Consider the following 72,089-nt stretch of genomic DNA (forward strand, 5'->3'; position numbering starts at 1 on the left):
CTTATCCACTTTGTAAACAGCAAGTAATCAGAGGAGCTGGATTATATGAAGAAGATGGTGGCATCTGGATTGGCAGAAGGTTTATTGACAACCCGAGCTATGCAGATGACACAACCTTGCTTGCTGAAAGTGAGGAGGACTTGAAGCACTTGTTGATAAAGATTAAGGAGGACAGCCTTCAGTATGGATTACAACTCAGTGTAAAGAAAAGAAAAAGTCTCTCAACTGGGCCAATAGGTAACGTCATAATAAATGGAGAAAAGATTGAACTTTTCCAGGATTTTGTCCCACTTGGATACACAATCAATGCTCATAGAAGCAGTATCAAGAGATCAAAAGACTCCTTTCATTGGGTGCAACTGCTGCCCAAGAACTCTCTAGAGTTTTGAAAAGTAAGGATGCTAGTTTGAAGACTAAAATGTACCTGACACAGACCATGGTAAATTCAAATGCAGCTGAAACTTAGACACTGAATAAAGAAGATTGAAGAAGAAGTCATACATTTGCAGTGCAGTCCTGGAGAATAATATTGAAAATACGATGGACTACTGAAAAAGACCAACCAATCTGTCTTAGAAGAAGTATAGCCGAAATGCTCCTTAGAAACAAAGGTGGTGAAACTTCATTTTACATGATTTGTACATGTTGTCAGGAGAAGCAAGTCTCTGGAAAACACATCATGCTCAGTAATGCAGAGGGGCAGTGAAAAAGATGAAAAATCTTCACAAGATAAACACAGTGATTGCAACCAGGAGCTCAAACATAAGAAAAATTCTGAGGATGGGGCAGGACCAGATGGTGTCTTCTTCTATTGCACATAGCATTGTTATGAATCAGAGCCAACTTGATGGCACATAACAAATCTATCCATCTATCCATCCATCCATCTATCCATCCATCTATCCATCCATCTATCATGTCTCTCTATCTATCATGTCTATCTATCTATCTATCTATCTATCATCTATCTATCTATCTATCTATCTATCTATCTATCTATCTATCATCTCTTTCTATCTATCATCTCTATCTCTCTATCTCTATCTATCTAGTTATCTAGCTATAAAATTCTGGTAGCAATGTTTGGCATGAGTTGGACTGTTAACCAGTTTAGCAGTTCAAATTCACTAACCTCTCCGTGGGTTAAAATGAGACTGTCTGCTCCTGGACTGATGTAAAATCTCAGAAACTCTTTGTAGGATCACTATTATTTGAATTTAACTTGAGGGTAGTAGATTTAGTTTGGGGTTTACAAATACACAAACATAGGCTTCAATGATTTTGCTTCTCCAGAGAATAAAGAACAGTGACTATGATCCTATTACCAACCGTTAGGTTAGAAGTTGAGCGTAAGTAGCTTATGCCACCCAGAAAGACTTATTATGCCACCTATAAGACTTATTCAGATAAGATGATAAAATATTTAAGTAAGAAGTAGTGTTTGCCTGGATTGACTAGAGAAACAAATCCAGAGACACTCAAATGTGTGTAAGAGAGAACTTTATATCAAAGAGAAAACATATTGAGAAAACATTCCAGCCCAGTCCAAATCTAGTCCATAAGTCCAATACTACTCCATAAATCCTATACTAGACCATAAATCCCTCTTCAGACCTACACAGTCACATGCAATGATGCAGAATGCAGAAAGATCACATGCTGGTGTGTGCAAAGTCATATAGATCCAAAGGCAGAGGACACATTTCCAGGGCTCTTGCTGCCATCAGTGTGGCTTGAAGTGACTCACAAACAGGAAGGTGAGGCAGAGAGAGAGTGTGGCCCTCCTCCAGAGAGAAAGAGAGGAAGTTCCCAGAATCCTCATGAGAAGGCCACACCCACAAGGCATCATCACCAGGCTGTGACCTGATTGACAGGCTAGACTCCACCCCTACATTCTATTGATCAAGTTCACATGAACAAATAAGCTTACTTTTATTTATTTTTTATTAATGGCTATTTATGCTACTCGAGTTCTTGTTGCTATAAATAGACTTTCCGAGAAATGCTTATATATAACCTACGAAGCTGTGGGAGTATATTCTGAGGAGTTCAATTGTTACCTTAAAAGACACTTACACTTAGTTTTGTGTGAATATTGTCTCCAAAGTGTTTGCACCAATTTTCTCATAAACATCTCACAAAAACCTACCCTGCGAGTGGCACTAAAAATAGGCACAACCACTGTGGGAAGCATATGGTGTTACCACAAACAACTGGGAAGAGATATTCCATCCAACCTAGCAATTCCTGGGTATATATTCTAAAGAAGCAAGAATCCTAACATAGGCATACCCATGTTCATTGCAGCACTGTTCGCAACAGCAAGATGAGGGACACACCCTAAACAACCTAACCCCCCACAAGGAAAAGAATGGATAAAGACACTCTAATACATACACACAAAGAAAGACTACTCATGCTCAAACACATTGATGAAGCCACTAAGCCTCTCATGATATGGATGGACCTGGAGAATATTATACTGAGTTAAATTAGCCAATCACAAAATGGCAATTATTATATAAGACCATTGTTAAAAGTGGGACGGGGGTGCAAAATCCCAAGATAAAGACTTTCATTCCAAAGGAAATACATGTTGGAGATTGTCAGTGGGGCCAGGGAAGGGAAGGAAGAAAAAGCAAGGTGGGTATTAACTTAGGGAAGGTAGTCATCGGCAAGAGGGAGCAGAGAAATCAAGTAGCAGGTGAAGGGTAAACTACTGGGGATTTCAATGATATTTGAATTGGGGAATTCAATGATATTTTTTTCTTTTAATCTTTTTTATTGGGGGCTCGTACAGCTCTTATCACAATCCGTACATCCATCTATTGTGTCAAGCACATTTGTGCATTTGTTGCCATCATCATTCTCAAAACATTTTCTTTCTACTTGAGCCCTTGCTATCAGCTTCTCATTTTTCCCCTCCCACTCTCACCCTCCCTCCCTCACGAACCCTTGATAATTTATAATTTTTTTTTCCATGTCTTACACTGTCTGATGTCTCCCTTCACCCATTTTTCAGTTGTCTGTCCCCCAGGAAGGGGATTATATGTAGATCATTGTGTTATGTTCTCCCTTTCTTCCCCACCTTCCTTTTCCCCTCCTGTTTACTCTCATTATTGGTTCTGAGGGGTTTATCTGTCCTGATTTCCTGTGTTTCCAGTTCTGATCTGTATCAGTGTATATCCTCTGGTATAGCCAGATTTGTCAGGTAGAACTGGGGTCATGAGAGTGAGGGGGGTAAAGCATTAATGAACTAGAGGAAAGTTGTACGTTTCATCCATTCATCCATCAGTACTATTCCGCACCCTGACTGGCTCATGTCCTCCCTTCAAACTTTCTATAAGGGAGTGTTCAGTTCCCTACAGTTGAGCTTTACGTGTCCACTCTGAACTCCCCCTCATTCACAATGATATGATTTTTTTGTTCCTGATACCTGATCTCATCAACACCTTACGATCGCACAGGCTGGTGTGCTTCTTCCATATAGGCTTTGTTGCTTCTCAGTGTGTTTATCTTCAGGCCTTTAAGACCTCAGGCGCTATATCTTTTGATAGCTGGGCACCATCATTTGCTTATGCTTTCTCCACCACATTTGCTTATGCACCCACTTTGTCTTCAGCAATCATGTCAGGAAGGTGAGCAGCATGGAATGCCGGTTTAATAGAACAAAATGTTCTTGCATTGAGGGAGGCCCAATGTCCATCTGCTACCTTAATAAAAAACCTATAAATATATGCACATAGATCTATTTCCCCATCATCATATATAAACGTATTTACCTATGTACATGCCTGTATTTAGGCCTCTATGTAAATAAAAGCAATCCCGGTCCATTGCCTGTATTTAAACCTCTATAAATGCCCTTTGCCTCCTACTTTCTTCCTCTATTTCCTTTGATTTTCCTCTTGTCCCACTCTCATGTTCAGTCTTCATTTGGGTTTCATGTAACAGAGAAATTACTGAAACCCAAATGAAGGCTGAATATGTCATATAATTCTATAGTTCAATCATGTCAAACATAATTGTACAATTTCTTCCATGATTAGTCTTAAGACATACTTTTTCTTCCTGGACTTCTTGATGTCTTCCCTCTTAACTCCCCCACCCCTCCATGACACTGATTGATATTCAACTTCATGAATGATCACTGAAGATAAGGGTGCTCCAGCAAAGTGTGGTGAAGAAAGCAGATGGTGCCTGGCAATCAATCAAAATAGGGACTGTGGGGATTGGGAGGGGGGGCGTGCGTTAAAGGCATGTATTCAAACAAGCAACCAGCTAAGTGGGGAGACAACTAAGTCCACAAAGAATTATATCAGCGTGCATGATTCAAAGATGACAATTACAAAATTCTAATAAGGCGAAGAGAAAAGTATCAGAGCTAAAATTATGGAAAAAACTATGGAGGGCACTGGGAGCCCAAAACCCATCTGCAGAGTATCTAGCCAGACCAAGCTGCTGGCAGATCTGCTCTAGCCAAAGCCAGAGTCCGCAACAGCCTTACTATCAGGGAGAGACTATTGTAATTCTGATTATTAAAGATAGACCATACCAGGTCTAGACACGACCGAAATAGTACTGGGTGCAATTATCTCTTAAATGTCCCATGACAGAAATTGCTTTCTTAATGGTGATGGGGGTCTTCTCCCTCTTAAGCATCATTTGTGGTGTAGCCTTTATACTAATATTATCTTATCCTTACTACCTTAGAGCGATTTGTCTTACAGTGTTTTCTGTTAGCTTTCCCAGATGTAAATCACAGGAGGAATGGATGCATGATGATAATAACTGTTACAAGATGTTGTAGGGAATGCAGGGGTGGGGTGGGCCATGAGGAGGGAAGGGGATATTTCAGGAGTGAACAGTGAGGGCAGGAGGGGGTGGAAGCACTAGAACTGATTGTGCAGCTCAGTTTGAAGGTGATGTGGCCATGGTGGGGGGGGTGTAAGTGGAGGGGGGGGGGAGGCTCTAAGATAGATGTGGTGGCAATTCAGAACCATCCCATCATATCACAGCAGGGAGTGTGTGAATGTGTGTGTGTAAAACTTGTATTGGCCTCTGAATTTTATATTAATATGCGAAGTATCTAAAATAGCCAAAATATACCATGAAGAAAAATAAATCTAGGGTTATTATGATACCAAATATCAAACTGCAAAGATTAAGACAGTCTACATTATGGTAAGGATAATCAAAGGGACCAGTGAAACACAATAGAGAGTCTAGAAATAGACCTGCACATTTACAGACCCCTCATTTTAAACAAAATAGCAACTTCAATTGAGTGGGGCAAGGGGTGGGGGTGGGATGTATGATTTAAAATGAATAAAAGGTATGAAGCCTATTGGCTGCTCATAGATGGAAAACACAAAACAAAACCCTTGAACTGTGCTTTGTGGATTGAATCGTGTCCTCTGCAAATGTATTATTATAAATATAAGCCCTGTACCTGTGAACATGACCCTGTTGGAAATAGGGCTTTTCTTTTGTTATCTGTTAAATTAAACAAGGTGCTACTGTGCTGGGAGCGGGGGGGTGGTTCTAATCCTGATACTTCTGAGTGGTGTTTTATAAGATGGGACAATGGACATAAAAACAGAGTCATACAGAGGAGAAAGACAGACACCATGGGATAGTAGAGGGATATGTTTAAAGATGTAAGCAGCAAAAGTACACCAAGGATTTTCCATAGCCACAAAAAAGCAAGAGGGAAGCATACAAGAGTTTCTCTTTCAAAGACCCCAGAAGGAATTGACATGGCTGAGATCGTGATTTGTACTTTCAGCCTTGAGAACTGTGAGAAAATAAACTTCAGTTCTGCAAACCACCCTCTTTGTGGTATTTTGCTATGACATCCCCAAAATTAAGACATCTAGTTTTCAGGACGTAATCATACAAGATTGATCATAGATCTAAGAGTGAAAGAGGAAACAATGAAACTTCTAGAGTAGTACATCATATAATGCCTTTATTAGCTTGAGTAAACTCTCTGAAATATGGCTTTGCATCTCTCAAAGAAGATTAAATTGGACTCCACTAAAATAAAGAACCTCTGTTCTTCCAAGGACATTATTAAAGTAAACCGCAAGGTAACATATTTGCAAAACATATACCCACCTAAGAACTCATATCCGTAGTGTGTAAAAAACTATAAATCAATAAGAAAATGAAAATATAATTAAAAATTGGGCAAAAAGACTTGACGAGGAACCTCAGAAAAGGAGACGTTTAAGTAATCAATAAGCATATGAAAATGTGCTTAAAACCAGCCCTCAGATGAAAACTGTAGCCACAGTCAATAAATCAGAACAGTTAACATTATACATGGGTAGTACCATGTACTGGTAGAAATGTGAAACAGCCAATGCAGTTGATCTGAAAAGTGTGTGTTAGCTTTAAAACAAAAATATCCCAAAGTTTTCTTAAAGCCAAGCAATAGTTTGATTTGGGTAGTGAAGCATGCCTTTTTTTTCTTAATTATTTTATTGGGGGCTCTTACAGTTTTTATCACAATCCTTGACATATTTGTACATATGTTGCCATCATCATTTTCAAAACATTTTCTATCGACTTGAGCCTTTGGTATCAGCTCATGTTTCCCCTCCCCCAACCTCACTACCTCATGAACCCTTGATAATTTATATATATTTTTTCATGTCTTCCACTGACCACTGTCTCCTTTCATCCACTTTTCTGTTGTCCATCTCCTGGGGAGGGGTTATATGTAGATCATTGTGATTGGTTCCCCCTTTCTCCCCACACCTTCCCCTTCCACTTCTGGTATCTCTACTCTCACTATTGGTCCTGAGAGGTTTATCTGTCCTGGATTCCCTGTGTTGTGAGCTGTTATCTGTACCAGTGTACATGCTCTGGTCTATCTGGATTTGTAAGGTAGAACAGGGATCATCATAGTGGGGGACAGGAAGCATTAAAGAACTAGAGGAAAATTGGATGGTTCATCGGTGCTATACTGTACCCTGACTGGATCATCTCTTCCTTGTGACCCTTCTGTAAGGGGATGTCCAATTGTCTACAGATGGCCTTTGGGTCTCTAATCCATGCTCCCCCTCATTCACATTGATATGATCTTTTGTTCTGAGTCTTTGATGCCTGATACCTGAACCCATTGATACCTCGTGATCACACAGGCAGGTGTTCTTCTTACATGTGGGCTTTGTTGCTTCTCAGCTACATGGACACTTGTTTATCTTCTAGCCTTAAGACCCCAGGCACTATATCTTTTGATAGCCAGGCACCATCAGCTTTTCTCAGCACATTTGCTTATGCACTTGCTTTATCTTTAGTGATCGTGTTGGGAAGGTGCACATCATGGAATGCTAGTTTAATAGAACAAAGTGTTCTTGCATTGAGGAAGTACTTGAAAAGAGGCCCAATGTCTGCCTGCTAATTTGATACTTTACATATAAATGTAAGTACATAGATCTATTTCCCTATCTTTATATATAAATATATTTACATATGTACATGCCTATATTTAGACCTCTATAAATGTCCTTGGTCTCCTGGTTCTTTCCTCTATTTCCTAGTACTATCCTCTAGTCCCATTATCATGCTCAGCTTTCATTTGGGTTTCAGTAATTCCTCTCGGATACAATGCCCTTGATCAAGCCCAACCAGGCATCCTATAACCTCCACACCATCGATTTTAGATCACTTGTTGTTCCCTTGTCCTCAGGTTTGTTGACAAACCCAATAGTGCCTTTTTAAAAACAGTTTGATTAACATATAATTCACATATCATATAATTCAATAGTTCAATCATAACCCACCCAAGGGGGGGGGTTGTTTATTATCTCCACAGGTAAAGAAGGACCAGACTTCAATCTGGTGCTCCAAGATGTGAGTGCAATATACCAGCATGAAGCACGGAACCAGTAGAGAGGTCTGAGGGGCCAGCCCCAGTCCGTCCCTCCCATCAGAAATATTTACTTCAGAGAACAGCACTGAAGCTACAGCTCAAAGAAAGGGACTTGTCTGATCAGAGCACGTATGAGCAAATGAAGGGGGAGGAAGAGAGAGTGGAGCACATCCTGGCCCACCAAGCCTTAAGGACAATATCCCTTATCAAAGCAGCCAATGCACAGAGAAGACCATCTGGCTGGCCCCCACAATGAGACATGACATCCCTCACTGACCCATAACCCTACAGCGGACAACACTGGAGACAGAGTGCAGGAATTGTGCCCGATCTGACACAATCACACCAAGGCAGAACACTAAGGGCGTGCAACAGAACAGCAAGGGGAGCAGAGCCAGAAAGTCCCCAAGGAATACCAAAAATATAGACTTTGGGGTCAGGGCGTGGCACCCCATCAGACTCAACTGGAAAACACTCCTAAAGGTCAACAAACAAACCTTGAACTATTTATAGGCTTTTCTTTTTTTGTGCCATTGTTTTTGTTTTCTTGTCTTTTGTTGCTTTGTTTTGCTGTCTTGTTTGTATTTTGTCAATATTATTATCTCTGCATTTCTATCTAGATAAGATAGGTGGGATAAACAATCTGGAGGAGAAAGCACTAGGACCAACTGTCAGGGGAAGCCAGCCCCTAACACATCATTATGGGTCCGGTAGGTGCAATTGTACAGCGATAATAAGTAAAGATCATAGTAAAGTTATAGAGAGCATGAGAGATAGAAGTGAAGTATTTAAATAAATGGGAGTCAGACACAATTCATGGTAGCATGCACACCTCAGCCTCACTCGATGCTCCACGTGGAGGGAGAGAGAGAGAGAGAGAGAGTTTAATGGTAGCCCCCAGCCCCTTATATGTTCTGGGGACATGCAAGCCCCCTAATTACAAGTAAAGACATACATCACTGGAAGGGGCTGTCCTATAGGTAATACAGTAATGAGAGAGGGGTGGTCTAGGGACATACATGTAATAGGAAGGGAAGGGATTGGGGTTATACATGTGACAAGATGGGCCAATCCTAGGTTTAGGATGGCAGCTTAACTTTGATCTATTCCCTAGATCTCCATAGGAACCATTATCAGTAGGGTGTAAACCCCACCTACTGGAACCAAATAGATGTCTGCAGGTATCCATTGTCTTTAACAGCAGGGAGTGGGGCCTGCTGCAGTCTGGCAGCTTGGAGGATGGCTATGAGTGGCTGACCTCCCCCCACAACCAAATGTTCTAAGAGAACATGGGAGAGGGGGACGCAGGGAAAAGGAAGTGGGTGTTAACAAACCCAGGGACAAGGGAACAACAAGTGATCCAAAATTGGTAGTGAGGGAGATGCAGGTGGCTTGACAGGGCTTGATCAAGGGTAATGTAACCAAGAGGAATTACTAAAACCCAAATGAAGGCTAAGCATGATAGTGGAACAAGGGGAAAGTAAAAGGAAATAGAGGAAAGAACTAGGAGGCAAAGGACATTTACAGAGGTCTAAATAAAGGCATGTACTAATGCAAATATATTTATATATGGGGAAATAGATCTATGTGCATATATTTATAGATTTAGTATTAAGGTAGCAGATGGACATTGGGCCTCCATTCAAGTACTCCCTCAATGCAAGAACACTTTGTTCTATTAAACTAGCATTCCATGATGTGCACCTTCCCAACACGATCACTAAAGATAAAGCAAGTGCATAAGCAAATGTGCTGAGAAAAGCTGATGGTGCCTGGCTATCAAAAGATATAGTGCCTGGGGTCTTAAGGCTAGAAGATAAGCAAGTGTCCATGTAGCTGAGAAACAAGAAAGCCCACATGGAAAAAGCACACCAGCCTGTGTGATCAAGAGGTCCTGATGAGATCAGGTATCAGGCATCAAAGACCCAGAACCAAAACTCATATCATTGCGAATGAGGGGGAGTCAGTAGTGGAGACTCAAAGCCTATCTGTAAGCAACTGGACATTCCTCTAGCTCTTTAATGCTTCCTCTCCCCCAACTATCATGATCCCAATTCTACCTTAAAAATATGGCTAAACCAGAGAATGTACAGTTGTACAGATAGGAACTGGAAATACAGGGAATCCAGGACAGATAATCACTTCAGGACCAGTGGCGAGAGTGGCGATACCGGGAGGGTGGAAGGAAGGTGGGATAGAAAGGGGGAACCGATCACAAGGATCTACATACAATCCCCTCCCTGAGCGACTGACAACAGGAAAGTGGGAGAAGGAAGACTTCAGACAGTTTAAGACATGACAAAATAATAATAATTTATTAATAATCGAGGGTACATAAGGGAGGGGGCCAGGGAGGGGGGGGGAATGATGAGCTGATACCAAGGGCTCAAGTAGAAAGAAAATGTTTTGAGAATGATGATGGCAACATATGTACAATTGTGCTTGACACAAAGTATGTGTGTTTGGATTGTGACAAGAGTTGTATGAGCCCCAATAAAATGATTTTTTTTAAAAAAAGAAAGGGAAAGATCCTAGCTTCTTAACTTTTAGAATGTATGTAAAAGTCCATGCTATAAAACTAAGACAATGCATTCAGCTTTAAAAAATAAAGTAAAACTCTTATACATAAAAAAGAGTTGTACAGTTGTCACCATAATTCAGTTTTAGAACATTTTCTTCTTGCTTATACTCATTGTTATTAGCTCCCCATTTACTCCCAACTTTCCCTTACCATACCTGCAAGAAACTCTAATCTGGTGCTTGTCTCTATAGATTTACATATCCCGCAGTTTATATATAAACACAAAAACCTACCTTAACACATATCAAACAATACCAAACTAAAACAGATAAAAATCTCAATTGAAAATAAAGCAGATAATATGTTAAAAACTAGAACAAATTAAAAAGGGCCAAAGGGGAATCAAAGGATAAGATGCCAAATTTTACTCTGACTGCGTCTGCAATAATCTGCTTTCCAATGCTCTCTGCATGATAGCAAGGGTGTTCCCAACCCTGATCTATAGTCACAGGGGCTTAATTCACATATATTTCCCCTTCACCTTTATTTAATGGAAATAACTTTAAAATATGTCAAAGGGGAGATCAAATGATACTACATTTTAAGGTAATTATATCTGCCATAATCAACTTTACAATGCTCTGATACAATGCTCTTAATTATGTTCAGAGGGAATTCACCGGAGTGAATGTGTGGATCCTGCAAAAAGATTGTGGGTTTCCACTGTCATCCATAGCCTTCTGAAACCCAGGTGTTCACAATGTCAGCTCTGATACCATTTCCTTCTTCAGATTTGGACATTATTATTTCTAACCCTCAGATCACATAGGCTAGTGTGCTTTTTCCATGTGAACTTAGTTGACAGTTGATGCCTCATTTAGGTGGCTGCTTGTTTGAAGGCAAGCCTTTAAGATTCTGGATGCTAGTCTTTGTGATAGCCAGGTGCCATCTAGTTTCTTCAAAACACCTTCCTATAGCACCGATATTTTCAATGATCTCTTCCTGAGGGCAAGCATAAAGCAGGGCCATGTTAAAAGAGGTGAGTGTTCTTAGACTGGGGCTAGAATTACCTGCAAGCCCAAAGTTCAGTCATTTACCTGTGGTTCTAGATGACTCTGGCTCACTTGAGAGACATCAGTATCATTTTATGTTACAAAATATCAATCCTCTCCCCGTGGCATAAGTTTACTCTATTCATAGTGTCATTAATTTAGCCAATGGTATAAACCTTAAAATACTGTTGTGAAAATAAAATTGCACAAGTACAGATCGACCTCAGAATGCAATATAGGAATTGTTGACTTTTGCTTGGACACTTTTACACAAGCAATGGGGTTTGGTGATATGAAAACACTTTCCCAAACAGTCATTCACAAAGAGATAACCATACCTCCCAGAAGAATACATGTCATAAGAAATCGAGAAAGGCATTAAAATAGCAATATATGGCAGTCCTGGTGACCATACATTGGGCACCTGCCAGGCAAGAGATCAGAATCAAAGGCCAATGACGGCCAGTCAGCTGTGTCTTTTTACACTGGGGAGTGTCAACTGTACGTCCAAGGGCTACACGTGAGTTTGAAATAGAGCCGAATTCACTTAGTGAGATTTCCATGGTGAGTCCTTCTATGGAGGATGTGTGCCTCCAAAAAACAGAGTCTAAGTCCCAGGAGTCTGTAGCAAAGAAGGGCTGGATAGAAACTAGGTCAAAAGTGTCCAATCTGAAACTAGGTCAAAAGTATCCAATCTGAAATCTATCTACATGAGAACAAACTGGTAATAGCAACTTGAAAGATTAGATAGAAAGTTTCAAGGGCAGTGGATTTATGTTAATGAAGAAAAACAACTCAGAAAAGGAGGGAATGATTGATTGTATAATTTGAAGAATGCAATCAATGTCATTGAACCATATCTCTAGAAATTGTTGAACTGGTGTCTATCTATTTTATATGTTTTCAGCAAAAGCAACAAAAGTAAAATTTTTGAAAGGAAATTGTATATAGTAAAGCTATTACATGTGTGCCCCATGACCCAGCTACTCCATTCTTGTACCCAAGTGAAATAAATGTTTATATTATGACTATTTTATTTATAATAGTTCCAAACTGTGAATAATCAAAATGTCCATTAGCAGCTAGATTGATATATGAATTATTGTACATTCTTACAATTGATTATAATGGAAAAAGAACAGAGCCCTGCCACATGCAAAATCATGGCTGAATCTCCCAGAGAAAATGTTCTATGAGAATAGCCAGATACAAAGGAATGCATATTTTTTACTTATGTTTATTTGAAGCTCAGAAATAAACAAATAAATAAACAAAAAGCAGGAACAATTATGTGGCAACAGAGGTCAGAATATGAACTTTGAGGGTGGAATATTGGCTGGGAGGGGACACAAAAGAAACCGCTGAGATGCTGGAAACAATCTATGCCTCTGGTGAAAGTTTGTCCTATGGGCATGTGGTAGTTACACAATTTCATGTCATCTTGATAAAAGAATGAAGGGGTGGAGTCTAGCCTGTCAGTCAGGTCACAGTCTGATGACCTCTCCTTGTGGGCGTGCCCTTCTCATCAGGATTCTGGGAATTTCCTGTCTCTTGATTCTGCCATCAGAGGAGGTGGGCCATTTTCTCTCTCTCTCTTTCACTTTACTGTTGAAGAACCACGTGGAGTCATGCTGATGGCTGCCAGAACCCTGTTGATGCATCAACCGCCATTGGATCTATAGGGCTTTCCGCCCACTGGCCTGTGACCTTTTGGTTTCATTGCTTGTGCTGCGTAAGTCAAAGAGGAATTTATGCACTAGTATATATGGGCTAATGTAGGCCTTATTATGGACTTGCTCTGGACTGGGCTGGAATGTTTTCTCAATGTACAATTGCTCTCTTACACACATTGACATAGGAGTGTCAATGAATTTGTGTGCTAGTCAACCTGGTCTAACACAGGGCATTAACTCCCTACACCTCTGGTTTGTGTTATCTGGCGCATCAAGACTGTCTTTGACAAAGCTGGATCATAGGTTCTGTGGTGCTGCCTCCGAATCAAAGCCACTTTGGAGTCCATCCCTTCAAGATAGAGATTTGGAACCAATGACCATGGATTTCCCTCGATAGTCATCTCAGTGGAGACCATACTAAATTAGACCACACTAAAACTTTCATATTGGGGAAAACTGAGACAAGTGAATGGTTTTAGGAGATGAGACAACTGCAGCAGCAGGCAGGACTTTCTGCTGAGAAACTAAGCCCAGGCCCACTCAGCAGGAAGGTCACAGGATTCTGAGAAGAGATGCAAGCTGGTCCATCCATCACACCAAGTCAGCTTGTCATCAGCAATTGATGGAGCCACAGACCAATGGGGGCAGGAGGAATAAAGGTTCAGATCTGTCAGACATAAGCAAATAGAATACCTAAACAGACAGCCATACAGGTGACACCAAATGCTGAGTAAAATGAGGGGGGGGGTAAATTGAGAACAGGGAAGGAAAGAGACACCTATGCTAGCCTTCAACCAGCGTAGCAGTGGCCACTGAAATTTGCTTCAGTAGCTCTCGTCTTAATTATTTTCTGAGAATGAAATTGACGATCACTTCAGTGGAGGGTTCATGACCGATTGGACTTGCACCTTCACTCAGAGTGTAAAATGAGTCAATTTTCTGTCACAGACACACCCAGATGTGAACCCCACATCATAATGTGAAGCTGGATGTGGTAAAGGATGACAAGACCGCGTCTCATCTGCTTTGGACATGTTGGCAGGACTTATCAGTCCCTGGAGAAAGACATCATGCTTGGTGAAGTGGAGAGGCAGCGAAAAAGAGGAAGGGCCCAGATGAGTTGAGTGGCTGCAACAATGGGCTTACCATCAGAGCAATTGTAAGGATGACACAGGACCAGGTCGTGTTACGTTCTGTTACACATAGGATCACTGAGTCAGAACTCACTCGGAGGCACCTACCAGCAATATGATAAATGACATAAGAGGAGCTGAGCAGCTTACAAAGTCAGCTGCGTGGGATCCAGCTTCTTGAACTTCCCCAGAATTTATTGGTTTTATTTGTTTCCTGCTCTCTGCCTCTGCCTCTAAAACTGTGCTGCTAGTGGGTTGATTTCACTCACAGCCACCCTGCAGGCTAGCGTACAGCTACCCCAGGGGGTTTCCACGGCTATCATCATTACGGAAGTGGACTGCGCATCTTCCTTGGCATGGCTAGTGGATTCCAGCAAGCTCGCACTTAACAACCAAGGGCTTGATCACTGTGTCACCAGGGCCCCTTTGCTCAACCTCAGTGTCTACCATGCATTGCAAGTCCACAAACTTTTGCTGCCTGAGGCCAATTAAGTACACTCAGAATCCCTGGTATTTCCCACACCAAAGGGATCAGATAGTGCTTTCCAAGGTGCTCCAGAAGGGAACACATCCAAGACCAGAGTTGATCCAGAAAAAAACAAACCCATTGCCTTTTACTCAATTCCAACAAAATAGGACAGAGTAGAATTGCCCTACAGGGATTCCAATGATATAAGTTTTTACAGAAATGGACTGGCACATCTTTCTCCCACAGAGTAATGGTTGGTTTCGGTCAGTAGCTGAGCACTTGAATCACTGCTCCACCAGGACTCTAGGAATTGATTGATGGTGGGGAAACAAGGGATGAGAAGAAGCCAAACACTCTCCCATCTTATTTCTGATTAACTCTTCTAAACTACACTTTCTTTGTCCATTGTCCCAAGAGACCCCCTTGCATGGCAAGGCAGGCACATCTTCAGGGTGAGCTGCTGGCTATCTATGGGGAGTGGCAGTGGACAGCATAGTAATGCTTTGTCTTTCTTCCTCCTGTTGTGTTTTCCCATTTTTCCCATTCCTTCCTTTTCATTGCTGTCAGATGATTAAACCCCAAAATAAATTGCTAGCACATAAATTTGCCGTTGCTGATGTTGTTGGTAAGCGGCGCTGGTTGGCTCTAGTTCATAGTAACACGTATACCAGAACAAAACATTGGGCAGTCCTGCACTCTCTCCCCAACTGTTGCTATGGAGGAGCCCCATGTAGCAACCGCAGTGTCAGTTCTTGTCAGGGGACAGGGGGCGCCCTCCTCCTTGTTAACAATCCTCTCCTTTAGCAGGTGTAATACCGCTCCCAGTGACTGAGCCTTCTGGATGCCGGGTCAAAAGCAAGTCAGATGCAACCTCATCACCTTCACTTCTGAGGAATGTCTGGCTGTCTTTCTGTGAAGGTTGCTTTGCTCATTCTTCTGAGAGTCCTCTGCTTCCACAACACCATTCTTCAGTTTTCCGCTTTCATTGCCCAGTTCTTACATGCATATTATGGGATTTAAACTCCCATGACTTGGGCCAGGCACACCTTAACCATCAACATAACATCTCTGCCTTTTAAGATTTTTAAAAGCTCATTTGCGACAGATCTCTGCAAAGCAATATGTCGTTTGATTGCTTACTTGCTACTTCCGTAGATGTTGATTATTAATCCAGGGAGAATAAAATTATTGACAACTTAAATTTCATGATGTTGCTATGAGCCTAAATATGAGAATTTCTATTTAATTCACACACAGGTATAAACCATAAAGAAGACTATAGTTTTTGGCCTTGCCTTAGACACTGATTTTTTTTAAGAAAGTCAGGGAAAGACATGACCTATTCATATATCATTCAAAACTTGAAATTATAAAGATCTTCAAAAATGTTGTATTATATGTATACTAAATGCATACATACTTATATATATAAAACCATATTTGGAGTTATGTGGAAAGCCACTTTATTAGTGCCCATTTATACTCTATTTTCAATAGTTTAAAATAATATTATTCATAAGTGCCGATTTAATTTTTAAGACTCAATGTTAAAGAAAATGGACAGACAAAATAAAATTTATGTTTGCGTATGAAAACAAAATGAAGTGATGGAATGAAAATGTATCGAGTAATCTGAAGCCAAGAATGTGGTGGGTGAATTTGAGTATTTATGAAGCTGCACAAACTAGAGAGCTCACAGCTCCAATTCATACAATGAGTAACATTTAGTGTTTGAAAGATAATTTAATGATACCAATTTGATTTTACTAACTGGTAAGAATCATAGAATAGAGGAATCCAAAATCTGCATATGAAAATTGAGAGAGTTTGCTTTGGAGAATGAGATATACATTTTATCTTCTCTGTCCATGGTAGAATAGTCATAATATCTACATTGCTTGCCAATGTTTTTGTTATAACTGAATCCTCAAAGGGCAATGCCACAAGGTGGTGGGATTTATGTCAAAGTTAGAAAGAGATGAAAGTCAAGATCACCCTGAGGGGATAACTGGACACGTGGGTTACCTTAAATGAGTGCTTATTGTGGGGAGGGGGGAAACAGTCCTCCACTGGGCAGGCAGTTGTTGGGGGATGAGGTTGGGTGGGCCAATGCCCACGGTTAGGCAAACATTTGTAAGAAGTAAACAATTCTTTCAATAATCAAGCTGCTTATCAACGGTGTGCCTTTCAGAAGAACTGGGTGTAGACTTCTCCACCCTCATTCCCAACATCTGGCATAGCTAAAGGTGAGACCAATGCTTTACAAAAATTGTAAAGTACACAGAGTTTGAGTCTAAGTTAATGTTCCTTATACTGAAGGAAAATGCCACAGGGAAACAAATTTGGGCCATGGGGTTAAAGTCCCTTGATAAGCCAAAGCTGATAACTCTGATAATTGATAAAAAGTACCTTTATGTTCATATGTATATATATATATATATATACATGGAGCTAAAGAAGGACACCTCCAAGACCAACATTTTCCAAGAGAGAACTCAAAGGGAGATGTGCAGCAATGGGATCGCTTAAGACGTCTCTCTTCATCTTGGCCCTTGATCTTCTAGTAGGGGTCCTGAGCAACTCCCTAATTCAGCTGAATAATAATGGCTATGAGGGAATTGTCATTGCCATTGACCCCAATGTGCCAGAAGATGAAACCCTCATTCAACAAATAAAGGTAAGTTAACCAGGCATCACCTTGTGACAGAGACAGCATGCGTCGTTATGAGCTGCCCACCATGCAGTTAGCAGATCAAAGCCTAACTCCCAGTGAAGCCAGGGTCCCTCTGGTGTTTGTTGCCTAAGGGTTATTTCATTGACAATTACTTTGTCCTGCACTAGGGCAGAGCTCTCTACGGTGTGCAATTATTTGTGAGATTCACAGATGGTGATTCCTGAGTCTGATTTTACAATTGGCACATCCTTGGTAGGATCCTCCCTTTATTCTTCTATTTGAAGACCCCTCTCTGTGACCCTAATATAGGATCCCCAACATGCAAAGTTCTGAGTTACCTACTCAGGAATCTCTGCCCTGAATTACCCTCCAGACAGGGAGCCCCCTCCCAGCTCTCGAGCAGCAGCATCACACTTGCTCCTGCTTCCATGGGAACAAGGAAGCTTGGGAAGAACATGCTTCCTGTCCTAGCAGAGATGCTTAACCGTTATAAATGGGAGATGATTAGAGAGGCTATTATCTATAAATATGAGATGATTAGAGAGCTTACTGTCAAGGACAGAGTATTCGTGAACAGATCTTTCAACAAACAGCAAAAACATAAGCGAGAAATACTTTACAAAAAGACCGCCCTGAAATCTGGTTGTCACATATCTGGGACCACGGTTGTGCCATGTCGATGAAAGGAAACCCAGAGCAGTACCTTCCTCGTAGGATTCTGTGAAGGTTCAATATTCAAAGCAAGAGCATGGAGGAGACTGGGGGAAGGGGAGGGAAAGCTCTGTGTACAGGTCTTCTAGAAGTCTAAAATTCTCTCAAATTAAAAACAAATGGAACTGTGGCTTGTTTCTGAGCAATGTTCCTGAGTGTAAGTCTAGACACGTGTAGGCCCCTCGCTGCTTTAAACAGGGTAAATGAAGAACGGCCGGTTTGGAGACAGAGCCACCATGAGGCAGTTTGGGAAGGGATAATTGAAAAGAAAGATGGGGGGCTAAGGGGGTTAGCTGTTAATCCAAACACAGATTGTCAGAGAGAGTTGTCGTTGCTTGAAGGGAAATCTGATCCATCTCTCAATAATCAGACACTTTGGGTGGATTGTTATCGTCTCCGCCTTTTGGAAAGAGCATCATCAGAAATGACACAATCCCTTAGAGAAAAGACAGGAAGAAGGGAATAAAGACGCGATTCCTGTATTGCTGTCCTGGGCTCCCAAGGCAATGGGGTTCCGGAACTGGCGGGCGGAGCTCACTGATGCTTGCTTCTGAGGATAATGTTGATGTGAACGTATTCCTAGGACTCTTTAGAGGTTTCCAATACATTAACCTCATTATTTTCCAGGTTTTCCTTATGAGAAATGTATTTATCGCCACAATTATTAAATTGGCTTTCAGGTATGAGTCATAAAGGAGTTGGATGTGAGATAAATGGGTTTCTCCCATTCCCCTGTCTTTAATTTGATACTTGAAGTTTAGGGGCAATCACATGTTCAGAGTCCCTGGATGAGTGATGGAGAAACAGTGCGTTCCTTCCCATTTGATCTTCCAAATTTGCACAACTGAAGGACCTTGACATGTTTCCTAGCCACCCTTCAACCATATTCAACAACCTTCTTTTTGTGGATGAGGTAGTTGTCATGTGTCCTTGTAAGGACAGAAGATTCTTAAATCTGCTCTCAAAATAGTCCCAAACATTCCCACCCAGAGGTACTCCCAAAGCAAGCCTGGGAAGCCCTTTCTAGGGTTGCTATGAGTCCGGATGGACTCAATTACAGAGGGGACATGCTAACATGCTGTGAGTCAGGACAAGAGGGCAACTAACAAGAACAACATATGCTCAATGGATGGCGAAAATGGTTAGGTGGGACTAACTGAAAGGTGGCCAGTTCAAGTCTACCTCTCAAACTCATTGCCATTGAGTCTATGCCAATAGCGACCCTATAGGACAGGGTAGAAGTGCCCCCTGTGAGCTGCCAAGACTGTAGCTCCACCAGAGCAGATAGACCCCTTGTGGTTTTTGAACTGCTGGCCTTCCGGTTAGCAGCCTATCGTGTAACTGCTAGGCCCCCAGGGCTTCTTGGCTCAGTGATCTATTTCCTAAAGTGTACAGTCTCTGCAAACCCTACGACGGGTAGCCATGAATCAGAATGCACTCCAAAGCAACGGAAACATGAACTTGACTCCAAGTACTGCCCATTATAATGTGGACTGCACACTACAATCACATTTACCTTATAGCTGAATAAGGATACAGCTAGATTAGATTATTTCAAAGGTATCTGCTGCCATGCTAAATGGTAGGATACTTCCTGTGGTCCACTTGGTTTGATGAAAGTGGCATTGACACGTACGTCCTCAAAGCAACCTTATGAGTGAGTTTAAAAAATACTTTTCCTTTTATAAGTGAGGTCAGGGGCTCAGGAGAGGTTCAGGAATTGCCCGACAGCCACAGTAAGCTGTGGTGTCTGACATGACCACCCCACTAACGATGCAGACTATGTGGTCCGTGCGCCCCTCAAAAAGGTAACTGTTGTTTTTAATAGAGCTATTTCTAAATTGCCCTTCCTATCTTGTTAAATATATGGCACTTGGAGGCATGAAAAACAGATGACGGGCGATTGAGCGAATTTTGAACCACAATTATGCTTGTGGTGTATGCTTCTTTTTTGTTTTTCTTTCCCTTTCTAGGACATGATAACCCAGGCATCTCCATACCTGTTTGAGGCGACAGAAAAACGATTCTATTTCAAAACGGTAGCCATTTTGATTCCTGAAAAGTGGAAGACAAAGCCTGAGTATGTGAGACCCAAGCTCGAAACGCTAAAAAATGTGAGATTATCAAGTTATTTCTTTTCAAATTAAATTCTCTCTTCTAGTCCACGTTTCATAAATAGAAATATTCTAGAACCAAGTGAAAGTATTTGAATTTGGTCAATTCATATAATGAAAATTTGTCATATTCTTACATTCCAGGCCGATGTTCTGGTTGCCGTCCCCAACCCCCCAGGTGACGATATGCCCTACACGGAGCAGATAGGAAATTGTGGAGAAAAGGGCGAAAAGATTTACTTCACTCCTGACTTCCTGGCAGGGAAAAAGCTGCTTGAGTATGGACCACAAGGTATGGTTACACGTGAAATAGTCGACTGTGCTTCTCATAGTTTTATGTTCAAAGTGGATCAACAATAACATTATTCTTGTCAAGGGCACACAAACTCAATAAACTAAAGTACCTTTATAGCATCTTTCATGGCATCGGATAACTTCAGAATAGTTTAATATTTATGTATCGATAGTCAATGATAAAATAAAATGATTACATGTTAAAATGCAGGATAGCATCGAGCCCAATTCTACAAGCTAAACCTTCATCTCATTTCAAATCCAGATATCAAGGAGGCTACTGGTCTGCCAGCAAAAGCAGTTATTTAAAGCCTGTTCTCCTTGCTGTTTCGAGAACTTTTTTCAGTTATGCATGACAAAAATAAGAAAAAAATGTGTTCTTTTTTCCTGAGGGAGATGTTAATGCCACTGATACCTTTTCATTTTGCTCACTTCGTAGCGAGGTTTACTGAGCACCGTCAGCCATGGTTGTGTCGAGGTTACTGATTGGACTGCGAACCTTAAGGTGAACAGTTCAAAATCACCAGCTGCTTTGAGGGGGAAGGACACGGTTTTCTACTTCCGGGAAAAGAGCCGCCTTTGGAACCCTGTGCGGCGGTTGGGCCCTCTCCTCTATGGTCAGCTATCAACCAGAGTCAACTAGATGGCAATGAGGTTGAAGGGTTTGGGGGTAATTTTCTTGAGTTCTATATCTTCCAAGAGTTTATAATCTAATGAGGAAGTTGGTGAAATAAATCACTCACCACCATTGAGTCGATGCCTACTCATAGCGACACTATAAGAACAGTCCGTTTGAGCTTTGAGACTGTAACTGCTTATGAGAGTAAAAAGCCAAGTCTCTTTCCTGCATGGTGGCAGGTGGTTTTGAGCTGCGGACCTTGTGGTTGGCAGCTCAACACAAAACCACTGTGCCACGAAAGCTCCCAGTCAGATAAATGGAGAGCTTTAAAACGGAATTAAGTTTCTGTCAATTGATCTTCCTGCTTGCAATTCAAGTGGGAGCCACCAGATGGTGAAGATGCATAGAGCTCTCAGACTTTTGAGTGCATTCGTCTTATAAATCTTATGAACATGCAGACTGAATCAGTATCTGGAGTGGGGCAGAACAGCAAGATATATGATTGTGGAGAGAAGCAGGCCCCAGATTCTGCCATATTAAGGAGCTGGTTTCCCCCCTGAGCTCCACAGGGGACCTGGAAACAGAGGGCTGTTGGGTGACTGTGGCAGTAATTCAGATGTGAAATGGGGACAACTCCAGTAAGTGGTGAGGATAGCGGTCAGACAGCCATGAATTGAAACAAAAAGGCAAAGGAGGCGTAGGCAAGGGCTGAGGTTTGATTAGATAGGAGCTGTGTGGGAGGAGGCCCCGTGGATGCTGCTGCCCCGATCGCCCAGTGAATGTCTGGCGCCCACCGCAGCCAGCCCTGACCTGCAACACTGCCGTTACATTGCCAGGTATGGTCGTTATCTGGTGTGCATGTCAGCAACAGGCCAGGAGCTCTATGAAGACATGGAAGTTATTTCGTCTTTCTCTAGCACTTACTAGATGTCCCCTGAGTATTTGATGAGAGTACAAGGAAGAAGATATTCTAGAATTATTGTGGTGAAAAGTGCACAACTAACTCTTCTTGGTATGATTGAATGACTGAATTGCATGACATTTGGATGAAGTACCAATAAAATTGTTAAAAAAGATATCTCATGAGCTAAAGTACCCACTTATGATGGTAGGACAAAAAAATTACTACTTGGATTCCAATTCATTCAGGCCTGGATTTGGGATCCAAAAAATGTGTTCAAACATGACTCTGTGACCAGCAAATGGCAGAAGTCAAGTTCAAACAGTGAGGTAATCAGCTCAGAGTTATTAGTTTGCCTTAAGAAGAAATGATCCAATCAAAACAGTGGCTTCTAGGGAATTTGCTGAGCCAGCTAATGAATGAGTCAGCTCAGAAGATTATGGCGCTGTTTTATAAGGATACCAAGCAAGTAATCTTGATAGATTTTCCTGAAGGATACAGGACATTCATGAGGACTTGTTATAAAGAAGTCTTTAGAGGATTAAAAACTCTATTGGTGAGAGGAAGGCCATGAAAATCGTGCCAAGGATTTTTTTTCTTCAAATGCTCATTCTTTCAGGGTAGCAAGGATTTTCCTATGAGAATTTTATTGAGAAAAATTACCCCATTCACCCTTCAGCCCTGATCTTGCCCTATTCAGACTTCTCTTTTTCTGCAAACGCAAAAACATTGAGAAGGAACAGGACTTGAGGCCTGACATGGTGTAGGTCAAAATGTGAAAAATTCTCCAGGGAAGGGTTAGAGGGATGGAAACAATACCTTCAGAAAGGAATAGACCTAGATGGAGAATATGTTGAGTAACAATAGCTTTACGTTTAGTATTTTGTTTAACAAATATTTCTATATTTTAAAAACTACCTTCATATAGATTTTACATATTAGATTTTTCTTCCTAAGAAAACCAAGCCTTGAATTTTTAAGTAAATACATCAAAGCATACTATATGTTCAGAACCATTGTTTTCTCCCATGTGTGAAAGTGATGTTATTTCCATTGTAACCATTGTACTGGTTCTCTGGTTCAGTGATTAGCTGTTAACAGCAAGGTTGGTGGTTAGAATCGACCAGATGCTCTGTGAGAGGAAGATGAAGCAGTTGGCCTCTATAAAGAAGACCATCTCAGAAGCCCTGTGGGCAGTTCTTCCCTGTACTATAGAGTCGCTAGAAGCAGGAACCAATGTTACAACAAAGGTTTTTGGTTTGGGGATTATAAATGAATGTTTGAAATATTTTCTCACAGGAAGGTCATTTGTCCATGAATGGGCTCATTTCCGATGGGGAGTATTTGATGAATACAATAAAGACGAAAAGTTCTACTTATCCAATGGAAAAAACAAACCAGTCATGTATGTATGTTTTGACTTAATGTTTCATAAACTATTTTAGACTGCAAACAATTATTTCTTTAATTGATTTACCTTTTAAAAATACCAAGCTTATATCTTATTTTTAAAATCTAGAATTCATTTTCTCTAGTACCCTCTTTAATTTTAGTGTACCAACCATAAGAAATAGTCAATGTCTCCTGGCTATGCAAACTTCAGGTTGAAACCAGAATCAACAACACAGAGTAAACTGGGTCTTCAGTGCCTCCAGGGCAGAATGATGGGAATGGGCTTCAAAAAAAGTCATGGGAAAATTCCAATATCTTCTCATTCCATTTTCCCACAAACTTGTTGAAGCCTTCTCATACCTGTGTGGATTTGTCGATGTGAGTAGAGCTGGAAGGGATGTGGAACTTACCAAATACTAAAATGAACCATGGCTCACCATGGGAACTAGGCCCAGTGTAGTGCTCATAGGAAACAAATGACACAATCGGATGTTGCTTTGGCCCCATGTTTTCAGGGGCCCGTTGTTGAAACCCAGCTCAATGTATATAATGCACGATAAGACGAGCATTAAAAATAAGGAACAGCTGAATTTATTGACCATATTGTATATATTGTCATTTAATTTTTGCTTAATCATCCTCATTTCACAGATAAGAAGGTGAAGGTTATGGTTACTAAGAAAGAAAAATAGTCTACTGAACTTTTATTATATGGCAAGAACTGGGCTAAGTTTTGAGGAAGCAAAATGAATGGGAAAGATTTCTGTCAAGGAAATACTTAAACATACTAACATTTTTTTTCTTATGTGGGACATGATTTTTTAAAATTCTTTATACTTATTTTTTTGTTTGTTTGCTATTCTCCAAATTCTGTAGAATGCTCATGTATTGGTTATATACTTTAAAAGTATAATAAAGGAAAGAAAACCATCCCATATATAATAGCTCCCAAACCCAAAACCAAGCTCAGTGCCATTGAGTTGATGCTGACACATGGAGACCCTGTGGGTCTGTTCCTGGCGGTTTTTGAGACTGTCGCTCTTAATGGGAGTAGAGATCTCTGACTCTCTCTCATAGAGTGCTTGGTGGTTCTGAACTGCAGACACTGCAGGTGGTAGAACCACTATGCCCCTAGGACACCTATAATAGCAATAGAACCTATGATAATAAAACCTGAGGGGAACATGTCCATAGAGCGCCTGGGCACTGGAACGGACTTGACAGCATGAAGTGAGCTCACCGGAACCATGCAAACTGTAGGGGCGAGCGAACTTGGGAGGGGGCAAGTAGAGGATCATGTTCCAGGAATGAGGAGCAAGGGTGAGTAGTGACTGGAGGCTCTGATCCCTATTAAATTGGACAGCCACATAAACCTGCTTGCGGAACCCTGGTGGTGGAGTGGGTTACATGCTGGCTTGTGCCCTGAAAGGACAGGAGTTCAAAACCACCCGTCACTCCTCAGGAGAAAGATGGGGCTTTCCACTCCCATAAAATTAGAGTCTTGGACAAACCACAGGGGCAGGTCTACCCTGTTCTACATGGTCACTATGAGTTAGCATCAACTTGATGGCAGTGAGGTTGGTTTGGTTTTGTTGTTGTTGCATGTTTGTTAGGGTTTTTGAACCTGATTCAACATGCCTGCTGCAGAGAAACAAACCCAGATTCCGTGCGTTCTGGAAGCTCCTCGGGTACTTTCCAGGAAACAGAAATGACTCTAAATAAAACTTAATAATTTTGATACTTGAAAAGGTATATTTATTTCTCAAATTATGAGTTGAAAATAAACACAAGGTCCTTTGTCAGGAACTGAACAGAGTTTAACAAACCTGAATTTGTTTCCAGGTGTTCGGGAGCTATCAAGGGTAAAAATCTCATACAGAAGTGTCAAGGCGGCAGCTGCATCACCAAAGATTGTAGGCCGGACAGGGTAACAGGGAAGTACGAAGAGGGGTGCGAGTTTGTACCCAACAAAGACCAGGTTGAGAAGGCTTCCATAATGTTCGACCAGAGTATTAAATCTGTAAGTACCACGCGCTCTCCTCACCCCTATCTGCTATAGGTCTGTGAATTTAGTAGGATTGTTGCCCAGTGCTCTGAGAGAGGATCGGAAATTAGGAGAACCATCCGTGGGGAGCTGATTCTCTGTGAGACCAGCTGTAATAGAAAATATATATAATATATAATAAGCTCAACACAGTGACTGCCCAGATGCAGTCAAGTGTACGAACAATCGTGAGCGTGACACAGGACTGCGCGGTCTGCGTAGTGTTCCCGTTCTGTTGTACACAGGGTCGCTAGGAGTCAGAGCTGACTCCATGACACCTAACAACTGCCGTTGAGTCGATTCTGCCTATTACAGGAGCAGGGCTGTTGGTGAGCTTGAACTCCCAACCTTGTGGTTAGAGACTCAGAAGCAAACTCACTGCCCTTGAGTCAATTCTGAACCAGAGGGACCCTGTAAGACAGAGTAGAACTGTCGGTGTGGCTTTCTAAGGTTGTAAATTTTGGGGGGAGTAAGAAGCTTCATCTCTGCCCCACCCCACCCACCCTTACCCCCAAAGCGCACCTGATGGTTTCACACCTCTGGCCTTAAGATGAGCGGCCCAACAAGTCACCCACTGTGCTACGACTCACTCCACAGAGCCATGACGGCTCCTGCCTCACCCTCTTCCTCCGACCCAGCCTTTCAATCCACATTTTAACTCCTTCATTCCCTCCCACTAGTTTTTAGTCTACGTGCTCAGAACTATTTTGGACATCCTGAGAGGCACATAGCAAAAAATTCTGAGTTAAAAAATATTTACCCAAGATTTCGATCTTTTGATGAGACTATAAATAAGGACATGGTCAGTAGCCCTTAACTGAACTTTCTAAGAGCTCTTTTGAGCCCTGTCTAATTGTTTTTGGTTGTTAGCTGAGATGTTCAGGTTTGTTTGTTTTTAATTTATTTATTTATTTAACATTTTATTAGGGACTCATACAACTCTTATGACAATCCACACATATACATACATCAATTGTATAAAGCACACCTGTACATTCTTTGCCCTAATCATTTTAGAAGCATTTGCTCTCCACTTAAACCCTTTGCATCAGGTCCTCTTTTCCCCCTCCCTCCCCGCTCTCCCCTTCCTCATGAGCCTTTGATAATTTATACATTGTTATTTTGTCATATCTTGCCCTATCTGGAGTCTCCCTTCCCCCCTTCTCTGCCGTCCATCCCCCAGGGAGGAGGTCACATGTAGATCCTTGTAATCGGTTCCCCCTTTCCAGCCCACTCACCCTCCACTCTCCCAGAGTGCTTGTGTCCTTAGGGAATTTATAGTATGTATAGTTATAATGACTTCAAATAATTTTAAAATCACCTTTTAATGGTTTTGTTTATGACTAACTGGTCCTAGAGAGTGAGTTTGACTTAATTGTCCTTGTTAATGCTAGATAGACATACCTCAGAATATTTGCACAAAATAAGATTAAAACTATCAGTTAATTGACTTATTGGGAGTCTCTCTTATCTTCTAGTTTCTTTATATAAACCTATGTTTAACTTTTGCGATTGAAAAACAAACAAACAACCACCACCATGAAGTAAATGCTGAATCAGCGACCCCTGTGGGTTTCTGAGGCTGCAGCTCTTCGTGGAGTCGAAAGCCCCTGCCTTTCTCCCCCGAGCTGGTGGCACTTTCGAACGACAGCCGACACGTGAGCTCTACAGCACCACGGCTCCTCCCCAAGGAGGACCAGCCAAGGAAAGAACTTGACCAAGTCCTAACAGTGGGCTGTAATGTTTAAATGTTGATATGTCCTGGCTCACTAGTCCCATTCCTTCATCGGGCATTGCCACAGTGTACCCTCAGAACTCTTCAGAAACATCTAGGAAGGGCCACGATGATGGATTTTGAATTAGTCATGGAGCTAACTTTTATGTACAGTCGAGGAGGGCTGACACACTCGTTTCTCGGGTTCCCTTCCTGAGCAGTCCACACAGACAAGGTGGAACTAGGAGCAAAGTAAGTGGCCTGGGCAGAAAAAGGGAAAAGACGGGCTCCCATCTGGAACCCTGGCATCTCGCATCTTTGACTGAATAGTCATACTGTACACTCCCTGAAGGGGGCGCTCCTGCCCGTGCCTCTTTATTTCAGCCCCCCAAAATGCACACGAGCTCTGGCTACTCTGCGTTAGAATTAGCACGATGGCAGTGGGTTTGGGTTTTTGTTGTTGTTTTATAAACACATAAAAAAGAGAAAATACCCAGCATGCTGTGACCATGAGCATATCTACAGTTATTTAATTTTGCATGATAATTATTCTCCTTGCACAGGTAAGAAAACTATGGCAAAGACAGGTTAAGGTTACTTTAAGAAATGTATATGAGCTTTTATTATGTGTCAAACACTGGGCTAGTTTTGAGGAAGCAAAAAGGAATGGGAAAGGTTTCTGCCATAGTTGGATTTACAGTCAATAAATGTACTATAAAGTTACAGGGACTTTATTAAAGATTCTGCAGGGCGCCCTGAAGGCACACAGCTTGGAATAACAGTTCTCTGGAGGAAGGGGAGAAAAAGAGAGAACTTTTGATTATTGGTTTTTAACTCTTGTGCTGCTCCCAGGATCTCCCTTTGCACTAACCGTTTTGCGCTGGTCTCTGCATCATTGCAGACTGCCTTTCCCTTCGCCCAAGTGAGTATCTGTTTACCCTCCGGTTAGTGATCGAGGCTTCCTTCCCCTGCCATCCCTGGGAAGCTTCGAAGAATGATTCTTTCCATGGGTAACCCTTTTCTAAACTTTTTCAAGTAGTGGACTCATATGACATTTGTTTTGGGGGACTATATTCACTCTGTGTAATAGCCTCGAGGTCCATCCATGATATGAGGTGTTACACATATTCCTCACCATGTTTTAATATGGCATAGCCATGTTCCAGTGCATGCCTGTATGCAACATTGTTTTCCATTCATTTCCTGGTGGAATTTAGGAACAACATGTGCTTCATGAGGGATATAAAACAGTCTGGCAAGTCTGGGAACTTGGAGGGAGGTTTAATTAGAGAATTGGAATGCACAGTAAATACAATTAAAATCTCAGCCATTTCCCTTGCTATGTGAACAAGTCTGGGCTTCAGTATGTGAGTACAAAACAAAAAAACCCACCAAGGCAGCAGGAGGAGAATCAGCATCAGCCCAAGGCCAATTCCTGTGAGGTCAAGGTCAAACACGACTCCATCCTTCCTTAAATGCCACCAACTGCCCCACCCACAGTACTCTACTTCTCAGCTGGATTTGATCACCCATTGCCATAGCCACACAAAACTTCCAGAGAATATTCACAATGTATACTATTCACCTCGATCATTTTATGGACAATTGCAGGTGGTTGAATTCTGTACAGAAAAAAATCACAACAAAGAAGCTCCAAACCAGCAAAACCAAAAGTGCAATCTCCGGAGCGTGTGGGAAGTGATCCGGGACTCGGACGACTTTCAGAAGACGACGCCTATGAACACACAGCCACCTACGCCCACCTTCTCATTGCTGCAGATCGGACAGAGAATTGTGTGTTTAGTACTTGATAAGTCTGGAAGCATGGCGGTACGTTCCACGAGGCTCATTCTTCTGGGTACTGCTTCCAATAAGCACACAGATAGGTAACCTTATGGTACAATAGGCCAGAAGTTGGAACTGGCTGGGAATAAACACAACCCCAGAATATTTACAACAGCAGTTCATCAAAAAAATCTGCCTCCACTTTATTCATGATTCAGCATCAACTATTTCATAAGCCAATTCAATTATCTTTCAATATGGTTATCTAATGCAGGGGTCCTCAGACTTTTTACACAGGGTGCCAGTTCACTGTCCCTCAGACCGTTGGAGGGCCAGGCTATAGTTTAAAAAAACTATGAACAAATTCCTATGCACATTGCAAAGCAGTCGGCTGCTAAGCGGGACAGGCAACGATGGCAAAAACACCTGGTGGGCCGGATAAATGTCCTCAGTGGGCCACATGTGGCCCGCGGGCCATAGTTTCAGGACCCCTGATCTAATGTGTTACAGAAGCTGATTTTTAAAATATTTTACTAGCAATACAACCCCAATACCTCTACATAGGTCTCTAGAGCTATTAGGAGTTCCTGGGAGGTACAGAGCTGCCAACTGAACTGTTGGCAGTTCAGCTCCACCCAGATGCACATCAGAAGACAGACAAACCTCGTGATCTGCTTCTGAAAGATCACAGCCATACGCAGTTCCCCCTGAAACACATGTCTCCATGTGTGGTAATCTAATCATCACAATGGAGCTATTAAGCACTATGCTAATGGTTGCCCATTTGGGCTGATCTTTTGCTATCTATATACAAAGGCCCTAAAATTCCACACAAAGTTGCTGTTAATTATGAAAAAGAAATATTCCCCCAGACAAGGATATCAAGTAAGCCCGTGATCCTTTATAGACACTGAGTGGACCACTACCAAATCCCCTCTAGCCTGTTCTGTTGTCACGCCTGGCCAGCTCAAAGCCATCTGCTTTCTTCTGTGTCTCCAATCAGAGCGGCGACCGCCTGAACCGACTGAAGCAAGCGGGCAAGCTTTTCCTGCTGCAGACGGTTGAGCAGGGGTCCTGGGTTGGGATGGTGGCGTTTGACAGCGCTGCCTACGTCACAAGCGAGCTCCGGCAAATCCAGAGCAGCGCGGACAGAGATGCGCTCATCGCCAGCTTACCCACAGTGGCTGCAGGAGGCACTTCCATCTGCTCCGGCCTTCGATCGGCGTTTACCGTAAGCCTTGCTCCCCTCTCCTGGCTTGCCAATGGGGACGGATGCCTTCTTCCCAGAGGAATGTTCATTCTTGGCTTTTCCCTCCATGTTTAGTGTTTAATTTTAACATTATTATTTTTTAAATGTACCCCACAAGGGCAGATAAATGGTGCATGTGATGCAAACGTTAGAGAGCTCCAAAGCTTTTTAACCTAACTTGTTCGTCTGTTTGTGGTTTCAAGCATCTGCTCATTCAGGCTTTTCTGTGTGCATGCATGCCTGCATTCAAAGTGTGCATGGCGTGCCTTCACATGCCAAATACGAGGATGGACAATGAGGAAACCAGCAGGGTAAAATGCACGTCTCTCTTGTCCCAGAAGGCACCATGTCATTGAAGGAGGAACAGTAATTACAAAACAAAATAACTTACTGCCATCAAGTGGGTTCCAATTCACAGGGGTTCTATCAACAGGGTAGAAGCACCCGTGTGGGTTTCTGAGACTGTCCATCTTTACATTAGCAGAAAGCCTTGTTTTTCTCCCTCGGATAGGTTAGTGGATTTGAACAGCTGACCTTGTGGTCAGTCACACAAATAAGTCTATACGACACCCTCTAGTGAGTACATATGAAGGAAAAGAGCATAGGGTTATTTATAGAGGAGAAGGTGCCTTCTTGTGGCAATGAGAAGCTATGAGTCATGGTCATACTTAGGGACGACTGGTCATCCTACACTGGCATGTCAGACATCTTTCTGAGCAAGCATCTGGGTTGCTAATTGAAGCCTCAGGAACTACAGACTGTGGCTGCATTGATTCCAAAGAGCTCGTCTGAACATGTCACCCCTCTACTTGAGATCGCTGTCTCCTTGTTATCAATAAAATTAAGGGGGGAGTGGGGACAGAAATCCCCCATACAATATTTAAAGTCTTCCATACCATAGCTTTTATGAGCCTTCGTGGCGATGTGGGGTGAGATTTGGACTGCAACTGCAAGGTTGGTGGTTCAAATCATCAGCAGTTCCTCCAGAGAAAAGATGGAGTTAGCTGCCCCAAAACCGATTGAAAGGATCAGAAACCTTATATGAGGCCATCACGAATCGGCTTCATGGCAGTGGGTTTGGTTCTTTGGGTTATGGCACCAAATTCAAATAGGAGAGAGTCTGTTCTAGGTGTCCTATGATTAGTAAGTGGAATACTCATCCTTCAGAGCTTTTATGCCTTTGCCAGGCAAGCTCCTCATCCAGAATCTCCGTGGCTCCTTATATAGAGACATAGGTGTCGATGCTGTTGTTTGGTTCCATCCAGTAGAGGTCCACTCACAGCAAGTCCATGCAGAACTTTTCCCATAAGGCTATGGAGGCTATAATTTTTGTGAGAACAGATCACCAACTCTTTCTACCAACTAACTGCTCGGTAGAATGAATTACCAACATTTTGATTAGCAACTGAGCGCTTAAACTTTGCCCCACCAGGACTCTATGCATAGATAAATAGAAATATATTTATATATATTTATGAGGGGGCTTCAAAAAGTTCCTGGACATGGACTTGAAAAGACCATGGAATTTTTTTTCATGGAATTTTGAGACTCTCTCAGATGCCTTAAGATTTATAGGTTATTCTGTCTTAAATTCTAATAATGGGTCCACATTTTTTCATGGTTTTCACTTAGGCAAAGTTCTTTATCTGTAAGAACTTATCTTTTTACCCCTGAATAATATCTTTTATATTAGAGGTTCTCAATAAATACTTCTTAAATGAAGCTACTTATTTGATTTGATAATAATGCCTTGTGTTTAATCACCCCAACATATAGAACATGATCAAAGAGCCTCATGACAAAGACAAGAGGCTAATCAGAAGTTATCTAAGGGCTCAGAACATTCACTGTGACTTTGGCACTAATGCCCCCTCTGTCTGCTTGTGTACACAACACACATTGGTGGGGCAGTTCCAGATTCCCAAGCAAAACCCATCAGAACATGGAGTTTCCAGTTTGCTATTTGATGTGAATTCAACCATTTCCTCACATTCTCTCTGTCCCTGTGGCCCTTTGACTGCATATGACAGCTTGGTTCCGAAAGGTAGCTTCTATTCCGTGCACAGCCCGCTGCATAGCCCTTCTCCAGATGTCTTTGTCCATCTCGGTGGCCTCTGCCACACACCCAAATTCTGATGAGAGAAGCAAACGGGCCATGGAGTTCCTGCTTGGTCCCACCAAAGTGCTGCCATGCACAGTCCTGGGGTGGATGACTGGGGTCAGATGGTGTCATAGTAGAGAGAGAACTCTTGGCTCAGCCTTTTCTACTCCAAAGGGTGAGAGACGGAGTGTAAGAGGTACTCTATGAATTTAGAAAGTTCCAATCAATTCTGGATGTGAGATTAGGGGAGGTGGTGTGGGTTAGGCTAATGAGATAAAAGGTCTTTCGTCCTACATTGTCCTCGAGACCCCTGCTAGTTTCTTCTGCAGGAACCTAGTCAGGTCTGTCATGATCTCCTTGCTGTGGCCACTAGAATCTGGCTTGTTCTTTTGGTTTGATCAAGTCCCTGTGGTCCTTCTAAGGGTGACTCAGCCAAATTGGACTCTCACTATTGGAAGAGAGGCTAAAGCTCCACCACATTTTCCACCGAATCCCCAGCCTGATTGTCCAACCTTTAGCCTCCATTGCAAGGTACTTTGCAATTCCCCCTAAACATCCTTTGGGGACTTCTGGGTGTTCTCTGTGACCATGACAGTGATGGAAGTAAGGGCAAAGGAACATTTCTCTGGACTCCTGTCCTGCAGCCTGGTCAGACCAAGGCCAGGGTCATGACTGACAGATTTCTTTCACTCCTTTACACTTCAGTGGTTACAGTCTTGCTCTCTTGCCATGCCACCACAGGCTATCTATGAGGCAGCTTCCTTTCAGAGTTCCAACAGGGAATACGGCAGGAAACGCCTCTGCTTACTTCCATCTCGGTCTACGTAGCACATGTCCTCTTTCTGAGATTCTGGTCCAGACAGAGGAGGCTGCATATACTCCTTAGGCGGCTGTTTCCCTCCCCGCGGGGTCTTGTTTTGCCTTTTAAAAAAAATTTTTATTGGAAGCTAGAAGGAGTGGAATTCATCTCTCTCTTCTTCAACAGTTACCACTAATCTTTTATTGAGTTCTCCGTGTGTGTGTGTGTGTGTGTGTGTGTGAGAGAGAGAGAGAGAGAGAGAGAGAGAGAGAGAGAGAGAGAGCTATAAGTATATCCAACCTTGGCAGAAGGACTCTTTTCTCGTCACCATGCAGAAAAGCTATCATGTGAGCTCAGATGTACATATCGCAGGATAAACAGGAACTGGGCGTTAATGGAAACAAGCATGTGCTGCTTTAGTCAGAGAGATATTGAGTCTCTTAACAATGCATTCGCCTGAATACTGACCAGTCAGACCAATGCTAGCCGTAGACAACTAGGATGGTCTTACTGGTGTATATCACACAAAGCAAAATCTGTCTTGTGTCTAATATTCCCCTCTATGTGAGGATGTTTTATGAAGGCACCCGGGAAACTTTGAACACCTGACAAGGACAGGGTTCAGAAAGACCAGAAAAACTATCTTTGGCTCTTCCTCAGTATTATCCTGTCCTGGAACTGCCCTGCATCCCACGTTACAGAGCCCTCTCTGCATCCAGCTTCCCAAAAGAAAGCCCATTGCCTGTCAAGTTCCCGGGGTGCAGCTGGTTCAAACGGTATCATTTGGAGACAGAGAGGTTATACTTTGCCTGGAACTTTTGTCTGTTCCACTAGCTATCTCCTCTGATTCACTGCCAGTGTCATTTTCTCAACCGCTTTGGCCACCCTTCGTCTGAAAACTCACACCTGACTGTGCCCTTAGGTGATCAGAAGAAAATACCCGACGGATGGATCTGAAATTGTGCTGCTGACCGACGGGGAAGACAACACTATAAGTACATGCTTTAACGAGGTGAAGCAGAGTGGGGCCATCATTCACACCGTTGCCCTGGGACCCTCTGCAGCCAAAGAACTGGAGGAACTGTCCAAAATGACAGGTGAAGGATGATCCGCTGAATCCCAAAGAATAGTCTCTCCCCTGGACTGGAAGTTTCGGGTGCTGGGAGTAAGGGGAAGGGTGAGGTTGGCCACAGATTGAGAGACTATGATGGATAACTAACTACCTTTACCTCCAAATAGCCATCAGATTTGACTCTACCCATTTTTTAAGACCTTGGTTCTAGAAGCCCTGGTGGCAGTAGTGGTTATAAGTTGGGCTACCAACTGTAAGGTAAGCAGTTCGAAACCACCAGCCACTCCAAGGGAGAAAGATGGGGCTTTCTACTCCTGTGAAGAATTACAGTCTCAGAAACTCACCTACAGGCAAATCACCTATAGTTTCCTACCTTACCCTATAGGGTCGCCATCAATGTGGTGAGTTGGTCCTAGGAGGGAGGGAGAAGATGGGACCTGCTAGCAAGGCAAACATAGAGAAGATGGGACCAGCAAGGCAATGTAGGAGGGACTCAGACCCTCTTCCCTGATAAGAACGCAGGGCAGGAGCAGGGGGCGGGGGTGGGTGGGTAGGTGTATCTCATAAGTTAACCAGGAACCACTGGCAGCCAACCATGAGACACAGGGCAGAGAAATGACAAGGCACTCAGTAATACGAATATTTGTATTATTACGAAGCGCAATGTTCACCGGAGAACATACAATGGTCAACAGAGAAGGGAGCCATTGGCTTAATGAGGAAGGAGAAGGGTAGAGAGGGTGACAGCTGATCTGGGCCTTTATTTTATTTTATTTTTGAGTCATTTTATTTGGGGCACTTACAGTTCTTATAACATTCCATACATCAATTGTATCAAACATATTTGTACATACATAGCCATCATCATTTCCAAAACATTTTCTACTTGAGTCCTTGGTATCAGCTTCTCTTTTTCCCTCTCCGTGCCCCACCCTTGCACTCGTGAATCTTTGATCAATTATCTATTGTTTTAAGTATTTTGTACCTTACACTGTCCACTGTCTCCTTTCACCCCCATTTCTGTTATTTGTCCCATTTCTGGGGGGTGGAAGGGGAGCTATATATCCAACCTTGTGATGGGTTTCCCCTTTCTCCCCTTGCCCCTCCCTGACCGTGTGAGCTGGGCCTTTACGGGGAAGTCCCAAGGAAAGGCCAGGGAGCCTGGACAGCAGCCATCAGTGTGCTTCTGCGACTGGAGCCTAGGGTGGGGCTGGCAAAGAGCCGAGTGAGGAAAGGTCGAAAGGGGCAGAAGTTTACCCTGAAATTGGGAAATACAAGGCAGCTTCTCCTGCACGCATTCGTTTACAGTGCTTCTAGCTCTCATCTACAAGCATGGGGTTACAATAGGTTGCATGTCCATTATTACGCAGACGTGCCTTGGAGCCGGCTAACGGGGCAGGAGTGTCTGCTCCCAGCACGGCTGTGTCCTGGCCCGGCTTCCTGCTGCGGACGCAGCTCAAGAGAGGGCGTCTCGGGCGTGTGATTCATAGAAAGGGGAAGACAAGGGCAGGCTAGGGCAAGAGGAAGGATCTGAATTCAGATATGGACTCAGAGGCCACGGAAAACCCGTGACTTCGTGGAGGGAAGGGGATGGGCGGAGATTTCATCAGGAATTGCATCTCAAATTCACAGACTGTCCATCTTGAGTCAACGACTGGCCCTGTGGACCCCGGTGTTCTCGCAGTCGACTATGGGGGCGGGGGCGGGGAAGAGAGGACACATCCTCAATCTAGATGAGGAAATTTCTCTGAAAAAGGAAGCATCCGTAGGTGATTAGCTGCCAACAATTCCAGCAATTGAGTGGTTCTCAACCTTCCTAATGCCGCCACCCTGTTCCTCATGGTGTGGTGGCCAATCATACAATTATTTTCGTTGGCTACTGTGATGAATGGGGCGACCTCTGTGAAAGGGCCGTTTGACCTCCGCAAAGCAGTTGGAGAGAGATGCAGGCACCTGGCCCTGGGCGGCTATCAACCCGGCACTTCGATGCAGCCTTAGCACCGGCTGGCTTGGCATCGTTCAGCGTGCCTGCACATGCTCGCCCTGAATTCCGCCTATTCTAACCGGCCCAGACTGCCAGGTGCTTTATCATTTTATCATGACTACACATTGTTACTTTCTCTAGCCGCCCCTTTCTCAGCTGTTATTCCTGGGTCTTAGTTATACATCTTCCAATCTGCTGCCTCTCATTTGGGGAGAAACCCCAAAGCCCATCTCTCTCAAATAAGGAAATATCAATAGGCTTGGGGGCAGGCTTCACAGATTTACCTTACCTGAAAACACATGCCATCCATGACAATAAATGTGTCTTGCCAGACATTCATGGCTGCTTTGCAGATAGTCAAAATGGACAGACAGCTGAGACGTTGTTGTGGCTATTATTTCAATATTTTCCTTCTATGGGTTAATCGAGTCCCTGTTTGAATTGTCTCTATTAATACTTTAATAATGCAGTGGCGTGCTTCTTTCCTATTCGGCTCTCGCATAAGTAGGCTCTGCTGATGCTGTGGGCTAACAAAGGCGATGATTCGAATCCACCCAACACTGCTTGGAAGAAAGACAAGACTGTCTTCTCCCTCAGGGATTTCTCATCTTGGAAACAACTCTGAGTCAAAAGCTACTTAATGGCAGTCTGGTTTTGTTTTTTAACCTCAATGATAGCTACACTTTGTCAGATTGTTGCTTTCTAGAAAATAACTTCCGCTAATATACTTGCATTGTAGGAGGCTTGCAGACGTATGCTTCGGATCAAGCGCAGAACAACGGCCTCATAGACGCTTTCGGAGCCCTGTCGTCAGGAAATGGTGCCCTCTCCCAGCGCTCCATCCAGGTCTGAGTTCTTACTCTGTGGCTTTTTCATGATTGTAAATTACCAAAGCCAAGAAAGAGAATATCGTGGTTAGAAACCCCAAGCTCTACACTCTTCCAGTAGTGGATAAAATCAGAAGGTTTGGGTCTGATGAGACATTGTCCTTAAAATTCGGGGAAATCCATGTTTACTTAAATGGCAATAATACTGAGTGACTCCTTCATACAAATCGACAGTATAGATATAGTGACTCCAATACATGTATACATATGTATATAGCGACTCCCAAACTTCTTTTCCAGCAAGTGTTAACGAGTGCCCACAGAATAGATCAGCTCCGTTATAATTTTTCTGCACATGTGTTCAGAGGATACTTGCTCTATTTTTCCATAACCTCAACCCCCTATTATTTGCCAAGATTTTCACATAATAGGCTTAAAGTACTTGGTATTGTGACCAGCTTATTTGTAAATTTAGGCATCGTATGTGTAAATTCGGCCTGCCATGAACTTGATGACCTTGGATAAAGCATATAATCTCTTTGGGCCTCAGTTTCTCAGCCAGATAGCAATCAGAAAATCTCTTCTGGGTTTAAAGCCCAAGAAAACTAAGTTGTCTTTTAAAATTTGGGGACTATTTTTAAAAAGACAACTTTTTTTAAGATGCTTTTATAACAATTTCTCTCTTTTACTGACTTGGCTGTATGAGTGAAAATCACAAATGACAAAGTTAAAGCTGGAAATGAACAAAATCATGAGAGGTTGGGAGCAAGACCGGGAGCGGGGCAGCACCGCAGCCAATGACGGAAGCAGGTGGCAACCAGGACAGGCTGAAAGAGCCCAGGTGATGGAAACTGCATTTTCCTGAGGGTAAATAGTTGTTTTCTTAATAGCTCGAGAGTAAAGGGTTGGCCCTCAAAACTAACCAGTGGATGAACGGCACAGTGATTGTGGACAGCACCGTGGGAAAGGACACTTTGTTTCTTGTCACCTGGACAACACAGCCTCCTCACATCCTCCTCTGGGACCCCAGTGGAAAGAAACAAGGTGGCTTTGTGGTGGACTCCCAGTCCAAAATGGCTTACCTCCAAATCTCAGGCACTGCTGAGGTATGGAATCGCTTTCTTGGTTTCGTATAACTTGACAACATAAAATACAGTTTTATGGGACTGTTGTAGCTTTTTAACTGCTGCTAGTTGCTGAGATGATAGGATTCAATCAAACAGAGAAACAGGGAAAATACTCATCCAGGAGAAATTATTAAGAATGATGGGGTAACAAGAGAAATGAAATTAGTACAACTCCTCTTGATGTGGCTGAGGTACTGAATTTTTGATATGGGAATTCTATGCCAATAAAAAGGTTTTTTAAAAGAAAAAATAAATAAACAACAAAAAACTTAAAAATCAAGAGATTGGTGATATTCTATACAGGTAGAAAAGGGAACACTTTTACCTTTCACGATCATCATGTAAAATGGTTCCTGAAGCTGTAAGGTCAAGAAAGCGATTTCTTCTACCTCAAGAATCCATCAATTTGATCCTACTTTTGAGAACCAATGATATAGTAAAGATACAGGTTTCAGTCTTCATTTTTATAACTAGAGTTTTCTTGCCCTTAAGAAGGATGTAGGAAGTGCAGCCGCACCAAAGTCTCCCTGGACTGTCAGAGTATAAAAATGCCCACCTCTTCTTAGATAGGCTGCAAACATGGCTGCAGCGGGCAGGCTTTTTCTACAGGTGATATTGAAGGATAGTTACTGACAAGAAGTGTCTCTATTTGTTTCGGTCAGATTGGTACTTGGAAGTACAGTCTGCAAGCAAGCTCCCAAACCCTGACTTTGACAGTGACTTCTCGCCCATCAAGTGCTACCATCCCTCCAATCACGGTCACCTCCAAGATGAACAAAGACACAGGCAAATTCCCCAGCCCTATGGTGGTTTATGCAAACATTCGCCAAGGAGCCAGGCCCATCCTCAGAGCCACTGTCACAGCCCTCATTGAATCAGCGAATGGGAAAACAGTCAGCTTGGAATTATTGGACAATGGAGCAGGTAACCACCCCCCATAATTGGAAAAAAGGCCTTTCTTTTTCAAGAAGCAACTAGGAAAATACAAGTTGTTGAAATAGAAGACTGTCTTTGTTTATTCCAAAATGCATTAGAGGCTCAAGTCTTTGAGACCTAAAGGCTCTAGGGAGGTTTCCAGAAGTTATTCCACATCCAATTAGTAGTTATCTTGTATTCAATCCTCAATATCTCTCTCTCTGTCTTTATTTTTCCTTCACCACACTACCGCCACACTATTGTTAGCACTATGAGGCCTGTGACAGAGACCCATGACAGGGTCTCTAATTTTATGGAGAAAAACAACTCTTCAGGAAAATTGAACATATATGCATGAAACCACAATTGCAAAGCAGAGATCAATAAGTAAAAGAAAATATTCTTCATTCTTAACATAGTCAGATTCTTTTTAAGATAATACTATGTTTCTCTTCCCTTTGCTGTGAAAATTTTTAACCCACAGGAGAATTGGAAATATACAAATACCCAGGTCTCTTTGAAGTATTTATCAAGTTTTAATTTCCCTTTCAAGGTGCTGATGCTACTAAGAATGATGGTGTCTACTCAAGGTATTTTACGGCTTATGATACAAATGGAAGGTACAGTTTAAAAGTACGGGCTCTGGGAGGAGTAAATGCAGCCAGACAGGTGCCCAATGGCGCCTGGCACATACCTGCCCGGATTGAGAATGGTAAGTAATCTGTAATAAAAGACCCAGCTTGAACAAAAGGCTTAGGATCAAGAAGGAATCATCAAACATCTGCGCTAGAACAGTGCAGGGCTTAGATCAGTGTTGCCCACCTTTGACACCATTGACATTTTGAGTCTGATCATTCTTTGCTGGGGGAAGGACTCTCCTCGCCTGGTAGAAAGTTCAGCAGCATCCCTTATCTGTGTTCGCTCTGCCAGTAGCAGCCCTGCGGCCATGATCATCCGAATCCTCTCCATTCATCATTCAAGGTGCCCTAGAAAGCAAAATCACCCACAGTGCACAGCCAAGAGATCACACATTCTTTGGGGCTGCCGTGTTTCAAATCTCCGTCATCCACCAACTTAATTATTTTGGAAGTCTCTTTAGGCTTCTCCTTAGTTGTAAAAAAAATAGCGGTAACTATCTCGTAGAATGGTTATGAGGAATAAACACGATATATATCTGATAAGTTGTTCCTAGTATAGACGAATGTTTTTTATTTTTCAAAATAAATTTTAAAACATTTTGTAATGAAACTCTTTCCACTGATAGGACTGGTATGCCCATAGAGTCAAAAGGAATCATTTAGCACTTGTTTACCTGTATCAGTATCATTATCAGACATCTCTATATTCCTCTCTCCTTTTGTGTCTCCTACTTAGAGCAAGGAAAATAGTGGGTGAGCATAATCCTAGCCATCACACTGCACCCACATGGACAAGGAGACCTCAAAAAGTTTATGAATATATTTCATTCGCTTTTCATTCCATTTTTCCAGGAACTTTAAAAACATTGTTATTGGGAATGAGGTGAAGGTTTACACAGCAGATCATCGGCTTACATTCCACAGCCCATGGACATTTTGTTCCAACTTATCCATTGCCATGCAGTCCATGTGCCCTCACTTAGTCTACTTTCCCCCTGACTTTCTTGTTTCTATTCCTTCTTTGCTAACCCTCTGAGTTTTGCCACTGGGGACATCCTGCTCTTTTGACCTTACATGGTTGATGACTTCGCTGCAGGGGTGGGTTCAGGTCCGGACATAAAGGGTGACTAAGTCAGAATCCTAGGGGGTCCCACGTGTTTCTTCACAACCAGTCAGCCTGGTCTCTTTTGTGATGTTGAGTTTTGTCCTTCATTTTTATCCCACTCGATCCGAGACCTTCTCATCTGATCCTTTGCAGAGCAGCTAGGGCTGGTAGTTTGGCAGCATTTAGTTCATTTTAAAGCCCCCTAATATGCAGGTAGGAAATATTTTCTCCAAGGAATCAATAAGAACGCACCAATTTTTGTTATAAACCCTTGCCCTGCACTAGAGTGGGGATTGGGGTCAAGACTGAGTTTTCCTGTGTCCCCTCAATATCTCCTCTGCCCTGGGCAGCTTGTTTTCCTGAGGTCGGTGTCTAATAAGGAGAACAGCACCCACAACATACCCCCCTCGTTCCCCGTGACTTGGGTGTGTGTTCAGCGAAGGGAGGGCTTTCCGGGATGTGCTGCTCTGGAGCAGAAGTCACCGTGGGAGCAATGCTTTAAAAGACACCCATGCTTCCGGATGCTTCCACGTGCGCTTCACCTTCTTTCATTCGTATCGGCCTTTCTCTGACTTGGGAGAAGGAGGAAAGGCTTAGTGGCTGTGTCTAACATTGCTTTGTGGCTGTTTTACTTATAGAGGCACCGTTAATGCTCCTAGAATCTCATTTTACCGTGAAGGAAATCGAGGCTAGGAAGGTTTGGGGTCGATTTAGCTCAGAGCGATAGCGCCACTCCTCATTGAGAAGTCATATGCCATTTTCTACCCCTGGCGTGCTGGTGGTGAACGCTGGCCCACAACCTGTCAGAGCACCCACTTCATCTTGGCCCCAGAATAGGTTAATGAGGACAATAGTCAATCTTTCTTTAAAAAGAAAAATTTTAAGTGCTAAAGAAATAGAGCTTAAGAGAGAGTAGATTCTAAAACATGTCATGTTAGATTAATACTTATTGAAAAGAGAGTCTGGAAACTCCAAATAATGAGCCCTTTTTTAACCCTAGATCTAATTTTAGGAAAACTTGTAATAAGGATGCAACAAATTGGTATAAGAACATAGTTCTTTTTTATCACTTTACTGGGGGCTCTTACAGATCTTATCACAATCTATGCATCCATCCGTTGTGTCAAGCACATTTGTACAAATGTTGCCATGGTTATTTTCAAAAACATCTTCTTTCTACTTGAAAGCTTGGTATCAGCACACTTTCCTCCTCTCCCCCCTCCCTCGTGAACCCTTGATAATTTATAAATTAACGTTTTTTTCATGTCTACAACAACCACTGTCTCCTTCCACCCACTTTTCTGTTGTTCGCCCCCCTGAGGGAGGGGGTTATATGTCGATCCTTGTGATCGATTTCCTCTTTAATAGGAGTCACTCAAAGCATAAAAATTTCAAACTCCGATTATAAAACATTTGATAAGCCACTGCAATCCAGTAAGAAAGATAAAACACAAATGTGGAAAGTCTGGACAGTTTTTGACCAGATATTGGAGAAGGTTAGTATCAGGATGGACAAGCAGGATACTGGGATAGGGAGAGGGTGGATTCCAAGACAAATGTCCTGAGAAGAATCTCCCACAGCCAGTTCTATTGAATACCCAGGAGACGGATGTTTGGTGGCCAACCTTGCTTCTCTTTATTTTTGTCCCCACCCATTCAACCTGATTTGGCATCTTGCCATTCAAAGTGTAAATGAGCATTTGTGTGGGAGGCAGGGAAGGAGAGGAGAGGAGTCTGTAGGAAGAGGCTATAGCTACCCATGTAATCAATTGTTTGTCTGTTTAATGCAGGTAAAATTAAATGGAATCCACCAAGACCTGAAAACAATAAGAAAGAGCTTGAAGGCAAACAAGTGTGTTTCAGCAGAACATCCTCTGGGGGGTCATTTGTGGCCTCTGGGGTTCCAGCGTCTCCCACATCGGATCTTTTCCCACCATGTAAAATCACCGACCTGAAGGCAAATATCCAAGGGGAAAGGCTCATTAATCTGACATGGACAGCTCCTGGGGATGATTACGACCATGGGAGAGGTAAGCCCAGTACGGTGTGGACCCAGTAAAGGAGTTGACCAGCAAAGCACATAAATGGAAGGGAATGAGACAGGCCGGCGTGTGGTTAAGCATCAGCTTTCATATTTGAGAATTACAGTTCGTGTCAAAGGCAGAAAAGATCTTGAAAGTTCTCTAAAACGCAAGTCAGAGATTTTAAAATGAGATATTTGCACTTTGAAAACCTTTAGGGCTAAAATAGTCCACTATGAAGACAAAAGCTCGTTTTTTGTTTTGTTTTGTTCCAAAATTTTGCCAACCGATGCTTTAATAAGTTTTGTATATCCAGGAGCCCGGCAGGGGCTTTCCGGTAACCATTTTACTGTTAACCTCAAGGGCAAGGGTTCAATTCACCACTTGATTGAATCATCATAGGGGTGAGGGCATGAGGCTGTCTACTCCCTTAAAAACTTACGAATCCTTAGAACCAAATAAAAGGTTATTATGAGATGAAAATGCTTTAAGGAGCCTTGGTGACATAGTGGTTACATGTTAGGCTGCTAATTTGTCCGTTATGCAGTGTTGCTGAAGGAGGCCCGGGTGTTATAGTGGTTGCATGTTGGGCTAAGATCCACAAGGTTGGCAGTTCAAAACCACCAGCCACTCCTCAGGGGAAAGAGGAGGCATTCTACTCCCATAAAAGTTACCATCCTGGAAATGCAGAGTCAGAGTTGAGTCCTTGGGTCATAGAGCCAGATTTGACTCTATGGCAGTTAGTTCCCACTTATATTCAGTAGTGGCTTCTGAGGAAGGGCTGGAATATCTATAGGTAGAGCAATGCTTTGCAAGTAACCTCAGGCCCCACCAGACTTTGTCTCTCTAAGGGTGGTCCTCCAATGAGCAGCCTAGACATCACCTGGGAAGTTGTTAGATATGTGGAACTTTAGGCCCCATCCCAGACCTACTGTGTAGTTTAAGATCCCGGAGTGATTCGTGTGTACATTTCAGCAGCACCAGAAATTCCCTATAAGTAATAAAAAAATTTTTATAAACCATTGATCTCAACCATGACTTCTGCCCAGGAAAGTTTACCAAGGCTTTAAATCATGCCTGTTCTATGTCTCTGTCAGGAAGTACAAATAGAGACTGCCGAAAAGATGTTAACACTTATGAATATGGACCACTGATTACATGTATTCGTTAAAATCTTGTGGGTGGGGTATAACTTCTAGCAGAATTATATTTGAAGATTTGAGAATTACAGTTTGTATTTTGTTTTTAGCTCACAGGTATATTATTCGAATAAGTACCAGTATTCTTGATCTGAGAGACAAGTTTGACAATTCTCTTCAAGTAAATACTACTGACCTGATCCCAAAGGAAGCCAACTCCAAAGAAGTCTTCATGTTTCAGCCAGAAAACATCACCTTCGAGAATGGCACGGATCTCTTCATGGCAGTTCAGGCTGTTGATGAGGTCAATCTGAAGTCAGAAATATCCAACATTGCACAAGTATCTTTGTTCATTCCTCTACCGACTCCTCCAGAGACACCTCGTCCTTCTGTCCCCTGTCCTGATATTAGTATCAATAGCACAATCCCAGGCATTCATATTCTGAAAATTGTGTGGAAGTGGTTAGGAGAATTGCAGATAGGCTTAAACTGAGCTTCTATGAGGTAAATAAACCAGCCATCCTAGCTTTGATTATTCAATTTTCTGAAAAGCATTTTAGACCACGTAGGGCTGATATAGTGAAATAAAATGCTAAACAAATGGTTATATACGTGTAAAAATTATTTGAGTGCTCAAGTCCAAAAATTTCGATCATCTCTCAGTCTTTTGGTAATGATTTTGAATCCTAGAAAGAAGGATACTTACATATATAAATGAACATAGGTATTAATCCACCTTAAAGAGTTTTTCAAATTAAAAAGAGCATTAGACTGAAGTTAATACAACACAAATCAAAAGCAAGCCCACTGCTGTGGAGGAGAGCCTGTGACACAGAATATGACACAGAATATAACTTCCCATCAGGTTTCCAAGGCTAATCTTTAAGGAAGCAGACTGCAACATCTTTCTCCTAAAGACCAGCTGGTGAGTTTGAACTGCCAAACTTGCTGTTAACAGCCACACACCTCAACCACTGCACCATCTTGCCTAACATTACACACCACTGTTTCTGTCAAGTCAATCCTAACTCGTAGTGACCCTGTACAGAGTTTCCCAGAAAGTAAACCTCTACAGGAGCATACAGCCTCATCTTCTGCCATCAGAACAGAACACCACCTGGGTTTGGACAACAAGCTTGTTCCCACAGTGCCAAAAGATTCCCTGACCTAAGATACTTTTTTTTTAAAACCTCACTGCCATCAAGTTGATAATGACTCATAGTAACCCTGTAGGTTAGGGTAGAACTGCCCCTGTGCATTTCTGAGACTGTAACTCTTCATGAGAGTAGAAAGCCCTGTCTTTCTCCCAGGTGGTTGGTGGTTTTGAACTGCTGACCTTGCAGTTAACAGCCTGTTGTGTAAGCACTATGATCCCTTCAAGATGAGTAGTAAGAGTAGCGATACTGGGAGGGTGGAAAGAGGGTGAGGTGGAAAGGGGGAACTAATTACAAAGATCTACATATGACCCCCCTCCCTGGGGGACGGACAACAGAAAAGTGGGTGAAGGGAGAGGTTGGACAGTGGAAGATATGACAAAATAATATTTTAGAAATTAACAAGGGTTCTTGAGGGAAGGGGAGTGGGGAGGAAGAAATGAGGAGCTGATGCCAGGGGCTTACATGGAGAGCAAATGTTTAGAGAATGATGAGGGCAAGGAATATACAAATGTATTTTATATATTTGATATATGTATGGATTATGGTAAGAGCTGTATGAGTTCCCAATAAAATGATTTTTAAAGAGGAAGAAAGAAAGAGGAGTCAATGATAGTCTAAAAAGGTTCCCTGGGTGTGGAAATGAAATTGCAATACTTAAAGTCACAGTAGTCACCGATGAATTTGGAGAGGTACTCTGGACAAGGTGTGAAGGAGAAGTGACAGAGAAAATAAATATGATGTACTTTGTCCCAAGCGTCCTACTAATATTTAATGTAATTTAGCTTGCTCATCAACTCCCCACCATATCCCCTGTTTGTGCTGCATCCCAAGGGTGCAGAGGTGAGTGGGACTTGCTCTTTTGCTTGGGGGCAATGAAGAACATTTGAGATTTTTAATCAGGAGATGGCTTGATTATAGTTGTGAAGGAGAGGGGCCTTTGAAGACTCCCTGAGGAATGAATGAGGGGGAAAAGGGGGCAGAGAGATGCACATAGAGAGTGACCAGTCTGACAATAAAAAACCCCAAACTAAAACCAATCTCACTGCCATTGAGTCCATGCCAATTCATATTGACCCTGTAGGGCAGGGCCAAACCACCCGTGTGAGTTTCAGAGACTCTAACTTTTTACAGGAGTAGAAAAGCCTGTTCTTCTCCCTCAGAGAGGCTGTTGGTGTTGAACTTTTGATCTTTCAGATCTCAGACCAACACAAAACCACTACAACATAAGGCCTTTTATTACCAGCCTGACAGTCCTAAAAGAAGCCTAATCACAGACACCAGTGTCTCCAGGAGAAAGCGTTCATGTGCAACGTTTTTCAAGTTCAGTGTATTAGCAAAAGAAGTTCAAGACATGGTCAATTCTCTTTATGAATGGAAGCAAAAATACCTAGGAGATTATTTCTATATAGAGGCAACATTTGTTTATTTATTTCTAGACTTTCCTCATTTCAAAGCAAGATTTGAAGCAACTTAGAGATGCAAACAATAAACATAATAAAAATAGCAAAATCAGAAAGATCAGAACATTCTAGTGCTGTGGCCAAGTCACATTTCATTCTGAACTCGCAAGCAGATAGAGAAAAGGGGATCTGTACAGTGACATGGTGAATACTAACTTTTGACATGGTTAAAAGCAAGCCAGGGCTCACAAGGAATATGACTTTCCTTGGCTCTGACAGCCACGAGCACTCTCATCTATGGATCCTCAGGCATCGATGGTACCATGAGACTACCAGTCTCAGCAATACCCGTGTAATAATCACAGCGCCTTATTTACTGTCACACTATGCATACAGTCTTCCCTGTAAGTCAATGAATTAACACCACAACATTACTCAGGACAGGCAATTATAAAAGGTCCCCAAAAATGCAAACCTAGTAATATCTCTTGAGCTTGCTCCAAAGATAGACTTTGGAGTTAATGGAAACGAAATTAATAGCTGAACAGAAATTTTCAAAAGACAGAGGAGACAAATTAACATATAATAATGAAATGTGCAAAGACCTAGAGTTAGAAAATCAAAGAGAAGAACCACATTAAGCATAACTTAAATGGGAAGAATTAAAGAAAAAATCCAAGCCCCGAGTCTCAATATTAAAAGACTATATGGGCAAAATATTGAATGATATAGGAATCATCTAAAGATGATGCAGAAAAAACACAATAACTGAACCAAAAAGAACTATTTGACATTGAACCGTTTCAAGAGTAGCCTACGATCAAGATCTAACAGTAGTAAAGGAAGTAGTTGTTTTTTAATACTTTAAAGAGATCTGTGCAACAGATAGATCCAATGTCAAACATCACTTGATCGCTTGACTGCTGCTTCCATAAGCATTGATTGGGGAGCCAGATGTCAATGTCACTTGCTGAAACTAAAGCACCTGCTGATAAAGGTCGAAGATTGCAGCCTTCAGTATGGATTACCGCTCAACGTAAGGAAGACCAAAATCCTCACACTGAACCGATAGGCTGACGTCACGGATTTTGTTTTGCTTGGATCCACAATCAGTGGTCATGGAAGGAGCAGTCAGAAGATCAAAAGACGTATTGCATTAGGCAAATCTGCTGCACAAGACCTCTTCAGAGTATTGAAGAGTGAGAATGTTACTTTGAGGACTAACGTGAGCGTGACTCAAGCCATGATATTATTCATTGCATCACATGCATGTGAAAGTTGAACACTAAATAAGGAAAACCATCAAAGAATCAGTGCATTTGAATCGTGCTGGAGAAGAATATTGAAAATACCATGAATTGCTAAAAGGACAAACCGATCTGCATTTGAAGAAGTAAGGCCCTTAGAGTGCCCGTAGAGGCAAGGAGGGCAAGCCTTTAGACGTGCTGGCAGGAGAGACCAGTCCCTAGAAAGAGACATCATGTTTGTAAAGTGAAATGGTGGCAAAAACAGAGGAAGGCCCTTGACAAGATGGACTGACACAGCGGCTGCATCAATGGGTTCAGGCAGAGGAACAATGATGAGGATGAGGCAGGGTCGTGCAGTGTTTCCTTCTGTTATGTATAGTGTCACTGTGGGTCAGAGATAACCACAACAACAACAACCAACCTCCTTATCCTGTAATTATTCAAATGTGCAATTAAGATACCTTGATCATGACTTGTGATTGGATTTAGAAGATGTAAACAAAGAGGAAGGATCATGAGTTGGAAGATGGCCTTGGTGTTAGAAACAAAGCTGGGGACCTTATGAGCAACAACACAAACAGCTATTCTGCACGCATGTATATATTTTAGAGAGACAGGAACTTCACTAGATGGAATGCAAGAAATCATACTGATTTACATGTGAGAAGACACTATGGAGAAGTTCAATACCATCCGTCAAACCAATGCCCAAAGGCCAACTGTGGACCCAACCATCAATTACTCATCCTCAAAAGGGAGAAGCCCCTCGGTGAGATGGATTGACAAAGTGGCTGCAAAAGTGAGCTCAAGCATCACAGTTGTGAGGATGACACGGGAATGGCCAGTGATTTGTTCTGCTTACACAAGGGCACTGTGGGTCAAAGCTGACCTAAACCACCGGTGAGGTATCACCGGTTGCTGACTCAGCACTGACTCAGAGGAGTCCATGTTTGTCATGGTTGAATTAAGCTCCACGGGGTTTCTGATGGCTGATTTTTTCAGAAGTCGATTCCTGGAACTATCTCCCAAGACACCTCTAAGTGAACTCAATCTTCCAACCTTTCAGTAGCACACAAGTTCTTTAACTTCTTTTACCACCAGCAGATCCAAATAATGTGTAGCTACTACAATTGGGGGGTGGGGAATTAGCCCATTTTCCTGGCACCCAAGGGATACAGGATAGACTTCACCATTTAGACTCCAGAGGGCAGAGTAAGCTCAACAAGGATTCATTCAAGCATACAGTCCAGGCTGTTGGGGTTGTCAAGGGTTTCATTTACGTGGAACCACAGTCATTGTTCATGGAAGCAACAGTCAAAAACTCAAGAGGCTGTCTGGCTTGGAGATTGCGCTATCAGTGTGATTTATCCTGGGGTGAACTTATCTGGAAAATAGATTTATGGCAACAGGGTCAGAGTTGTCTGTCAGGGTATTTTTGTTTCCAGGTTTGTAAAGTATATTCTAGGGGCTCCTGGAACCCCTGCAGTATTAAAAGATTAGTCAGCTAGGCTGTTTAGAGGAAGGTGTTAATATTCGGGATTTGTAAAAGCAGAAGCCTAATACCACCACCCAGCTGGCCCACTGCTGTGTGAGGGGAAAAAGATAATACAAAGAAGAGGTGAGCAGGGAACAGGACTTTGGCTAAGAAGATAATTACGTGACATATTACCACCAGTAGTGGTTTCGTTCTGAGTTCATGTTAATAGATACAACTTGTTAGGCTTTGACTATGTGCCAAGCCATACATGCTTTACATAGTTTACAGAGGCCGGGTCAAAAGGACAAATATGGGCCAGATACCATGCATTTAAACATGCAAAAAATTCTAAATCAAGCTGTTAAATAAAGTATCTTTACCTCCTAATTTGATAACTAGATCTTCCAAATGATCTGGAAGGCCAGGTTCGAATGCGTGGGCCGCTCTGAGTGCCGTGCTGGAGCGTGGTGGCTTGCCATCCCTCTCCTCTAGTTCCGCCTCTGTGTGGGTGACTTCTTCACCTCGCATGCCACACCGACGGCTGGCCCGTGACTGCCTTCAGTCTGGAGGTGCACATGCGGTTGATGTCATGCAGCCTTGGGTGAACTGACCTGTGGAATAGATTGATGAAAACAGAGTCAGAGTTATTTGCATCTGATTTTCCAGGTGAGTAAAATGCAACCTAAAAGGGGGGGGGGGGACAATACTTGCTAAGTAAGTGCAGTCCATTGACCCTGGACTCTTCGCCCCAAAGGAAAAGGGCAGCTGCATGATTTGTGGGACTCTGCACAATGGAACTGCAGGAGACCCAACCATTTCACCAAAAGTAGGGAAAACACGCCGTGAAAAGAGGGCAGTATCGACCTTTCTCTTTTCATCCCATCTGTAAATCTGCTTCTCGTGTTTTTTATTTGCTATTTAATGATGCTCCAAGCAAAGAAAAAAGAAAAACGATGTGTATGAAAAGAAGAAAAAAGACTTGTATAAACATCACAATTCATCTTCATATTGTGCAATTCTAGTTTTAATGCAAATCAAATGTCCATCGCACGTGTGGAATACACAATTTGTATGTTGTAACACACGCACACGGTGAAAACACTGCAAAACGAAAGCAAGTATTTCCATGGTGTTTCATAGACATACGCCTTCCATCAGCACTCTCCTTTGAGTAGGAAAGGCTGGAAGGAAAGAGCCACGGTCCCTCTGCCTCTCCCTTTCCTTCTCAAAGGCCACCCTTTTCAGTGGACATAGTGGGCCATTTCAAGGTATCTCTAAAGAATGCCTTAGGGGTCTCTCTTCATGCGTGTTTCTTAGAGCACCGTTGCTTTATGGCTATGTTGGCAGTAACTTCTTGCTGAAACAAAGAGTGTGCCGTTGGGGCTGCCAGGGTCCCTGCTTACCTCCTCTTAGAGGGAACACGCTTTCTCTCTATTCATTTGGGGTCTTGCTGAACTGTTTAAAATTTGGGCTCACCAGAATTCTGGGCTCCCGAGGCTTCGTGAATGCTGTGTGCAAATAAAATAAGGAATGGCAGGCAGACAGGTGCATTGTGTGTATCTCATGCCTGCTCCATTGACCCACTGGACTTTGCAGATTCTAAGATCGCATGATTAAGAATTTCAAGGCAACAGAACTTTAAACCAGATGTGAGGCCCTTCTGAGAACAGGAGCCTATAGAACCACGCAAGTCAAACACCCATGAACACCATCCTGGGAGAGGTCAGCAAGAGAAAATCCAGAATACGACTTTTGAAAAGTAAAGGGCATGACATCTTAAAATTGTACAGGTGAGGAGCGAAGGCTCAGAGTTAGGCCATCTGCCTGCAATCTCCCTTGGGAAGTCACCCGAGTATCTAAATATGAGTACATGGGAGTTTGGAGTCCCGGGGCAGAAATTCATTTGTATTCATTGATCCCACACCATCCATTCCTGTTGTCGACCATTTTCAGATGCCCATGTGTTCTTTGCCAAGTAACACATTCAGGTCGAATCACCAACAGGCTGGCACCAGGAATACGGTTGCAAGTATGCTCAAGCTGCTCACAAAATATCGGCTTGATGGAGACAGAGGAGCACGTACTTTCCTTGGTGGCAGTAATAATAACCCAACCTCCGTCCTTTGAGTTTATTCCGAATCACAGCCAACCTGTAGGAAAGACGGCAGACCCCTAAAATATCTCCCAGGCTGGGGATCTGTACGACGGCAGATCGAGCCAGCGACCTTTCCATCCACAGCTGAGTGCTTAATCTCTGTGCTACCAGGGCTCCGATAACAACAAGAATCTATGTCCCTTAGAAGCAACTTCGTCTTGCGTACTTTGGACAAGTTATCAAGAAAGACCGGTTGTTGGAGAAGGACATCGTGCTTGGTAAAGTAGAAGGGCAACAGAAAGGAGGAAGACCCTTGATTAGGTGGCTTGACACGGTGTCTGCAACCATAACGATTGCGAGGGTGGCACAGTGACGGGCAGTGTGTCACTCTGTGGCACTTAGGGTTGCTGTGGGTCAGAACGGACTAGATGGCACCGGACACCACACTGTTTACTGAGTGCTTCTGTGCTAGGCGCTGCTCTGAGAACTTCTGCTTACTGTCTCATCTTGTTTGCACAGAGACTGTGAGTGTAGTATCCAACTTTCTTGTGAGGAAATGGAGACAAAGAGCTTCAGTTAAAGAAAATGTCCAAACTGGTGAGTAACACCAGGATTTTGACTCAGGCATTTCTGCTCCTCTCAACCGAGTTTCCTGTACCTAGCTCCGTTTCTACATTCACGAGGTCCACTCGCAAGCATATGGTCACTAAAGTGGACCTACAGTGACCCAGACCGGATGATCAGTACATACGTCTAGAATAAGACTACTGCAAGGAACTTAGCATTTTCATTCATTTGACAGAGCTAAAAGATCTCAAATTCACTCGTGCTTTTTCTTGAATACACTAATGTTTTCTTGTATATTACTTTTCAGAAGAGCAGTTTCTAATGTTACCTTTATAAGCCTATTTTTAAATAAGATAGCCATGGATCCATATGCTGGAAATGCTTTATCGTTAACTTAGTGTACTGTGTGCGCTTCTCATTGTGCTTATGGTACAGCCCGGAACCAGGAAATATCGGGGAATTCAGCTGACTCACATGAGAACCAGTTAGTGCTATGTGTAAGATTGCTATTGACTTTAGAATTGCGTGCCAATCAATTAGTGTACAGAGATAATCACCTACCTTGCTTGCATGTTTTGTTTTTCTGCTTCAAGTCTGCATAGTGTTATCAATCAAATTTGCTACTTTAACAAAGCACGGTTTTCTGATTAGTGTGTTATGTTGCTCACTTTTACTGCCGGAGAGGCATGGATCTTTGTGGAGACTCATGCATGAAATATGCATTCCTAGTAGTGAATCAGCAGCCTGAATAACAAGCAATGACAAAGGTTACCACGAGTAACCAACTGAAGATCCTCAACATTAGGACTGTCTCGGCCACTCAGTTTCCGCATCAGGGAATGAGGTTAGCTTCTACTCCTAACTGTGTGGGTGCTGTCAGGGTCCTAATGCTTGAGAACAACACTACCTGCATCACTAAATTTTAAATGTGTGTCGAGCACAATTTTTATTCTTCAAATTAACAAAGACCTCCTTTTTATTACTATTAATCATTTTATTGGGTGGCTCTTACGAATCGTACCACAATCCATCATTCAATTGTATTAAGCAGATGTGTACATATGTTGCCATCAACGTTTCCAAAACATTTTCTTTCTACTTGAGCCCTTGGTATCAGCTCCTCTTGTCCCTTCCTCCTCCATCCCAAAATTACTTTACCTATTAGTACTTGAGGTAAGCTACAATTAGGTGGGTGTCCTCAGATACTCTTTGGTGGACAATGAACGAGAACTTTCTTTTTAGAAAGCAACTGCCAATATCAAGGACCATAAAAATCACATACCCGTTGACAGACTGGCCTATGTTCAGATTTGATCATGAGAAAATAGCAGCTGCTCTCCGAATTTGATGGAGATTCAAAACATTGCCAGTAAAGCTGATTCTACGTTGTTCTCCTGGACAATCTTGAGTGAGATTAGGTCTGCGTTTCTGAAGGAGAAATAATCGAGCTGCCATCAGTAAGACTTGGAGCAAATTGAGAAAGCCCATGGCAGCTCCAATTTGATTATCATCGCTGCTTTGGAAACAGTTCAGCCATAAAGGACTGTGTTCAGAACGTAGAAAGCAAATGGTCCTAGATAGACAAGTCTTATCCTTAAAATTACTGTGCCACAAGAACAATCAAGTTTAATGGCGTTGCAGGCCATATCATTGAACCAAACGCAACCTCAACTTTTGCATACATTTCCTCTTTTACTGCTTGCTTTCTGTGGAGAGCCTGCAAATCTTGGGTTCACCAGCGCACAAGGAATGAGCGAAGAGCCACCTGGAATGCAGAATTGACTGCTTGCTCCATGTCGGAACGTTTGGTACTTCTATGAGCATTTAGACAGGACTGAAAACTTGAAGAAGGCAAGCACATAATTCTTGGTTTTCCCTGGTACAGAATTCAATGTCCTTACTTAGGGAAACACGGAGTGTTCCATTATTCTCTGCATCTCAATAAGGCCCTGTGACAAGGTTTCCACAGTCAGGGTTAGGGTGAACACACAGCCTAATCAGTACTTCTCCCCTTCTCATCAAAAAGATATCAAAGGAAGTCTTTTCAATAAAAAGGATTCTTACATTAGAAATCCTGAAATTTTGCTAAATCTTATACATAATGTCACCGTTGGGGTAGCTGTTTTGACACACATATAAGATTTGGTGCTGTTGGGCTGTTTTGTTTGTTTGTTTTTGAAATGATAAGACTTTGAATGATTCCCAAGTGGACATGTAGTTTTAGATGACTGTACATCCTTGCCTCGTCTCGACCTCAAAAGAAAAAAAAATCAACATGCAAAGTGATTTAAACCGCGAACCAAACAATATTGGTATATTTCCATTCAAATCCTCATTAGCGAGGGACATAGTATTACTCGATGTAAGAGGTCAAAGTTCCTGTATACCTGTGGTTTACTCCTTTGTAAGCCTGCCATGGACCTATGACTTACCTAGCCTCTGAGACACAATCCTCAAGTGTGTTCAAAGAAGAGGACGAGGGTATTTGCTTCTTGGAGAGGGCTCATTCTACTTTACCACAGGGCAAAGTCTTGATCAGAGGCATCTGGGGAAAACACCTTGAAAGTGGGGGGCAGAGCAGGAAATTGGCCCATGGATTCGAACTGAGCACTGCCATGCAGCCAGCAGTTAGCCTGTGAGGTGTAAGACAGGAGGAGATGGAGGAGATGACAGTGTCTGCCCATGTTTCAGGAGTCTTGGTGACATTTTTATAAAATGATAGAGTAGAAAAGGAAGTTGGAATATCTAGTTTTTTTCTGCATATATGACAAACTGTCCACAAGGAAAATAGTGAAAAAACATTTCTCTGAAAAATTTCCTCCAAATTTTTTTCTTTACTGTATCTTATTTCTTTACTGATAATCTTTCAAACGTGTCTCTAAAGTATCTCCTGAAACAACATAAATCAACGCACATTTTCCCTGCTCCAGCAGAAACAGAGCCACCTCCCCTGGTTGACATGTCCTTAGCTCTTCAAAACAGCATGAGCGCACAGATCATTTGGGGAGCATGCTAAAATGTCGTTTCGGATTCAGTCATTCCAGGGTGGGACCAAGAATTCTTCATTTCTTACAAGGTCAATGATGTCACAGGACCTCATTTTTCAGTGATGTCACTACTTCTCCTATCTTTACTTCCCAACCCTGTTCCACTTATTACAGCTGATTCATTCAGACCTGACAGAGAAAAGGCTTCTCAGAGGTCTTCTCTGGTTTGTTTGTTTGTTTGTTTTTAAACTGAAACTAGGGAAGAAAGATCAAAGTCTCTCTGACAACAAAACGATGTTGTGAAGTCCAGAACCAGTCTGTGGTCATGCTTCCCGCTGAAAGAAGAAGATAGTGTGGGAGGGTGAAACCAATAGGCTACATAATGGACTGAAACCTGGCTATATTCAGGTCTCTTGTTTCCTAGTTTCCTAACTCCCCCAGTTCTCACTAAATCGGAACTATCGGGCACGCCCATCTTATTAAAGATACAGAAGATACCCAATATCCTTCCACTGTATTTATTTGTATCTAACATGTTTGATTTGCTTTAATGTCCTATGCAATACAATAGTCTTGCCCAAAACAGTTTGCTGCACAATTGAGATGAGTGAAAATAACCTGTTTATCTTAATTAGCTTTCTCTTTCCTAAACCAATTAAACTATTTGTGTAAACTTTAGATACAGACCTGATCCTAAATTTGTATTTTTGCACTATTGGTCTGGCTCTAGCCCAGTCTAGTCAGTGAGACATAATATTCGTCAACCTAAATCCATTATTCATTTAACACATTCACACCCCAAGGTCAGACACCACGTTGCAGGCTGCTGCTACATGATCCCGGCTCTTCATGATTCACTCAGGGGCTTTAGGGAGAGAAAGAGTGCTTTTGTGTGGCTTTACTAGATGCTCTGGAGCCCTGGAGGAGCCCTGGTGGCTCAGTGAATAAGCACTCAACTGCTGACGGGGCAAAAGACGTCTGCTTCGGTCAATATTTGCATCCATGGAAACGCTAGAAAGCACTTCATCCTTGCCCGAGGGCCCCATGAGTCATGGTTGACTCAACAGTGCTAGGTTTGGTTTTGCTGTTTTGTTTGTGGACCCTAGAGGAGAAAGCATCGTGGAAGAGCTAGAGTCTCATCTAGGTCTGACGGAGCAAACAAGACAGGGAGAAGGCATTCTAATCAGAAATAGCCCAGTAGCTGAAGGTGTAGAAACAAGAGACAGAATTTTCATTTAGCAGTACGGAGGCTTAGAATCAGAGGCAATGATGAGATTCAAATAATTTAACAACCAAATCACTGCCCTAATGGCCTTTATAAGTATAAAAAATATTCCAAGAGGCAGTTTATTATTTCATATAGTTAATACTTAAGAATAAAAAAGAGGCTCATAAAACTAGATTGTTATAAGTTTTAAAATAGTACAGGAAATATTAAATAATCAATGACAAAAAATAATAAAGGTATTAAAATATTTCTTTTTTGAGATGGCTGACTCAAAAACAAGTTTATTCTGACTTTGTATAATAAAATATTTTTTAATAATTCAATCATTTTATTGGGGGCTTGTACAACTCGTATCACTATCCGCACATACATCCATTGTGTCAAGAACTTTTGTACATTTGTTTCCCCCATAATTCTCAAAACATTTGCTTTCTACTTGAGCCCTTGGTATCAGCTCCTCATTTTCACCTCCCTCTCCCTCCCCTCCCCATGAACCCTTGATAATTTATAAATTATTATTATTTTGTCATATCTTGCAGCATCTGATGTCTTCCTTCACTCATTTCTCCGCTGTCCGTCCCCCAGGGAGGAGGTTATATGTAGACCTTCTAATCTGTTCCCCCTTTCTCCTTCACCTTCCCGCCACCCTCCCTGTATCGCCACTCTCACCACTGGTCCTGAGGAGTTCATCTGTCCTGGATTCCTGTTTCCAATTCCTATAATATATTTCTATATTGCTTTATAATTAGTGTCCTTACTTGTAATATTCTTCACTTCTACCCGTTGTCATTGGCTGTGTGATTTGCCCTTAACCATCTTTTCACTGTAGGAATAGGATCCCATTCCTTTAAAGGTAGGCCAGTTAGACAATGGTCACTGTGCTTGATATAGTAGAAATAGGTGACTTCTCTGAATATATTATGTTCATCTTTGAGAAACCTCTTCCCGCTTCTGCTGAATTTCCAGCAGCTGTTCTGACAATATTTTTAGCTCTTTGAACACTTTCAGACACTGCCTAATGCACTCAGAATAGCTCATGGAGATTTGGAGCTGTAACACAGATGAAATGAATGACAGTGTGTCATCCTCTGGGGTTTTGTGGGGCGGGGGGGTTGGTAATTTTCCCCTTTAGGTTATATTTTTGTTTCTTGAAGTAACAAATGCAAGGAAATAAAAGTCAGCAAGGGAGATACAGAATAGAAGAGGAACACCTCTCTCATAGAAGTACTGAAGGAGATTGGAGAATGAAGAGCATCATTGCAGGGAGATCATCCTTTAAAAAGATACCTGATTAGTTTCTTCTGAGGGTTAAGGAACCAAAGAAAAACAAAGCCCCACTGCCATGGGGTCAACTCGACGTAGATAGGGCAAACTGAGCCGTAGAGACTCTGTAGGGCAGACTAAGAGTGCTTCAATTGGGTTTCTGAGGCTATACATCTTTATGGGAGCAGAAAGCCTCATCTTTATCCCTCCCAGCAACTGGTGAGCTCAACCTGCTGACCTTTTGGTTAGCAGAACTCACGACATCGTAGGACTCCTTGGAGGCTTGAAGAAAGGGACAATCTAAGGATTGGGAATGATAGGCTTGTTGATATGAAGGCAAGCCTTTTGAGGAGTTCGTGTCTAGTAGCTTCTGGAAGTAGGAATTCAGGATCTTCACTGAGATAGAATGAGGGCAATGGATAATAAGTAACCAGGCTTATTAGCTATCCTCTTCTCTTTCTAGGTTAGTCTAGAACAGGGGTTAGCACACTTTTGAGATGGAAGAGTCAATCTTGTCACTTACAACAATTTAAAAGTTATTCGAGCCATAAATATATTCTTTACAAACAAATGAAATCACCATTCTCAGAATAATATCCTTAAATTTTTTCCGTTTTACTTCAGAGCCACATGTATGTACTGTAAGAGCTGCATGGGGCTCTCAAGCCACAGTTGGCCAACCCCTGGTCTAGAAGAACAAAGCATCTCTCTAGAGCAAACAGTTCCATTCCATACACACCTACGTTTTCCATGGGCCATCCATCAAAATAGGCCAGAGAAGAAATTTCTTCAACTTCTCTTCAAAAAGAAATATATCCTTCAACTACATTTAAAAGAACCTATATTTTTTCATTTTCCATTTAATGTTGTGTGTTTTCTCAAAAACATGTTATGGAGTACTGGTCCATTTGGCGGAAATCTTGGCATCAATTCAGACTTCTGTGACTTTAAGATTTATAAGGAAGTCCAGAGACCATATAATAGAGTGTAAAAGTAAGATAACAAACTGGGAGCAAAAAATTGGCCCTTTTCCAAACTTCAGATAATAAAAAGTGACCTGAGAGGTTTCACATTTTTGATTCACGATTTCTTTGTTTTGCGCCATTGTTTTGTTTGTTCTGTTGCTTGTGGGAAGAGAAGAAAAGGTAAAAATGACCAACCCAGGAAGAGACGGTGCAGTGTGTATGGACAGCTTGCTGGTAACTGAGAAGAAATACATGTGAATAAAAGTATAACCAGAGTTCTCCTTAGAATCAAGGATGGCAAGAGTTTGGCTCCCATACTTAAGGCATGTTGACTGGAGAGATCAGTGCCTGGAAAAGGACTTCATGCTTGGGCAAGGAGAGGGCCAGCGAGCGAAGAAGCAGAAATACCTTCCCAGGATAGACTGATGGATTGACACAGTGGTAACCAGGTGCTCAAGCGTCAGAATTGTCAGAATAGCAAAGAAGTGGGAGGCGTTTGGTTCTGCTGCACACAGAGCTGCTACAAATCGGAACCGACTCAGACACCTGACAACAGCAGCACACTTCCAGAAGGATTCTTACCACAATTCAAGAATTCAGAATGTTTAGAGATGATTTAACTTGAGATCAAGATTAGACATAATGATAATTATAGGAGTTAAGAATTGATGAGTATGATTATAATAAAATTAATGTAATTATAGAACTGAAGAGGATTTGGGGATCATCTATCCTAATATGTACCTTTCCTAGATCATAAAACAGAAGGTCAATGAGGCAGCAGAGTTAGACTCAAATCCACGTTCACAGATTTCTAACTCAGCAGTCGCTGACTTAATGTTGCTCAGTACGTTCTATGACTGTTAGTCAATCATTCTTTCAACTAAACAATTATTGCTCTACATGACTATCAGCTAATGGGGCAATCCAGAGAATGTTGTTTGTTGTTGTTAGGTGCCATCAAGTCAGTCTGAACCAAAGCAACGAGCCTATGAGCCATAGAATGAAACATGACACTGTCCTACACCATCCTTACAGTTACTCCTACGCCTGAGCCCATTGTTGCAGCTACTGTGTCAATCCATCTCATGGAGGTCCTTCCACTTTTTCACTGTCCTTCCGTTTTACCAGGCATGATGGCCTTCTTCAGGAACTGGTCTTTCCTGACCATATACCCAATGCATGTAAAACAAAGTCTTGCCATCCTTGCCTCTAAGGAGCACTCTGGCCGTGCTTCTTCCAAGAGGAACCGGTTTGCCCTTATTATGGTCCACACAGTCGAATGCCTTTGTATAGCCAATAAAACAAATATAAACATTTTCTGGTATTATCTGCTTTGTGCTAAGATCCATCTGAAACCAGCAAGGGTATCCCTTTTGCCTTGTCCTCTTTTAAATCCAGCCTGAACCTCTGGCAGCTCCTTGTCAATGTACTGCTGTATTCATTGTTGGATAATTTCCAGCAATTTTTTACTTGCATATGTTGTCAATGGCATTGTTCTACAGTTTGAGCATTACATTGGGTCACCTTTTTTGGGGATGGGCACAGATATGATCTCTTCCAGTCAGTTGGCCAAAAAGCTGTCTTCTAAATTTCCTGGCATAGAAGAGTGAGTGCGTCCAGTGCTCCATCAGCTCGCTGAAACATTTCTGTTGGTACTCCATCAATTCCCGGAGCCTTGTTCTTGGCTAAGGCATGCAGTGCCATTGAACTTCTCCCTTCAGCACCATTAATTCTTGCTCATATGCTCGTTCCCGGAATGGTGGAATGTTGACGAGTTCTTGTTTGGTTCAGTGGATCTGTGGATTCTTTCCACCTTCTCTTGATACTTTCTGCATCATTGAATAGATTCCCAGAGAATATTTCAATATTGCAATTTGAGACTCAGTTTTTAAAATAATTTTATTGGGGGCTCGTACAATTCTTATCACAATCCATACCTATATCCATTGGGTCAAGCACATTTGCACATTTGTTGCCATCATCATTCTCAAAACATTTGCTTTCTACTTGAGCCCTTGGTATCAGCTCCTCACTTCCCCCCTCCCTCCCCACTCACCCCTCCTTCATGAACCCTTGATAATATATAAATCATTATTTTATCATATCTTACACTGTCCAACATCTCCCTTTACCCACTTTTCTGTTGTCCATCCCCCAGGGAGGAGGTTCTATGTAGATCCTTGTATTGGTTCCCCCTTTCCACCCCACCCTCCCTCCACCCTCCAGCGATTGCCACTCTCACCGCTGGTCCTGAAGGAGTTATCCGTCCTGGATTCCCTGTGTTTCCAGTTCCCTTCTGTACCAGTGTGCATCCTCTGCTCTAGCCGGGTTTGTGAGGTAGAATTGGGGTCACGATCATTCTAGCTCTTTACACATTCGAGCTGCCCTTTGAAAAGTTCTATGCAACCCTTTGATTTCATCCTTTCGTCCATTTGCTTTCACTGCTCTATGATTAAGAACAGTGCTCAGAGTCTCTTCTAACATCCACTTTGATCTTTCTTTTGATCCTGTCCTTTTAATGATATTTTGATTTCATTCTGAATTATGGTCTTGAGGTCCACCCACAGATCATCGGGTCCTCTTTCATTCGTGTTCAATGCACGATATTTGTTTTTTAGTTGTTGTCGTTGAGTGTCATCGAGTCCGTTTGGACTCCCAGCCACTCTGCACAGTCCCGCACGATGCTCGCAGTGTTCCTTTGCCTGAGACCATCAATGTAGCTACTATGGCCTCAGTCCATTTTGTTGAGGAATGTCCCCTTTTTCGCCACCTCCATTTTCCCACACCGGGGGTCCTTCTCCAGGAACTGGTCTCTCCTCACAATATGTCCAGATTGTGGGAGGCAAAGACTTGCGAGGAGCACTCTGGCCTTGCTTCTTCCTATAAGTATCCCTCTTTCCATTTAGCAGTCCATGATGCTTTCAATATTCTTCTCCAGCACTGCAATTCAAATGCGTCTCTGCTTCCACAGTCTTCCTTAGTCAGTGTCCAACTTTCACATGCAAATGATGCAATGGAGAATACCATGGCTTGGGTCATGTGCACCTTAGTCCTCAAAGTAACATCCTTACTCCTTGATACTCTAAAGAGGTCTTGTGCAGTAGATTTTACCCAGTGTGATATGTTTTTGTTAACTCTTGCTCGCTGCTTCCATAAGCACTGATTGTGGATCCAAGTAAGACAAAATCCTTGACAATTTCAACCTTGTTTCCATTGACCATGATGTTACCTATTGAAACATTTGTGAGGATGTTGGTCTTCCTTACACTGCGCTATAATCCATACTGAAGGCTACACTCCTTGATCTTCAGTAGCAGGTACTTCAATTCCTCCTCACTTGCAATGAGATTCTCAGCAGGTTGTTAATAAGCCTTCCTCTAATCCTGATGTCTCACTCTCCTTCATATAATCCAACTTCTCTGATTATTTGCTCAGCATATTGATTGAACAAGTATAGTGAGAGGATAAAACCCCAACACACACCTTTCCTGGTTTTAAACCAAGTAGTATTTCCTTGTTCTGTTCACACAATTGCTCTTTGATTCACGTGGAAGTTCCGCATGAGCATAATTAAGTGTTTTGGAATTCCCCTTTTTCTCCAAGTTATCCACAGTTGATTATGATCCATAGTTGATTATGGTCCACAGTTGATTATGGTCCACACGGTCAAATGCCTTTGCATAATGAAAGAAACACAAGCAATCTTCTTTCTGGAATTTTCTGCTCGTGCCAAGATCCATCTGGCATCAACAATGATCTGTACCTCTTGTTCCATATCTTCTTCTGAAACTGCCCTGAACTTCTGGTAGTTTCATGTCAATGTGCTGTTGCAACCATTGTTCGATGATCTTATGTACAGTTTTACTTGCGTGTGATTACCAACGATCTCATTTTATTGAGCATTCTGTTGGGTATGGGTCACCTTTCCTGGGTGCAATGTCTTTGGAATGGGCACCAGTTGTCTGTCAGTTTGTTGTACTGTGGTGCCTGTGTGTGGCTGTGATGCTGGAAGCTGTGTCACTGGTATGTCCAATGCCAGCAGGGTCACCCAAGTGAACAGGCTTCAGGGAACTTCCAGACTACGAACAGATGACAAAAATAGACTAACCGCCCCACGTCAAAGGAAGAAGCCACTGAAAAATGTACGCATACCTTCAAACATTTTCAATTTTTTTCTTGAGAGACTCTCAAAATTCAGGTGGGATAAACTCAAGGTCAGAATGAGGCTCTTGTGGACTTGTTTGAACTTTCTTCAGTTTCAATATGAATATACATATCAGTGATAGATAATCTATTCCACAGTCAGACGCTGGTCTGGTTTGAGCTGCTCATATTGAGTTCCTCATTGTGTCTTCCCACAGATGGAGTCAACAAGTTATCCTACATGGTCAAACGGACTTTGAGCTAGGATTGTATTAAGGATCTTGAAGATGAGGGAATTAACCTGAATTATCCAGGTAAACTCAATTTAAGTACAAAGGTTACCCCTAAAGGAAAGAAGGGGCGTGCTGATGATTCTAGCTGCGGGTAACCAGCACTCAACCATTTGCCAGCCACAGATCTAAGCATTCGCAGTACTGATCCACTGTATCCCCACAACCCTGCAAGAGGCTACTGTTAATACTCCCACTTCACAGGTCAGGAAACTGAGACCTTAAGAAGACTCAGCAAAAAGAGGACCTGATGCAAAGGGCTTAAGTGGAGAGCAAATGCTTTGAGAATGATTGGGGCAGGGAATGTATGGATGTGCTTTATACAATTGATGTATGTATATGTATGGATTGTGGTAAGAGTTGTATGAGTCCCTAATAAAATGTAAAAGAAGAAAAGAGAAAAAAATGATTAGGGCAAAGACTGTACAGATGTGCTTTATACAATTGATGTATGTATATGTATGAACTGTGAAAAGAATTCTATGAGCCCCAATAAATTGTTAAAATAAAAAATATATATATTAAAAAAAAAAAGAAGACTCAGCAACTTTCTTGAGATTATACAACTGATAAGAGTGGTAAAGCCAGGATCTAGATTCAGATAGTCTAGTTCTAGAACCCACACTCCGAACCTCAATGTGATATATATATATATAGTTATATGTTTTCCTGCACTGAATTGTAATCATTTAACTCCATATATGTCTTCCCTAATATAAAGGCAAGGTAATTATTTAATTTACATTTGTATCCCTAAGACCTACCACAGTTCCTGGTATATAGTTTACAACAAAATCTGCAGAACTATTGACGCCTCCAGTTTCCGACAAAGTACCCAATAAAACAGCCAAGAACACTGTAGTACATAGCAGTGCTGGGCTTAATTAGCTTACACATTTAAGATAAAGAAAAAGTGCTAAACCTTGATTCTGTTAAGTTCCTGATGTTTGTTTTTGCTTCTAAATTTTGCCTCTTATCTTGGACTTCACACGGGGAAGGAAAGTCAAACTCGTCACCAGGAGGCTGGTTCCTAGGAAGAACCCCCTTTCCTTCCCACCAGGTTTTAGATCCCATGGCAATATCCACACAGAGCTCACAGACCGCACTCATGGGCACCTGCTTTCCTGGGGGTGGGACGGGTTAATAGGTTATGATTGTTATACTTCTCTATCAGGAATACTCAGGACGCAGTTCTCTGGTCAGGTCCACTTATCTCTGACCCTTGGCCTCTTGGCCACACATCTCTTGACTTCTGCCCTCTCCCTCAGTGTTACATACTCCTTTAGGGCCGCAGTTAAATGTTCAAAGTTCAGTTCACTCCAACATATGCCTCAGCCTGAAGTTACTCAGCTCTAACTCTATGGATCAGCAAACTCAGCTCCCTTAATAAGTGTCTGGAGGAACTTTACCCAGCACACAAGCCTCTGGCTTGAAGGCACTCAGCATTATTCATTCTGTGGGCAAGGAAGCCCACGTCTCTGTCTTGTATTCTGGCTCGATGTGGCTGCTGCCCCTTTGGCAACAGCCTTTTTGGTGCCGCCTGTATCTTGGAAGTTCAGCAAACAAGGATCTCAGGTCCAAAAGGGGATTCACTCCTGGTTCTTCTTTGTGGATGGTAATGGAAATCCTCCCTGCTCTAGCAATGGCTCATTTAAAACCCAGTAGGATGGCACACCTACCCAATGACTAAGAATTAAGTTTTAACAATTAGCCCTGTTAATAATGACTCACAATTTAATCCTATAATTCTATCAAAATCTTCCTCCCTGCCACCATCCCTAGGCCATCAGAAAAAGAAGAAATACACCTAATCCTCATCGTCTCACCCAGTAGAGTGGTGAGCGTTACAAAACTATGGGCTAAAAGAGCCATAGCAAATGAGTCACTCTCCAGGCACTCGGGGTTCCATTTTTCCCCCATTGTGCTAAAGGCAAGTCAATATCTACTTTTGTAGCTCGTGTTTACCTAATAATTTTTATTCTGTTTATATCAGTTTTTGAATTCATTCAGCAATTTTATTCCATCTCTGCTGGCACCGTGGTTCTGCGTTAGGCTGCTAACTGCAAGGTCCGTGTTTTTCTAGCTGCTTCTCAGAGGAAACACGAGGCTTTCTGCTCCCGTAAAGAGTTACAGGCTGGGGGACTCACAGGCCATTCTACCCTGTCTTACAGGGTTACTGTGAGTTGGCATTGATTCCAGGACAGGGTTTGGCATGGTTTGGGGGGCAACTTCATGTGATAGGAAATAGTATTTTAATGAAGAAACGTATTACTCATCAACTCATTTCTTAAAATCTAGCAGTAAAATTTAAAACATTTTGTTTGTGCCATTATTACTTTATGGAGTTTTCTTCTATACAGATTTATTTCTCTAAATAATTTCCCTAAGGCGATTTTACTGCTAAAAAGAAGTAGAGCAGACATTTTATTGATGAACATGTGAAAGAAACTTTTTTTAAAAAAGAAAAGAAAAATTGATCTGCTTTTTGGCAAACTTCCAAATAAAATATATCAAAGCATATATGATCAGAAGTTAAATTTTTATACTCTATCGAGGAAGGAAACCCAATGCACAAAGCAATATGTTCACAGAATAAGGAGTTCACTAGTAACTTTGAACTTGGCTACTTTGAAATGCATACATATAAAAAGAAACAAACAGAGATTGGGGGAAGAGGGAGAAAGGAACAATTAGATCAACAATTAGATCTTCACAAAGGACCAAAAACTAGTCAATGGGATCGGGACAGTCTTTTCAACAAGGGGTATTGGGAAAATTGCATCTCCATCTGTGGAATAATGAAGCAAGACCTATATCTCTACCCGTGCACAAATGAAAACTCAAGATGAATTAAATGTAAACCTGAGAGCTATAAGGATCATCAATGAAAAAACCGGGACATCAATGAAAATTTAAGGGACTTATCGCAAGGCAAACACAGACTTCTAACTGCAATAAAAGTAGCACACAGAGAGGAAGATAAGAGAGATGGCTGGGACCTACTTATGCACATCAAAGGACTTCATTAAAAGAGTAAAATAAGAACTCACGGACCAGGAAATATTGTTTAACCATGAAACAATGGACAAGGATCTAATTACCAAAATCTACAGGACTCTACAACACCTTAGTAGGAGAAGAACAGGTGACCCAATATGAGCAGACAGCTCACCAAAAATTGACACTGAAATAGTTAACAAACACACAAAACATGCTCACAATCACTAGCTATGCAGTAGAGGCAAATCAAACCACTACTATAAAAATTAAGCACAGACAAGCTCCTGCTCTCAAGTCATCGAATCTTCTATTCCAGCTTCCCCGACAGTGAGTTAGTTAGGATGCCTGCCTATAGATTCGTAACCATTTCTCCTGCTGCCATTGAGCCGATGCTGATACAGAGCCACCCCCTGTGCGTTCCAGAGACTGTAACTGTTTACAGGAATAGAAAGCCCAATCTTTCTCCTACAGAGTTGCTCAAAGTTTTGAATTACTGCCCATGCAAATCCCAACCCCAAACCACTACACAACCAGGGTTCCTATGAACCCTATAACACCCCCTCTTTTGTTCATCTTAAAAACCCAGGGACAAGGGAACAAGTGAACCAAAATCAGTGGCAAGGAGGGTGTAAGAGGCCTGGTAAGGCTTGATCAAGGGCAATATAACTGAGAGGAATTAAACCCAAATGAAGGCTGAGCATGATAGTGGGACAAGAAGAACGTAAAAGAAAATAGAGGCAAAGGGCATTTATAGGCGTCTAAATACAGGAATGTACATATGTAAATATATTTATATACGATATTGGGGAAATAGATTTATGTGCATGTATTTATAGGTTTAGTATTAAGGTAACAGATGGATAATGGGCCTCCACTCAAGTACTCACTCAATGCAAGAATACTTTGTCCTACTAAACTGGCATTCCATCATGCTCACCTTCCCAACACAATCGCTGAAGACAAATGGGTGCATAAGCAAGTGTGGTGAAGAAAGCTGATGGTGCCCGGCTATCAAAAGATATAGCATCTGGGGTCTTAAAGACGTAAAGGTAAACAAGCAGCCATCTAACCCAGGAGCAACCAAGCTCACATGGAAGAAGCACACCAGCCTGTGTGATCACGAGGTGTTGAAGGGATCAGGTGTCAGGCATCAAAGAACAAAAAAATCATATAATTGTGAATGAGGGGGACTGCGGAATGGAGACCCAAAGCCCACCTGTAGGCAACTGGACATCCCCTTGCAGAAGGGTCATGAGGAGGAGACGAGTCAGTCCAGGTACAGTGCAGCAACGATGAAACATAAAACTTTCCTCTAGTTCTTAAATGCTTCTTTCCCCCACTATCATGATCCCCATTCTACCATACAAACCCAGCTAGACCAGAGGATGTACACTGGTATTAGAGTTAGGAACTGGAAACACAGGATGGATGATCCCTTCAGGACCAGTGGTGAGCATGGCGATACCGGGAGGGTGGAGGGATGGTAGGGTAGAAAGGGGGAACCGATTACAAGGATCTACATATAACCCCCTGCCTGGGGGACGGACATCAGAGAAGTGGGTGAAAGGAGATTAAGCCACTGGTGAACCCCTTCTCTTTTACCCACATTGCCACTCTCATAAGGCACTGTGGTGACACGACAGGTTAAGCACTGGGCTACTAAGCTGACAACCTCTATTTGAACCCACCAGCTTCTCCGTGAAGTAAAAGGAAGGCAGTCTATTTCCATCATGACTGACAGCCTCCAAAGCCCCACAGGTCAGTTCTACTCTGTTCCGTAAATCGATGTGAGTCGAGATCAACTCAAGGACAAGAGTTTGGCTTGGTTTTGAGTCACTGACCTTGCTCTTTCCCATACACAGAACGCTTGAAAGCTTGAAACGATATTAAAGTTACGTGCAACATAGCTAAGAATGGCTATGCCCATAAAGATCCACCCCTTGGATGAAAGCATGCTAGTTTTAAAACACTTCTGAGTACATTTAAAAACAGAGAAAGGAATTTCTGTTCCCCCAACCTGAGAAAATGCAGCGAGGTCTCAGATTTCACATTAGAATTTCCATCAGAATAGGTAGAGACATAGGGCATTTTCTAGCTCTGTGATCGTGGCATCTGCTTCAAACACAATTCTGGAGTATACTTTTCCTTCGTGTGTGTGTGTGTGTGTGTGTGTGTGTGTGTGTGTGTGTGTGTGTGTGTGTGAATTCTACCTATCCTCTAAGCCTCAGCTTAAATGTTTTTATCCACCCCCTCTCCAGGTCTTCAGCCCTGACTCGGAATCCCTTGGTTCGTCCTTCCTGCTGTCATATCTCTTCCCGAGGGCTCCATAAATCAGCATCCTTCAGTGAACTCTGGCTCATTAAGGCCAAGCCATGTTTTATCATGGGAACGTAACACAAGCAACCCGCAGATACCCAGCAATATCAGATCTGTTATATAATATGCTTGGGCAGACAAGATTTCTACTTCCCTTCAATCAGATAATCCTAGGTTTTGTTGGATCAGAGAAAGGGGATTGGAAAATGTGTGGGAAGTTAGTCTTTGTGCAGATATTATAACATGTTTTAATCATCTTCTTCAGGGAGAAGTGCAGCATAGGAATTATAAGCATGGGTTGGGTGTCAGACCAGGACTTTAGCTTGGTTTGCTGTGTTACTTTGGTCAAGTTATTAAGCCTCAGTGTTCACACTTGTAAAGCGAGAATAATAATGTACCTATTTATGGGGTAGCAAAAGGTAAATAAATTAAGATAGAAAGGATTTAGCACATACTTGACACAGTACTCACTCACGGCCATTGAGTCAATCCATGGCCACAGAGGACAGGGTAGAGCTGCCCTGGTGAGTTTCCAAGACGGTACCCTTTACGGGAGTAGAAAGCCCCGTCTTCTCCCGTAGAGCAGCGATTGTTTCGAACTGCTGACCCTGCAGTTAGCAGCCTCATGCGTAACCAAGGTGCCACCAGCACACCTGGCATATAGTAAATACTTAATAAATATTACAGGCAGCCTCTGATTACCAAATTCTGATTTGTTCGCAATCCATAGTGACAAAACAACCCTCATAAAGCCTCTTATATCAAAAATTCAAAGGTCATCCGATGATTTGTAATAAGTAGTGCTTTGCAATGTATATCAAAATATTGCTGTATTATTGTGTTAAAGATACTTTAGTGTACCTGGAGGTGTTTCTTTAACTTTTATGCAGGGTAAAGCTGACTATATATGATATTCTAATAGAAGCATTTCGCTAACTAACATTAGATACAGACAATACCTATTCAGAAATCTTCAGCTACGAACTATTCTGATTCATGTACACATTTGACTTAAAGACAGACTTAGGAAGAGAATCCTTTGGTAATCCAGGGACTGCCTGGAGTGGTGGGGTGCTTTCATAAAGGTTTAAAGCTTTGGAAACCCTGTGGCGTAATTGTACTCTGTCTTGCATTTGTGAATTTAAGATAGGACATGTATTTCAGATTAGGTTCCCCAGAAGACCCTAAGACAAATGTGTACAGGTATTTGACTAATGAAGTTCTCCAGGAAAAGAAAAAAGCAAGGGAAGAGGAGAGGCAGGACAGGACAAGGGAAGAAGCAGGGGTATGGCCACAGGCAGTCCCTTGGTGGGAGCATCCGTTTGAGCCCATAGGAGTCTAGTGTGCGGGTTCCCCTTCAGAACCTGTCTCAACCCTAGACAAAGGAAGGGAAAGTTCGTGGTTATGGACCTGTCAGACATTGGCCAAAGAACGCTTGGGAGAAAGAACACTCCGGAATGCTTCTGGAATTCTGCATAAAAGGGAATCAGTCACTGTGATCTGAGGGTAGTGCCCCAAGGAAGACTGGTAGATGCAGGTTGCTGGAAACAGAGGCACATTGAAGCAAGGAGGCCGGCAACCCCACTAAGGCTGCGTTGATTCTGACACAAGGTTGAGTGGATTCTGACTCACTTTGATCCCATAGAAAAGAGTAGGGCTGTTCTCCTGGGAGTTCTGTCCATCTTGACCGAGGCAGACTGCCACTTGGCGGGTGGGTTCTACCTGCTGGCCTCTGGGTTGGCAGCCAAGGATCCCTGCAGCAAGGAGAAGGAGCAGGAAAAGGGATCTGGGGGGATCTGGGCAAAGCACCAAGCATGTCCACTACCAGGCCCCAAATTGTAACCAGCTGGGCCGTGTGTACGCATGTGTCTGACCTGAAGGAACCTCTGTGTGAAGGTCCTCTCCTACTAACTGAGAGATGCAGGTTTCCCGTCTACCCACAGGCACCTCAGAAGCAAGGGCGACTGTGGGCTTTGTCAGGAAGGTCACAACCTTGAAAGCCCTATGGAGAAATGCCCTCGGCTCCACTGGGTTAGAATCGACTCTGAGGCGACCAGTTTGATCCGGCGTGGTGTAGAGAAGATAAGCGCTTGTCAGTGTGTTGTTTTCTCCCTGCTGTCACTGTTCAAACTTGGATGATTTATCTTTGCATCCGTGTCACCCTACGTAGGAAATGCTATTACCTATCTGAAAGAGTGACTGTGGAAATTAAGTGAGATAATAGAGAGTAAAGGGTCCTGGTGGCAGAGTGGTTAAAGCACTTGACTGCTAACCCAAACGTCCACAGTTCAAATCCCCCAGCCACCCCTCAGGCAAAAGACATGGTATTCTGCTTCTGTAAAGACTTTCAGCACTGGAAACCCAGTGAGACAGGTCTACTCTGCCCTGTATGTGGTCTTTGAGTCTGAATCACCTTGGGTGCTCAGTAAATAGAATTTCCCCCTAATCGTTATTAATTATTTTTGCTATCTTTGCAGAACGGATAATACCGATCACTGTGAATAGGTAAATCTGTAAACACTTCCCCTAATACAAAATTCTTTAGACACATTCTCTGTTCCTGGCAATTCTTTTCTTAGAGCTCTCACAATTCTTTTGATTACAAGAAGAAAAACCATTTAATTTAGGAGTCAGATGTAATAATATTTCTGTAGTATCTGGTAACCATAAAGCTTCTACACAGAAATTAGTACCTTGGGTTCAGGAAGCAACAGGTGGAATAAACAGCAATGCACACACAGCAGCCAGGGGAGTCGAGCACAGGGCTGGTGAGCAGGAAGCAATAAGGCACTGAGCTAAAATTCAGGTGCCCACAGTTTAGGAAATGTCCTTAAGTTACTCCTGTCCCTCCGACATCAGTATTCTCATCTATAAAACCAATAATTGAACTAAATGGTCTGTAAGGTAACTTGTAACTATAAAATTCTACTATGTGGCTATAAAAAAATCTCAACTCCTAATGCTTTCATCTCAAGTATTTTGTATGTAGAAAATCCTACATGGTACAAAGAGCACAGTAGTCAGATAGGGGATGTGATAGGCTGGGTTGGCCAGTGAAATCTTCATAAAGAACTAGAATTTAAACCCAATATTGAAAATTACCTGGAAAAAGACATCATATTTGTTAAAGTTGCAGGTCAGCGAAGCAGAGGAAGGCCCTCAAGGAGACGGATTGGCGCAGTGGCTGCAGCAATGGGCTCAAGCACATTTGGAGGGATGGTGCTGGCCTGGGCCATGCTTCCTTCTGGTTCACATGGGGCCGTTATGGATCAGACCTACTCAATGGCCCCTAACAACAACCACCTTGAAAAATAGGCAATGATTAAAAGGTGAGCATGATCAAAGCTTCATAATGGAAAAATCATTTTGCTTGCAATATAGATAACTTTTATGAGAGGAGAGGATTTATTATAGGTGCTGTTGGCTTAGAGAGTTGAGTTGCTAAAGCCAAGGTCAGCAGTTTCCAGCCACCAGCCACTCTGCAGGATGAAGACAGGGTTCTCCCCAACTGCCTTAGAGAGTGACAGGCTTGGAAACCCACAGGCACAGTTCTATCCTGTCCTATAGGGTCACCATGAGTTGGAATTGACTCAATGGCAGCAACTTGGTTGGGAGATAAAGCTGGAAGTAATAAATTGAAACCAGTTGCAATCAATTTGGAATAGGAAGTAAAGGATTTTGCTACATATAGATAATCCCTTGCAGAATATGAAAAAATTTAAAGGGGTATTTTGCATAAAATAATTGGGTGATGAATAAGATGAAAATCTGTAAGAACGTTGCCAAATAAAGCAGGTATGAGATGCAAATATTCTCAATCCAACTGACGTTTTTATACCATTTCAGTTAATATTGTCTAGATTAGTATTGTAGAGATTAATGAATCCACAGCTCCTCTAGCAATGAAAAAGCATAGAATCATCACCAAAAATCCATCCTCACATTGAGAATCTGTAGGCAGGTTGCCTTTTATAGCACTACACAACCATCATTATC

General features: G+C 42.4%; 1 protein-coding gene across 1 annotated transcript; it reads left to right on the forward strand.

Annotated features, from left to right (window-relative positions):
• Positions 1-17,245: 17,245 nt before the first annotated feature.
• Positions 17,246-44,448, forward strand: CLCA1 (chloride channel accessory 1). Its single transcript, XM_075540208.1, has 14 exons — positions 17,246-17,407; positions 20,089-20,229; positions 20,374-20,521; positions 23,343-23,448; positions 25,278-25,455; positions 28,805-29,023; positions 29,982-30,209; positions 34,050-34,224; positions 36,923-37,029; positions 37,901-38,116; positions 38,800-39,061; positions 39,606-39,764; positions 42,586-42,825; positions 44,066-44,448. The coding sequence occupies exons 1-14, from the start codon at positions 17,246-17,248 to the stop codon at positions 44,446-44,448; spliced, it is 2,724 nt and encodes a 907-aa protein (XP_075396323.1).
• The last annotated feature ends 27,641 nt before the right edge of the window (positions 44,449-72,089 follow it).

This window comes from Tenrec ecaudatus, chromosome 1 (genome assembly GCF_050624435.1).
Source record: "Tenrec ecaudatus isolate mTenEca1 chromosome 1, mTenEca1.hap1, whole genome shotgun sequence".
In the NCBI taxonomy this organism is placed as follows: Eukaryota; Metazoa; Chordata; class Mammalia; order Afrosoricida; family Tenrecidae; genus Tenrec; species Tenrec ecaudatus.

What these genes read in the sequence shown, in the direction of transcription:
- CLCA1 (XM_075540208.1), top strand. Translation starts at nt 17,246, where the DNA reads ATGGGATCGCTTAAGACGTCTCTCTTCATCTTGGCCCTTGATCTTCTA. An exon ending in ATAAGTCTGGAAGCATGGCG is followed by an intron (nt 29,024 to 29,981) that starts GTACGTTCCACG and finishes GTCTCCAATCAG; the next exon opens with AGCGGCGACCGCCTGAACCG. An exon ending in TCTCCCAGCGCTCCATCCAG is followed by an intron (nt 37,030 to 37,900) that starts GTCTGAGTTCTT and finishes TTTTCTTAATAG; the next exon opens with CTCGAGAGTAAAGGGTTGGC.